At 51.9% G+C, this 70,433-nt stretch overlaps 3 protein-coding genes across 4 annotated transcripts in view; 2 read left to right on the forward strand and 1 right to left on the reverse strand.

The window, feature by feature from the left end:
• Positions 1–431: 431 nt before the first annotated feature.
• Positions 432–9,001, forward strand: LOC141989673 (uncharacterized). Its single transcript, XM_074956607.1, is given in 5 exon segments — positions 432–455; positions 882–1,008; positions 3,044–3,160; positions 7,424–8,340; positions 8,343–9,001. Coding segments are annotated over 5 exon segments (1,326 nt in total). The 3' UTR covers positions 8,484–9,001.
• Positions 9,002–9,651: 650 nt separating this feature from the next.
• LOC141988571 (uncharacterized) lies at positions 9,652–20,982 on the forward strand. 2 transcript variants are annotated; one of them, XM_074954415.1, is made up of 3 exons: positions 9,652–11,862; positions 18,994–19,194; positions 20,570–20,982. In XM_074954415.1, exon 1 carries the CDS (start codon positions 10,039–10,041, stop codon positions 11,005–11,007), a length of 969 nt encoding a protein of 322 aa, XP_074810516.1. In that variant the 5' UTR covers positions 9,652–10,038; the 3' UTR covers positions 11,008–11,862; positions 18,994–19,194; positions 20,570–20,982. The 2 variants fall into 2 exon arrangements, with proteins under 2 accessions (XP_074810516.1, XP_074810515.1); XM_074954414.1 differs by having other exon boundaries at positions 18,994–20,982.
• A 40,859-nt stretch (positions 20,983–61,841) lies between these two features.
• Positions 61,842–70,433, reverse strand: part of LOC141989674 (uncharacterized) — a 13,462-nt gene continuing 4,870 nt past the window's right edge. The window contains 2 exon segments of the mRNA XM_074956608.1: positions 61,842–62,683; positions 62,685–64,203. Of these exon segments, the coding sequence (XP_074812709.1) occupies positions 62,347–62,683; positions 62,685–64,203 (1,856 nt within the window). The 3' untranslated portion in view covers positions 61,842–62,346.

The following is a 70,433-nucleotide window of genomic DNA, read 5'->3' on the forward strand; positions in this document are numbered from 1 at the left end:
CCGAGAGCCAGGAAAGAATCGGGGCTCCCAAGCCCCCGCCCTAGCCAGCTCCCTAGGGCCCCACGCACAGCCCAGGGGCGGGGACCGGGCTGCCCCCTTACGGGCCACTGGGGCTCCAGGTGCCGCGAGCGCCCCCGGCGGCCGGACTCGGGACCCAGGCGTCCGGGGGGCTGGTCCAGAAGGTCCCTGCGCTGGAGCCTCCCCCGGCTGCTGGAGCTGGCGGCGCAGGCGCGGGCGGGGAGCGCGGCAGGGTTGGGGCGGGGCCTTCCCGGACACCTGGGACTCAGCTCGGCCCCTGCGCAGGGCGGGTCCCGCTGCAGCCCCAGGCGGGCGAGTCGGTTTCGGGGAGGGACCAGCCGCGGGGCGGGAAGTCGCTGCCCGGGCGGAGGAAGCGGCCGGGGCCGGAGCCGGAGCCGGAGCCGAGCCCGGCGATGGCTGCAGCGGGGCCGGCGCAGGTAGGACGCGGGGCGGGGACTCCCCGGCCGGGCACTGGCTGGTCCCGGCTGGGGCCGAGGGGGGCCGGGACCGGGTCCCTCCCGCGCTAGTGACCCCGGGGCTGGGGGCGGCTCAGCGCGGCCAGGCAGGGTCCGGGGTCCCGCTTTGCATCAGCGCAGCCCGGGGGTCAGGGGCTGCAGCAGCTGGGGCCGGGGAGCGGCTTTGGGGCCCCGGGACCCGCCCACAAAGCCGGGCGGACATGCGGAGCCAGGCGCGACCCCTTTACCCCGAGTCCCCGGGGGGCTGTGCGGGGGGGTCTCCCTGGGTCACAGCTGCTGGGCTGGGGGTTCCCCGGGGGCCGCTGCCCTAGAGCCCGCGTCCCCTGCTGAGAGCCCGGGCTGGGGCTGGAGCGGAGGGTGCTGAGTGTGTAACGCTTGTGCCAGCAGCTGCGGGTGGCGTTTGAGGACGTGGCTCTGTATTTCAGCCGGGAGGAGTGGGAGCTCTTGTCCCGGCCAGAGAAGCAGCTGTACCGGGACCAGATGCTGAGGAATTACCGGGCCCTCGTTTCCTTGGGTAAGGACCAATTTATCTCTACTCATAGCTGTGAAATGTCTGGGTTCCCTTGATGCCTCAGCTGCCATGTGCCACCCCGTGGTCGAGTGTTGGCAAATGTCGGCCCCTTTCAGGTCGGCTTCCTGTTGAAGCAGAAATCAGGACTATCGAGCAGTGGTGTCCAATAGAAATTCCATGCTAGCCACGCTGCGAGCTACACTTGTGGTTTTGAATTTTTCTTCTTAGCCACATTATAAAAAAGCCACTTGCATTAGCCACAATTCAGTAGCCTATTAGGCACATGTGGCTAGTGGCGAACGTATTGGACTCTGCTGCTATAGAGCCTGGGGCTAATCTTAGGGCTTGGCTACACTTCCAAGTTAGAGCACATTAAAGCAGCCCCGGGCGCCCTGACTCCCGATCTGTCCACACTGGCAAGGCTCTTAGAGCACCTGGACTCTGCAGCCGGAGAGCGCTCCTGGTAATCCACCTCCACGAGAAGCACAATGCTTGCTGCGCCTCGGCTGAAATGCCCGGGCGTCAGTGTGGACGACATGTTGCGTTACTGTGCTGTGATCAGCCTCTGGAAACGTCCCATAATCCCCTTAAGTCAAGTGGCCACTCTTCCCATTGGTGTGAACTTGGCTGTAGGAATGCGGATGTGCCCTTTCAAAGCTCCATTTCTGACAGCTGGCTGCTTACCTGCTCCGGGACAAAGCAACCATTCCTGTGGAATGCTGCTTGCTGTGAGTGTGTGAGATGGGGGGGCAGGGGGGGGGGGTCTGCTGCTGTCTGAACTTAGAAGATAGCATGCTGACACACTCTCTGCCCCCCAAAAACCAACTCTCTCTCCCCCCACTTACACACAACACAGTCCCTGTCACACTCCACCCCCCCCCCCCATTTGAAAAGCACGTTGCAGCCACTCGCACACTGGGATAGCTACCACAATGCCCTGCTCTTTGTGGCGTTGCAAGAGCTGCTAATGTGGCCACGCCAGTGCGCTTGAATCTGACAGTGTGAACACACGGCAGCGCTTTCCCTGCTGCGCTCTCCAAGGGCTGGTTTAACTCCCAGCGCTCTACATCTGCAAGTGTAGCCAAGCCCCCAGTGTAACTTGTTTACTTGCATTACGTACCTCAGTCCTGGCACAGCCATGGTAGCAAACAGTCACATGAACGACAGCCTCTTCCAGGAATCCCGGCCAGACACCGATGGCAGCAACTCTGCCTCAGGAACTGACTCTAGCTAGAAAAATAAGGTAGGGAGAAAACGCATCTGCTGCTTGCAGCAGCTCCCAACCTCCCTGAAAAGAACATGCATCATACATTTAACAACTGTATAGTTGAACAATGCTTGCAACCTAAGCAAAAGAACTGATAGATTTGTAGAATGGCGCCACCTGGTGACGCCTGCCATGACACATGTTGTGGCCTATGCCTTAATGATGTACTGCCAAGTGTTGAATTTGAGCTATAAGAGGGCAAAGGACTGAAGTTCCCTTCTTCCAAAGTCTTCCCCACGATAAATTTTTAAGGAGACAGTTGGGTAAGTGAGAGAGGGTAGTTGGGGACTTTGTATCCACCCTGTCTCTTAATCAGAGTTAATGGGGTGTTCAATGGTATTTCAACTCGTTAAAGAACACAGTTGTCCTATGGAACTTACTGCCACAAGATAGCATGGAGGCCAAGATGTTAGCAGGATGAGAACTTTCTGTGGAACATCTGGAGTTCCCCTAGTAAGGATTTAAAACTGGGCCCCCCACTGCAAATTGAGATGGGTCATAGACGTTGCAGCTTTAGAGTATGAACTAAACTTGCCTGGTGGGAGATGAGAAGAAATCTCTAAGGAAGGTTTATTTCTTTATTCTCCTGCTTGGGATCTCTTGCGCTTTCCTCGGAAGCAGCATCCAAGATCAGTGTCCCATCATGCCAGGTGCTGGGTAGACACACCCTGATCGAGATGGGGCCCTGTTGTGCGGGGCTGCACCAATATATAAATGATTCCCTACCCCCAAAACTTTATTAATAAAATTGATTCTTTCCCCTCCAAACAGGCTGTTCAGGTTCCACACCGGATTTAATCCACCGGATCGAGCTAGGGGAGGCAGAGCTCTGGATCCAGAATGCCGAGGACTCCAGGGAAAGCTCCGGGCCTGAGAGCCCCTCCTCAGGTGAGTCATAATAATCCAGTCCCTTCTGATTTATACAGCTGCTAGTGGAGGGCTCCTTAATGTAGAAGGCAAAGGCAGAGCGAGATCCACTGTCTGGGAGCTGAAGGGGACAAATGGAGGCTGGGAATTAGGGGTCAGTGTTTATCTGGGAGGGGAAGGAACCATTGGGAGAGCTCCCCTCATGGCAGCTTGGATTCTCCATCACTGGGAGTCTGTCAGTGGAGATGGGGTGTCTCTTTCTCAAAGCCCTGCTCTAACTCAGCCAGGAGTTACTGGGCCAGAGGCAGGAATCACTGCGGGGGAGATTCTCTGCCCTGGGTTAGGCAGGAAGCCAGGCTGGATGGGTACAATGAGTCTGTCTGGCCTTGATATCTTGAATCATAGAAACGTAGGACTTGATGGGACCTCAGTAGGTCATCTAGTCCAGTCCCCTGCACTGAGGCAAAGCTAAGTATTATCTAGACCATCCCTGACAGGTGTCTGCCTCACTTGTTCTTAAAAACCTCTAATGATGGAGATTCCACAACCTGCTTAGATAATTTGTTCCAGTGCTTAACTACCCGTAGAGTCTGGAAGTTTTTCTTAATGTCTAACCTAAATCTCTCTTGCTGCAATTTAAGCCCATTGCTCCTTGTCCTGGCCTCAGTGGATAGGGAGAACAATTTCTCACCCTCCTCTTTGTAACAGCCTTTTACGTACTTGAGGACTGTTATCAGCTCTCCCCTTCTCCCCCCCCCTCCCCCCCCCGCCACCAGTCTTCTTTTCTTCAGACTAAACAAACCCAATTTTTTCAATCTTTCCTCATGGGTCATGTCTTCTAGACATTTAATCATTCTTGTTACTCTCCTCTGACCCTCTCCAGTTTGCCTACATCCTTTCTGAAGTGTGGTGTCCAGAACTGGACACAGTACTCCAGCTGAGGGTTTACCAGTGCTGAGTAGAGTGGAAGAATTACTTCTCGCATCTTGCTTGCAACACTCCTGCTAATACATCCCAGAATATTTGCTTTTCCCCCACCCCCAAAAAACGATTCCATTGTTGACTCATATGTAGTCTGTGATCCACTATAACCCCAGATGGTTTTCTGCAGTACTGTTTCCTAGGCAGTCATTTCCCATTCTGTATTTGTGTAACTGATTATTCCTACATAAGTGTAGTACTTTGTGTATGATCTTATTGTATTTTATCCTATTTAATTCTGACCTTTTCTCCAGTTTGTCAGAATCATTTTGAATTCTAATTCTGTCCTCCAAAGGGCTTGCACCTCTCCCAGCTTTGAATCGTCCATAAACTTTGAGTGTACTCTCTATGCCATTGTCCAAATCATTTATGAAGATATGGAATAGAACTGGAGCCAGGACAGATCCCTGTGGGATCCCGTTCAATATAGCCTTGTAGTTCATTTATGAACCATAATAACTACTCTCTGAGTCTGGTTTTCCAACCAGTTGCACACACAGCTTATAGTAGGTTTGCCTAGGCTAGATTTCTCTAGTTGGTTTATGAGAAGACAGTATCAAAAGCATTACGAAAGTCAAGCTGTGACATGTCCTGCTTCCACCCTGTCCACAAGGCTTGTTACCTGTCAAAGAAGGATATTAGGTTGGTTTCACGTAATTTGTTCTTGACAAATCCATGTTGACTGTTACTTATTACTTTTATTTCCTTCTAGGGGCTCACAAATAGAATGTTTGATTACTTGCTCCCTTATCTTTCCAGGTACTGAAGTTAAGCTGACTGGTCTATAATTCCCTGGGTAGTCCTTATTCCCCTTTCTATAGATGGTACTATATTTACCTTTTTCCAGTCCTCTGTTTTCTCTACCATCCTCCAGGAGTTCTCAGAGATAATCGCTAATGGCTCAGAGATCTCTTCATCCAGATCCTTAAGTATTCTGAGGATGTATTTCATCAGGCCCTGCTGAGTTGAAGGCATCTATCTTGTCTAAGTAATTCATAACTATTTCTTTTCCTATTTTAGGCTCAGATCCTACCCTGTTGACACTAATCTTCACTATGTTAGTCGACCGATCACTGCTAACTTTTTTGGTGAAAACTGAATCAAAGGAGGCATTTAACAGTTTGGCAATTGCTGCGTTTTCTCTTATTGTCTTTCCCTCCATTTAGTAATGGGCCTAGCCTGTCCTTGGTCTTCCTCTTGCTTCCCATGTATTTGTAAAATGCTTTCTTGTTCCCTTTTATATCCTTAGCTAGTTTAATTTGTTTTTAGCCCTGGCCTTTCTAATTTTGTCCCTACATATTGGTTCAGTTCTAGAAGTGGGTCATTACAGCTCCACCATGCCTCAGATTCCTCACTTGTGTAATGGAGAGGGCATTGGGACTGTGAGGCTAAAATCTGTCTGTGTGTCAGCGGATCTGGCACTGGGGGGGGCAGATAAGCACCTGGGTAGAAATACAAGCCTGCCGGTCCATAGACCACATCACCTTCTTCTAGGCTTCCCACACCTCAGAAAATCATACCAAGGAAAGGGGTGTCCTAGAGATTTTTGAGATGAGTTTCATGCCTCTGCCCCTCCTCTCTCAAGTTATGAGTGCTGGTGTCCTATGGCCCTGAGCACGTGGATCCAAATATAGCTCAGAGAGGGGCAAAAACCTGCTCGCAGCCTGGGAGAGCATCCCAGAGTCACTGGCCCTTGGCAGAGAAGGTGCTGTCCTCTCCAGGTTCCCACCCTACCCCCTCTCTGCCAGTTCATTATGCACATAACCTCTCAGACTGGAGACACCTGCCCCAGCGAGCAAGGAGAAAGCTGGGAATGGCTCGAGGCAGAGCAGGATCAGTCATGTATGATGAGTGTGAGGGGACGCCACATGGACGATGCAATTTGTAGAGCAGGTCTCAGGCACTTGTAGAGCTTCACTGTAATGCTCTAAAACTGCCCCGGGTTCCAGGCAGCTGCTGCAGGGAAAGCTGATGCATTTGGAGGCCAGATGAAATCGTCCTGCAGGCCATGGCTTGGAGTACCCTGGTGTATGGGCAGGGTGTGAGGGAGAGGAGGTGGCATGGCCTTTGTCACATCCCCTCTCCTCCTGCTTTCTCAGTGGCATGAAATCGTTGTCACTTGCATTGCTTCAGTGTCCATGCTTAGCACAGCCCTCAGCCCTAACGTGTCTGTGACTGTCTATAGATCAAAGGCCACTCTCACTTTCCAGCACAGCATTGTCACTGATTGGGTTGTAAAACAATACAAACGTGTTTTTCAGGTTACATCTCACACACCCTGAGTGACAGGTTACATCCCCTCAACCCCAAACCCCACCCTCTTGAGGATTTTAGTTTAGTTTTAGTTTTGCACAAAGAATGAAACATCAAGCTGAGGCTAAATGACTTCTTTAAAAGGAATTCCTAGAAAAGGACTCACTCCCCCACAGGAATAAGCTACGTTGTTCTCAGCAGCTTTAAACCAGTCTCAGTACGTCCACATGAGGAGATTGTAGCCCCTCAACTAGTTTCAAACCAATGTAGTTAAAACAGCACAAAAACTGGCAAACAGGCCTCATGCTATATAAGAGGAGAAAGTGAAGAACCAGCACCAGGTAAATAAACACCTCTGGTTAAAATAAAAACAAAATCAGTTTGAAAACAAATCCAGGGCCCCGTTGTGCCAGGCGCTGCCTGTATCCTGGGCAGGCTACAATTTAAGCATAAAATGAGACCCAAGAGGTGCATGGCACACGTGGGAGCAGGTGCTAGGTGCTGCACAAACAATGTAGGGTAGAACCACCGTGACTAAGGTTGCAGATTTGTCATGGAATTTTGTATTAAAAATTATGGAGCAGTTAAAGTAAATTTAGTAAAATCACAGGTCACTACATTTACTGTGACTGCTCCAGGATTTTTAATAAAACCTGCCCTGCCCAGAGGGCACTAGCCTCCCAAAAAGCACCCTCCCCCTCAGCACTGCAACCCTGACCACAGCCTGGTGCAGAGTGGTTGGTGTGGGCTAGAGAAGATCTGGGTGGCAAGGCCATTCACTGAAGTTTGCCCCCCCCCCACCATCATGAATGTGAGTGGGGGCAAATCTGAGTGGCACTGTAACCCCGCGGGCCAGGTCTCAATGCCCAGAGCAAGGCATTGGGCCTATCCCTGTGGGACAGGAGCCATCATTGCAGGGTGAGGCACCCATCCAAAAAACAGTCATGGACAAATGGAGAAATCGCTCTATCCATGACATTTGCCATCCTTGACAAACTTGTAGCCTTAACCGTGAGCTAACACTAGGATTGCCTCTGCTCTCTCCAACAGGGCACGGGATCCCGGGAGGAACGAGGAAATGGTCTGAGTGTGGGGAGAGTGCGGCAGGAACACAGGATCCCACATCCCACAGAGGGATCCATGCACAGGACACAGTCCATCCCCAGGGTAAACTCAGTCAGAGACCAGACCTGGCTACACACCAGAGACTCCCCGTGGGCCAGCGTCGCCATCGCTGCATCGACTGCGGCAAGAGGTTCAGAAAACCCTCCGGACTCCTCCAGCACCAGTGCGCACACACCAGGGAGCGGCCGTACCACTGCTCTGACTGCGGCAAGGCCTTTGCAGAGAGCTCAAAGCTGAAAATACACCAGCGCACGCACACCGGGGAGCGGCCATACCACTGCACTGACTGTGGCAAGAGCTTTACACAAATTGCACACCTGAGAACACACCAGCGCACACACACCGGGGAGCGGCCGTACCGCTGCACTGACTGTGGCAAGGGGTTCAACAGTGCCAATATGCTGACCCTCCACCGGCGAACGCACACCGGGAAGAGGCCATACCACTGTGCCGACTGCAGCAAGAGCTTTGCAGAGAGCTCAAAGCTGAGAATACACCAGCGCACGCACACCGGGGAACGGCCGTACCACTGCACTGACTGTGGCAAGGACTTTGCACAGATCGCAAACCTGAGAACCCATCAGCGCACGCACACTGGGGAGCGGCCGTACCACTGCACTGACTGTGGCAAGGGCTTTGCACAGATGGCACACCTGAGAACCCATCAGCGCACACACACCAGGGAGCGGCCGTACTACTGCTCTGACTGTGGCAAGGCCTTTGCAGAGAGCTCAAAGCTGAAAATACACCAGCGCACGCACACCGGGGAGCGGCCATATCGCTGCACTGACTGTGGCAAGGACTTTGCACAGATCGCACACCTGAGAACCCATCAGCGCACGCACACACCGGGGAGCGGCCGTACGCCTGTGCTTACTGCAGCAAGGACTTTGCACACAACTCAAACCTCAGACTACACCAGCACATGCACACAGGGGAGTGGCCATACATCTGCCCCAGCCCTGAGCCCCATCCCACCCCCTGAACCCCTCATCCCTGGTCCCAGAGCCCACACTCATTTTTAGAATAGAATAGAATCATAGAATAGAATATCAGGGTTGGAAGGGACCTCAGGAGGTCGTCTAGTCCAGCCCCCTGCGCAAAGCAGGACCAATCCCCAATTTTTGCCCCAGATCCCTAAATGGCCCCTGTCGTAAATATCAAGGGAAGGGTAAACACCTTTAAAATCCCGCCTGGCCAGAGGAAAAACCCTTTCATCTGTAAAGGGTTAAGAAGCTAGGATAACCTCGCTGGCATCTGACCAAAATGACCAGTGAGGAGACAAAATACTTTCAAAAGCTGGGGGGAGGGAGAAACAAAGCCTCTCTCTCTGTCTGTGTGATGCTTTTGCCGGGGACAGAACAGGAATGGAGTCTTAGAACTTAGTAAGTAATCTAGTTAGATGTGCGTTAGATTCTGTTTTCTTTAAATGGCTGACAAAATAAGCTGTGCTGAATGGAATGTAGATTCCTGTTTTTGTCTCTTTTTGTAACTTAAGGTTTTGCCTAGAGGGATTCTCTATGTTTTGAATCTAATTACCCTGTAAGCTATTTACCATCCTGATTTTACAGAGGTGATTCTTTTACTTTTTCTTCTATTAAAATTCTTCTTTTAAGAATCTCATTGCTTTTTCATTCTTAAGATCCAAGGGTTTGGGTCTGTGTTCGCCTATGCAAATTGGTGAGGATTTTTATCAAACCTTCCCCAGGAAAGGGGGTGTAGGGCTTGGGGCGATTTTGGGGGGAAAGACGTTTCCAAACGGGCTCTTTCCCAGTTATATATCCGTTAGACGTTTGGTGGCAGCGATAAAGTCCAAGGGCAAAAGGTAAAATAGTTTGTACCATGGGGAAGTTTTAACCTAAATTGGTAAAAGTAAGCTTCGGAGGTTTTCATGCAGGTCCCCACATCTGTACCCTAGAGTTCAGAGTGGGGAAGGAACCTTGACATGGTGGCAGAGCGGTGGGATTAACTTGAAATCATTTGAGATCAATTTGAGATTCTTTTGAACCAGAAGCACAGATTTGAAAAGAAATTTTTTTTCTTTGGGCTGCTGGAAAGCAGGTTTTAAGCTGAAAGCAGTTAGGTTTTTTTTCTGCTTTGGGGCCAGAGCAGAGAAAAAAGGGAATTGTCTTTGGTGAGCTGGAGTTTCTCTACGTAAAGGCAGGGTGGTTAACCTCCTGCAGGGAAATTTACAAGTCTTCACAGACCTGAAGTTGTTTTTTTCCTAAGAGCAACTAGAGGGGTTTTCTATCTATTTGCCTGGAGACAAAGGTGTTAAGGTTTTTTGTTTTTGGTTTTTTAGGATTTTTCTGTAGGCTGACAATCACTATCAGAGAATATAGGTATCATATTACAGCACAGCAAAATTTTACAAGCCAAGGTTTGTTTTTTTGTTTTATTTCTAACTCTCGAGTGTAAAGTTAGTTAAAAACAGAGAGGCAAAGATGACAGAAACCAAGACACAATACTAATTGGAGTTAGCCAGACTGGAGGCAGCGAAAGAGGCAGAAAAAGCCCTAGAAGCTGCCCACAGGAGAGAAATGGAGGCAAAGGACAAAGAAATGGAGGCAGCGAAAGAGGCAGAAAAGAACCAAGAGGCTGCCCACAGGAGAGCTATGGAGGTAAGGGCCAAAGAACTGGAGAAGAAGGAAAAAGAGAGGAAGCATGCACTGGAAAGGGAGAAGGCAAAGGCTCAGCAGAATATACCAACATACCCTAGCAATCCACCTCCAGGTACCACTTCCCATCCCAGAAAGTTTCCCACCTACAAGGCAGGCGATGATACCGAGGCCTTCTTAGAAAACTTTGAAAGGGCCTGCCTTGGGTACAGCATCTCTACAGACCAATACATGGTAGAGCTGAGGCCACAGCTCAGTGGACCCTTAGCTGAGGTGGTGACTGAAATGCCTAAGGAACACATGAACAAGTATGAACTGTTTAAAACCAAGGCGAGAGTCAGAATGGGGCTAACACCCGAGCCTTCTCGTCGGCGATTCAGAGCCCTACGGTGGAAACCAGACATGTCATTTACCCGACATACCTACCACATTGTGAAACATTGGGATGCCTGGATATCAGGAGCAAGTGTTAAATCTCCAGTAAATTTGCCCTTCCTAATGCAAATGGAACAGTTCTTAGAGGGTGTTCCTGAGGAAATAGAAAGGTACATCCTAGATGGGAAGCCCAAAACAGTAATTGAGGTGGGGGAGATTGGAGCCAAATGGGTGGAGGTGGCAGAAAAGAGAAAAACTGGTTGCGGTTGGAGTGGATACCAGAAGGGACAACCCCAGACCACACCCTACTACCAGGGGCAGCCCAAGGCCCCACCTACCCCCCAAGGAACCCTCCAGCTACCTTATCGTCCCGCCACACTATTCTCCAGCAACCCACCTTGCCCCAGTGACCTGTCAGCTGGACAATGTTTTAAATGTAATGAGCTGGAGCATGTAAAGATCAACTGCCCCAAGAACCCCAACAGATTACAGTTCATTGCACCGGAATCACACTAGAGGTCCTCAGGCCCAGATACCATTGGAGCGGAGGGAAACTGTGAGTGTGGGCGGGAAGAAGGTCACCGCATGGAGGGACACCAGAGCACAAGTGTCAGCTATCCATGCTTCCTTAGTGGACCCCAATTTAATCAACCCAGAGATCCAAGTGATGATTCAACCCTTCAAGTCAAACTCTTTCAATTCGTCTACAGCCGAGTTGCCTATCCAATACAAGGGCTGGTCAGGAACGTGGACTTTTGCAGTCTCTGATGATTATCCCATCCCCATGCTGTTGGGGGAAGACTTGGCCAATCATGTGAAGCTAACCAAGAGGGTGGGAATGGTCACCGGCAGCCAGGCTAAACAAGCCGTCACGCCTAGCTCTGTTCCGGAAACTTCTACCAGGACCCAGTCAGAGGTGATGGACCCGGACCCCAGGCCAATGTCTGCAACAGCAGCAGTGGATCCAGTCCCAGAGACCCAGACAGAGCCAGTCCCAGAACCGGAACCGGCGGAACAACCAGCACCAGAACCAGTGCCAGCACTGAATCCGGTACTTGCAACCCCAACACCAGAGAGCCCCACCGAACTTGAACCGGCAGCAGCCCATAACCCTACACAAGAGGCTCAGCCAGAGCCTGAACCCCAACATAGAGCTCCAGTGGAGAGCAGTTCACAATCAATGGAAACAGCCCCATCCCCTACATCGCTTCCAGAGGGACCAAGCATAGGTCCACAATCCAATGAGGAACTGATGTCTCCAGCATCAAGGGAGCAGTTCCAGGCCGAGCAAGAAGCAGATGAAAGCCTCCAGAGAGCTTGGATGGCAGCACGGAGCAACCCACCGCCTCTCAGCTCTTCTAATTGATCCAGGTTTGTTGTAGAAAGAGGACTTTTATACAAGGAAACTCTTTCTGGTGGACACCAGGAAGACTGGCATCCTCGGAGACAGTTGGTAGTTCTAACTAAGTACCGGGTCAAGCTCTTGAGCTTAGCCCACGATCATCCTAGTGGCCATGCTGGGGTAAACAGGACCAAAGACCGTTTGGGGAGGTCATTCCACTGGGAGGGAATGGGCAAGGATGTTTCTACCTATGTCCGGTCTTGTGAGGTATGCCAAAAAGTGGGAAAACCCCAAGACCAGGTCAAAGCCCCTCTCCAGCCACTCCCCATCATTGAAGTTCCATTTCAGCGAGTAGCTGTGGATATTCTGGGTCCTTTTCCGAAAAAGACACCCAGAGGAAAGCAGTACATACTGACTTTCATGGATTTTGCCACCCGATGGCTGGAAGCAGTAGCTCTACGCAACATCAGGGCTAAAAGTGTGTGCCAGGCACTAGCAGACATTTTTGACAGGGTAGGTTGGCCCTCTGACATCCTCCCAGATGCAGGAACTAATTTCCTGGCAGGAACTATGGAAAGCCTTTGGGAAGCTCATGGGGTAAATCACTCGGTTGCCACTCCTTACCACCATCAAACAAATGGCATGGTGGAGAAGTTTAATGGAACTTTGGGGGCCATATGTAAATTTGTAAATGAGCACTCCAATGATTGGGACCTAGTGTTGCAGCAGTTGCTCTTTGCCTACAGAGCTGTACCACATCCCAGTTTAGGGTTTTCACCATTTGAACTTGTCTATGGCCGCGAGGTTAAGGGGCCATTACAGTTGGTGAAGCAGCAATGGGAGGGATTTACACCTTCTCCAGGAACTAACATTCTGGACTTTGTAACCAACCTACAAAACACCCTCCGAACCTCTCTACCCCTTGCTAAAGAAAACCTACAGGATGCTCAAAAAGAGCAAAAGGCCTGGTATGATAAACATGCCAGAGAGCGTTCCTTCAAAGTAGGGGACCAGGTGTCACGGAGTGTGGGGGAGTCCAGGCCCTGCACCCCTCTTCCAGGGATTCACTGAGACTCTCAGCCAGCCAGTAAAACAGAAGGTTTATTGGACAACAGGAACACAGTCCAAAACAGAGCTTGTGGGGTACACCCAGGACCCCTCAGTCAAGTCCTTCTGGGGGAGCAGGGAGCTTAGACCCCAGCCCTGGGGTTCCCTGTGTTTCTCCACCCAGCACCAAACTGAAACTAAACCCACCCAGCAGGTTCCCTGCTGCAGCCTCCGTCCACATTCCCGGGCAGAGGTGTTACCTCCCCCTCCTGGCTCAGGTTACAGGTTCTCAGGTCTCCCATCCCCAGGGCACATTCCCAGGTCAACACTCCCCCCTCCCTGCTGTGTCACATCGTCACATCTCTCCCCCCTTCGAGACTGAACTGAGCGGGGTCACTGTGACCAGTGACCTGGGGAAGTTCGGGGCCCCCTCTCCAGGACAGCGCATCCGCTATCGGATTGGCACTTCCCTTCACGTGGACCACGTCCATGTCGTAATCCTGCAGGAGCAGGCTCCACCTCAGGAGCTTGGCGTTGGCTCCTTTCATCTGGTGCAGCCAGGTCAGGGGAGAGTGGTCGGTGTAGACGGTGAAGTGTCGCCCGAAGAGATAGGGCTCTAGTTTCTTGAGGGCCCACACCATGGCCAGGCACTCCTTCTCGATGGCCGTGTAGTTCTGCTTCCGGGGTAGCAACTTCTTGCTCAGGTACACGATGGGGTGTGTCTCCCCCTTTTCATCCTCCTGCATTAACACCGCCCCCAGCCCCGTGTCTGAGGCATCGGTGAACACCACAAAGGGCTTGTCAAAGTCTGGGTTTGCCAGAACTGGGCCACTGACCAGAGCCTCCTTCAGCGCCCGGAAAGCCTCCTGGCACTGCTCGGTCCAGACCACCTTGTCTGGCTTCCCCTTCTTGCATAGCTCAGTGATGGGGGTGGCTATGGCGCTAAAGTGGGGAACAAATCTTCGGTAGTATCCAGCCATCCCAGTAAAGGCTTGGACCTGCTTTTTGGTGTGGGGAGCGGGCCAGTCTCTGATCACCTCCACCTTGGCTGGTTCTGGCTTTAGGCGGCCGCTCCCCACTCGATGGCCCAGGTAAGATACTTCAGCCATCCCCACCTTGCACTTCTCTGCTTTTACAGTCAGCCCAGCCCCCTGGAGTCGGTCCAGCACTTGTCTAACCTGAGACACATGGTCCTCCCAGGTCTGGCTAAAGACACAGATGTCATCAATATACGCCATGGCAAAACTCTCCATCCCCCTCAGTAGCTGGTCCACTAGGCGCTGGAAGGTGGCCGGCGCTCCCTTGAGGCCGAAAGGCAGGGTCAGGAACTCATAGAGTCCCAGAGGGGTGATAAAGGCCGATTTCAGCCGAGCATCTGCATCCAGCGGCACTTGCCATTAGCCCTTTGTAAGGTCCATGGTGGTAAGGTACCGAGCTCCTCCCAGCTTGTCTAGGAGTTCGTCCGGCCTGGGCATGGGGTAGGCATCAGACACAGTGATGGCATTGAGCTTCCGATAGTCCACACAGAACCGGACCGACCCATCCTTTTTGGGGACCAGCACCACCGGCGAGGACCAAGGGCTGGCAGATGGCTGGATCACCCCCAAAGCCAGCATGTCCCAGACCTCTCTTTCCAGGTCCTGAGCAGTTTTCCCTGTGACTCGGAAGGGGGAGCATCTTATCGGCGGGTGCGACCCTGTCTGCACCCGGTGGACAGTCAGATTAGTGCGTCCAGGGTGGTTGGAAAACAGCTGTCAGTACGGATGCAGCACCCCCCTGACCTCAGCTTGCTGGGCAGGGGTTAGCTGATCCGAGAGGGGAATTGTTTCCAGGGGGGAACCAGCTCTGGTCCCAGGGAATAGATCTACTAAAGGGTCATCTCCCTGCTCCTCCCACTGTCCACACACGGCCAACACCACATTCCCCCTGGCATAATATGGCTTCATCATATTCACATGGTACACCCGGCGGTGGTGCGCCCGGTTCGACAGCTCCACCACATAGTTTACCTCATTGAGCTGCTTGATGACCTTGAAAGGGCCCTCCCAGGTGGCCTGTAGTTTGTTCTTTCTCACAGGGATGAGAACCATCACCTGATCCCCGGTGGCGTAGGCACGGGCCCGCGCCGTGCGGTCATACCAGACCTTCTGCTTCCTCTGGGCTCTGGCCAGATTCTCCCTGGCCAGGCCCATGAGTTCAGCCAGTCTCTCTCGGAAGGTCAGGACATACTCCACCACTGACTCTCCATCGGGAGTGGCCTTCCCCTCCCATTCGTCTCTCATCAGGTCCAGGGGGCCCCTCACCCTCCTTCCATATAACAGTTCGAAAGGCAAAAATCCGGTAGACTCCTGGGGCACCTCCCTGTACGCAAACAGCAGGTGAGGTAAATACTTGTCCCAATCCTGCGGGTGCTGGTTCATAAAGGTTTTCAGCATCATCTTTAGCGTCCCGTTAAACCTCTCCACCAGCCCATTGGACTGGGGGTGATAAGCTGAGGCCCAGTCATGCCAGACCCCACATTTCTTCCACAAGCACCGGAGCAGGGCCGACATGAAGTTGGAGCCTTGGTCTGTCAAGACTTCCTTGGGGAACCCCACTCGGCTGAAAATGGTCAGGAGCGCATCTGCCACGGTGTCTGCTTCAATGGAAGCTAAGGGCACTGCCTCGGGGTAGCGGGTGGCAAAATCTACTACCACCAGAATGTATTTCTTCCCCGACCAGGTCGTCTTGCTGAGAGGCCCCATAATGTCCATGGCCACCTTCTGGAAAGGCTCCTCTATGATGGGCAAAGGTCTCAAAGCCGCTTTCCCCTTGTCCCGGGCCTTCCCCACCCTCTGACAGGGTCACAGGATCGGCAATACTGCTGGACCGTGGTAAAGACCCCGGGCCAGTAAAAGTTCTGTAGCAACCTCTGCCGGGTGCGCCGGATTCCCTGGTGCCCTGCGAGGGGGATGTCATGGGCCAGGTACAGGAGCTTGCGGCGATACTTCTGGGGGACCACCAGCTGCCTCCTGATCCCACAGGACTCTACTTCCCTTGTGGGAGCCCATTCTCGGTACAGGAACCCCTTCTCCCACAGGAACCTCTCCTGGCAGCCTCTCCTCATGGTCCGTCCCTCACTGAGGTCGGCCAGGTCCCTGAGTTTCCTCAAGGAGGGATCTTTCCTCAACTCGGCCTGGAACTCAGCGGCTGGGGAAGGGATGGGGACTGGTTCCCTCTCATTGGCCAGGTCTGAGGCCACAGCCTTTCTGAGCCATGCCCCTCGGCGCTCCCTCCCCACCAGGGTAGGGTTCTGCGCCTCCGGCGTGGTACCCTCCCCAAGGTCAGGGTGCAGTGCCCCTCGCCGGCTCTGGCTACGGGTCACAACCAGGGTGGTCTGGGGCTTGCTTGGCCAGTCCTCTAGGTCCCCCCCATCAAAACTTCAGTGGGCAAATGGTGGTGTACCCCCACATCCTTGGGGCCCTCCTTGGCCCCCCATTTCAGGTGTACCCTTGCCACGGGCACCCTAAATGGGGTCCCGCCCACCCCTGTCAGGGTCAGGTAGGTGTTGGACACCACCCGATCTGGGGCCACCACCTCGGGCCGGGCCAGCGTCACCTCCGTGCCCGTATCCCAGTATCCATTGACCTTCCTCCCATCCACCTCCAGGGGAACAAGGCACTCTCTCCAGAGGGACAGCCCCGCGCCCACCCTGTAAACCGAGCAGCCTGAGTCCAGAGCCTCCAGCCCTCTGGCAGAGCTGGCCTGGAGTACTCTTCCCTCCTGAGCAGGTGGTAAACTGGTAGCCCCCCTTGCCTGGGTTGTCTGCCCCTCGTCCAGCTGGGTCCCTACCCAGTTAACCCTGGGTAGGTTGGGTCTGCTCAATTTGTCCCTGAGCCCGGGGCACTGGGACCGTACGTGGCCTCTCTGGCCACAGTGATAGCAGCTCAGGTCACGTTGGTCCCCTCGAGCGGGTCGGAGGGGCCCGACGCCAGGCGTTCCCCTTTGGAGGGGGTTCTCCCTATTTCCCCACTGGGAGGCCCCATGGTGACTCTCTCTCTGCATCGGGGGGGGGCCTGTTCTTTTGGGATTCCTCCCAGCTACCCCCTGACCGACTGTTCACAAACTCGTCGGCCAGCTGCCCTGCGTGCTGGGGGTTCGCGAGCTTTTTGTCCACCAGCCACAGCCTCAGGTCAGAAGGGCATTGTTCATACAGTTGCTCCAGTACGATTAGGTCAAGCAGGTCCTCTTTAGCTTGGGCCCCAGCTGTCCACTTGCGGGCATACCCCTGCATCCGGTTGACCAGTTGTAGGTAGGTGACCTCAGGTGTTTTACGCTGACTCCAGAACCTTCTCCGGTACATCTCGGGGGTCAGCCCAAACTCACGGAGCAGGGCCTGTTTGAATAGTTCATAGTCCCCTGCCTCCGCCCCTGTCATTCGGCTGTACGCCTCCACGGCTTTGGGGTCCAGTAAGGGGGTGAGAAACTGGAGCCTGTCTGCAGGGTCAACCCTGTGCATCTCGCAGGCATTCTCAAAGGCCATCAGGAAGCTATCTATGTCCTCCCTCTCCTTCTGCTGGGCCAGGAAGCACTTATCAAAGCTCCTGCAGTCTTGGGTCCCCCCACACTCACCGCAGTCGGAGTCCCACTGCTCCTCAGCCTGGCCAGCTCCAGTTCATGCTGTCTTTGTTTCTCCTTCTCCTGATGTTCCCTCTCCTTCTCCTGCTCATGTTGACGTTGTTTCTCCTTCTTCTCCTGCTCATGTTGACGTTGTTTCTCCTCATGTTGACGTTGTTTTTCATGATCCTCCAGCTCCCTCATTTTCATCTCCCTCTCCCATTCCAGCCGCATCCGCTCCAGGGATGGGGAGCTCCGCTGGGAGGATCCCCTGCTGGCTGCCGGGGTCAGGGTGCCCTCGGTATCCACTGGGCTTCCCCCAACCCCTCCCCCAGGCATAGGTAGGAAGGGTCTCGGGATGTCCTGGGCAGCAGCCTGACCCCTCCCAGCCCGGTCAGGCCCCAGGGCCCACGCTGCGTCCGCTGGGCGGCTTCCCTCAGGGACAGGGATCGGGTCATCCAAGCGATCCCTCTCCTCCAACTGGGCAATCAGCTGTTCCTTGGTGGACCTCCCAGTGCGCAGCCCCCTCTGCCTGCACAGCTCCACCAGGTCACTCTTAAGGCGTTTAGCGTACATCTCCCTGCTGGCCACTCGCAGGCCGGGCAGCTTTCTACGGTTTCCGGGAAAAGCCCCTCGTGTGCCAGTCCTTCTTGAGGTCACCACCTCTTTGCCAGGGTCGAGCTGCAGACTCCTCCGCCCCTGGGACCGCTCGCTGCAATCCCCCGGGGGACCCTGTTACTGCAAAAGCCCTTCTCTCTGGTCACACGCTCCCAGGGGTTAACCGCCCCCTGAAACCGTCTCTCTCTGAATCTTCCGCACGCCCGGTCCCCGTCAATCCCCCTTCGTTTTACTGTTCCCCAGTCACTTACTGCAGGAAGCGCCGTTCACGGGGTGCAGTACATCCCACCGCTGCCACCAGTTGTCACGGAGTGTGGGGGAGTCCAGGCCCTGCACCCCTCTTCCAGGGATTCACTGAGACTCTCAGCCAGCCAGTAAAACAGAAGGTTTATTGGACAACAGGAACACAGTCCAAAACAGAGCTTGTGGGGTACACCCAGGACCCCTCAGTCAAGTCCTTCTGGGGGAGCAGGGAGCTTAGACACCAGCCCTGGGGTTCCCTGTGTTCCTCCACCCAGCACCAAACTGAAACTAAACCCACCCAGCAGGTTCCCTGCTGCAGCCTCCGTCCACATTCCCAGGCAGAGGTGTTACCTCCCCCTCCCCCTCCTGGCTCAGGTTACAGGTTCTCAGGTCTCCCATCCCCAGGGCACATTCCCAGGTCAACACTCCCCCCCCCCCGCCGCTGAGTCACATCATCACACCAGGTCATGGTCTTAAAGGCGCTCCAGGCCCATAAAATGGAAGCGTTGTGGGAAGGGCCATTCACGGTCCAGGAGCACCTGGGAGCTGTTAATTATCTCATAGCATTCCCCACCTCTAACCGAAAGCCTAAGGTGTACCATATTAATTCTCTAAAGCCCTTTATTCCAGAGAATTAAAGGTTTGTCAGTTTACAGCCCAGGGAGGAGATGACGCTGAGTGGCCTGAAGGTGTCTACTACGAAGGGAAAAGTGCTGGTGGCGTGGAAGAGGTGAACCTCTCCATGACCCTTGGGCGAATGCAGTGACAGCAGATCCAGGAGCTGTGCACCAGCTACGCGCCGACATTCTCAGCCACCCCAGGACTGACTGAACGGGCATACCACTCCATTGACACAGGTAATGCTCACCCAATTAAAGTCCAACCTTACCGGGTGTCTCCTCAAGCTAAAACTGCTATAGAACGGGAGATCCGGGATATGTTACAGATAGGGGTAATCCGCCCCTCTGGCAGTGCATGGGCATCTCCAGTGGTTCTAGTTCCCAAAACAGATGGGGAGATACATTTTTGCGTGGACTACCGTAAGCTAAATGCTGTAACTCGCCCAGACAACTATCCAATGCCACGCACAGATGAACTATTAGAGAAACTGGGACGGGCCCAGTTCATCTCTACCTTGGACTTAACCAAGGGGTACTGGCAGGTACCGCTTGATGAATCCGCCAAGGAAAGGTCAGCCTTCACCACACATCTCGGGCTGTATGAATTTAATGTACTCCCTTTCGGGCTGCAGAATGCACCCGCCACCTTCCAAAGACTTGTAGATTGTCTCCCAGCGGGATTAGGAGACTATGCAGTCGCCTACCTTGACGATGTGGCCATATTTTCGGATTCCTGGGTAGAACACCTGGAACATCTACAAAAAGTCTTTGAGTGCATAAGGGAGGCAGGACTAACTGTTAAGGCTAAGAAGTGTCAAATAGGCCTAAACAGAGTGACACCAGGTGGGTCAAGGAACTATCAACCCCCTACAGGCCAAAGTGGATGGTATCCAAAAGTGGCCTGTCCCAAAGTCAAAGAAACAAGTTCAATCCTTCTTAGGCTTGGCCGGTTATTACAGGCGATTTGTACCACAATACATCCGAATCGCCGCCCCACTGACAGACCTAACCAAAAAGAAACAGCCAAATGCCGTTCAGTGGACCGAAGAGTGTCAGAAGGCCTTTAACCAGCTTAAAGCGACACTCATGTCTGACCCTGTACTAAGGGCCCCAGACTTTGACAAACCGTTCCTAGTAACCACAGATGCATCCGAGCGTGGTGTGGGAGCAGTTTTAATGCAGAAAGGACTGGATCAACCTGGATCAAACCTGTAGTGTTTCTCAGCAAGAAGCTGTCTGAGAGGGAAAGCAACTGATCAGTCAGTGAAAAAGAATGTTACGCCACTGTCTACGCTCTGGAAAAGCAACACCCATATGTTTGGGGACGGCGTTTCCACCTGCAAACCGACCATGCTGCACTACAGTGGCTTCATACTGCCACAGGAAATAACAAAAATCTTATTCGGTGGAGTTTAGCTCTCCAAGATTTTGATTTCGACATCCAGCACATCTCAGGAGCTTCTAACAAAGTGGCTGATGCACTCTGCCGTGAAAGTTTCCCAGAATCAACTGGTTAAAATCATCCTTGAGATGTGGAAAATATTGTTAGTCTTTATATACTTTGTAGTATATTTAGAGGTGCATGTGTCTTATTAACTCTGCTTTCTCCTAGAGCTCCAGGAAGAAATCCCAGGCAGCGTTTCACTCTATCTGTGATTTGGGGGGCATCATGAGTGTGAAGGGAAGAGTAGACACCTTTTGGGGTCCCTCCTGGCCGGAGGAATAACCCTTTCACCTGTAAAGGGTTAAGAAGCTAGGATAACCTCGCTGGCACCTGACCACAATGACCAATGAAGAGACAAGATACTTTCAAAAGCTGGGGGGAGGGAGAAACAAAGCCTCTCTCTCTGTCTGTGTGATGCTTTTGCCGGGGACAGAACAGGAATGGAGTCTTAGAACTTAGTAAGTAATCTAGCTAGAGATGCGTTAGATTCTGTTTTCTTTAAATGGCTGAGAAAATAAGTTGTGCTGAATGGAATGTAGATTCCTGTTTTTGTCTTTTTTTTGTAACTTAAGGTTTTGCCTAGAGGGATTCTCTATGTTTTGAATCTAATTACCCTGTAAGGTATTTACCATCCTGATTTTACAGAGGTGATTCTTTTTACTTTTTCTTCTATTAAAATTCTTCTTTTAAGAAACTGATTGCTTTTTCATTGTTCTTAAGATCCAAGGATTTGGATCTGTGGTCACCTATGCAAATTGGTGAGGATTTTTATCAAACCTTCCCCAGGAAAGCGGGGGGTAAGATTTGGGAGGATATTGGGGGGAAAGACTTTTCCAAACGAACTCTTTCCCAGTAACTGGTGTTAGACGTTTGGTGGTGGCAGCGAAAGTCCAAGGGCAAAAGGTAAAATAGTTTGTACCATGGGGAAGTTTTAACCTAAGCTGGTAAAAGTAAGCTTAAGAGGTTTTCATGCAGGTCCCCACATCTGTACCCTAGCGTTCAGGGTGGGGAAGGAACCTTGACAAGAGTCATGAACCAAGAGGCCGGCGCAAAAGGACTTGCTGAGACACTGGGGGCATATGGGAAAGAGTACAGTGAGCATCTACTGAACATCTCCAGAGTGAAGGAGCTTCTGCGCTGCACCTTGGATAACCTGGGAGAGGAGGAGCTAAGGATCTTCAAAATGACTGAAGTTGAACTGAGAAACACATCTATCACCAACCCCCCCATCCATGGGGACAAGCTGGACAGGGAAGGGTTGGCAGAGATGGTGGAGGAGCTAATCAGTCACTACGGGGTGCGCTATGCCATAGAAGCAACCCTGAGCGTGCTGAGAAACAAGAACCAGAGAACCCAGGTGACAAGACTTTGAGATGTAGAGGGATTACATCAGACAAACCTGGGAGTGGAGATCAGCCCTCTTCAGAGTGAGTGATCTCCTGATGCAAACCTGGGGCACATGGGACAGAAGGAACTTGAGAGCTTCCAGATCAAAGTGTCTGAGATCAACCAGGAGCAGGACTCTAACCCTGTTCCCTGCAATAGACTGGAGACAGCAGAGCCTGTGGAGGTCATTGAGGAGCTGATCCATGAGTATGGGGAGGAACATGCTCTGCAGGTGACCCAGGACATCCTGAGAGGCATGAACAGGGTTGCCCTGGCACAGAGACTCATGGAGGCAACTAGGACGGGTAAGGAATGAGTCAGGGAGGGGAGATCGGCTCCTTGGGGAATCCCATTATATCCATGTCTCCTTTTATACGGAGGCTCCTAACTATTGGGAATGGTTCGAAAAGCCAGGAAGTGGGAGCCGGTAATGAAGGCAGTTCTAGTCATTGCAATCCCATCCCTTGTATGACCCATGAGATGCAACCAACACTGTCATTTTCGCCTCCCATTTCCCCTGGTTCTCCACGGTTTTCCTTCCTGGCTCTACATGACATTTCCCTTTTCCCTACAGACAGCTGTCTCCCCAGGGAAATATTTCTTGCTTGTTTTTTTTGGCAAAAGTTCCCTAAAACAGAGCAAACCAAGTGGAGGTGACACAGAATGGTGGTAAAATCAGACCAAGGGGGGTTTGTGGGAATCCCAGTGTTTTCATTGACAGGCAGGAAGTTATGTTTTGCTCATCTAAAAGGTGAGCAACATTCTGGGACACATCCTGCAAGGGGAGAGGATGGCTTTGGAGGGCATCAAGGCAGTGCACAAGGGAAGGAGAGAGAGGAGGGACCGTATTTCTCCTGCTCCTTAACCATACACTCTCTGTAGAGGGAGAATATGGGAGACAAGGAGAAGACAAAAGATGGTCTGAACACCAGCTCCTGTCTCTGGTGCAGGAATAATAACAAATCCAGGGAGCAATGTTTAAGAGGTTGGTTAAGGCCTAAGGAAGCAGCTCCCAGCTCCTTCAATCCCAGCCTCTCCCAGCAGCAGGACCAGAGCTAGAGTGCGGGCTGCAGGGGAGTTCCTGGCTACTCTAGCCTCTCCCAGCAGGGGGCGCTGTAGGGAGTGAGGCAGGAGCACTGGCTGTGTGGAAAGCTCTCAGCTACTCCAGTCCTAGTCATTCCCACCAAGAGCCCCTAAATGAATGGCCTTACAGAACGTTGTATAAGTTGGGATCCCAGCCCCATGGGGCAGCTTGTACTGTAGCTGCCGATTGTCCCTTTCCTATGGCTGGAGAAAGGGCATTAGTTTCAGGAACAGTCGTAATGCAGCCTGGAGACTCTCCCCACTGAGCAATGCCAGTGGTATGTGCTCATCTGAAGCATTGTCTTCCTTCCCACAGATGCCTCGAGAGAGAGCCAATGTGAGCTGTGTCCGAGAGAGAAGGTACGGACTGTGCCCTTGCAAGGGTATTGTACCTGTCAAGGCTGATTCCCCACTCTGGCACTTCAAGTGCAGAAGGTTGAGGCCCCGCAAGGACTCTAAAAATTAATACTTGCTACTCCAGGCTTGTATTAAACCAGGGGTGGGCAAACTTTTTGGCTCGAGGGCCACATCGGGGTTCTGAAACTGTATGGAGGGCCGGGTAGGGAAGGCTGTGCCTCCCCAAACAGCCTGCCCCCTCTCTGCCCCCTCACACTTCCCACCCTCCTCAGAACCTCCAACCCATCTAACCCCCCGCTCCTTGACCCCTGACTGCCCCCCCGACCCCTCACCCCTAACTGCCCCCCTGGGACCCCACCCCCTATCCACACCCCCGCCCCCGCCAGGTCCCTGGGACTCCCACGCCTATCCAGCTGCTCCCTGTCCCCTGACCATGCCGCTCAGAGCACCAGGACTGGCAGCCGTAAGTAGCACTGGAAGTAGCGCATTCCTACGGGGAGCGATTTAATACACTACACTGGCGGCTCTTGCAGCCACGCTCCCCAGCAGGAGCTTGCAGCCCTGCCGCCCAGAGCACTGGTGGCATGGCGAGCTGAGGCTGCAGGGGAGGGGGGGACAGCGGGGGAGGGGCCGGGGCTAGCCTCCCTGGTCGGGAGCTCAAGGGCCGGGCAGGACGGTCCCGCGGGCTGGGTGTGGCCAACAGGCTGTAGTTTGCCCACCTCTGTATTAAACCCCCAAGGTTACAGCTTTTCTTTGGCCTTGGTTTGGTAGATGCTGTCAGCACCCAAGTGCAGAACCCCTTTGAGAGACCAGGAAGGCGCACTTGGGAACTCCTTCCTGGGCGGTACCCTCAAGCCCTTTCTCTCCCCACTCCCTCCGGGGAAGAGCTGAGAAAGAAATAAAAAAGGAATTCGGCTGTTGCCACCAGCTAATTAAACAACATGTGCACAAACCTTTTAAGACATACAAATTTAATTCTATTCTTAAAAAAGGTACATTTTATTTTTAAAATAAAGGAAAGAAAATAAATCTGTAAACTCAGCTATTGCTTGATTTTTAAAAAAAACATTACAAGGATTAAGCACCAAAAATAGCTTTTTTGAGGTCCAACTTAAAGGTACCGAGAGCACCTAGGGTTAGCACAGAGGAATCCACAAACCGTAAAGAAGTAAGAGAGAAACCTAATCGCGTCTTCCTAGACATTTCCTGGTCTATTTACATATCTGGGTTTTCAGATGAGTAGTTTCTAGATATGATCTGATGATTTTTCATACCTGGCCCAAGCTTTTTACAGCATCGCTGCTCGGTCCCCCTCTTCCCGGGAGAACAACAGACAGACAGACAAAGGGGGCGTTTTTCTCAATTTTAAAAAGTTCCAGCCTTTCCATTGGCTCTTTTGGTCAGGTGCCAACTCACTTCCTTTTCCCTATGCATCGCAGTGAGACTTTTTAACCCTTTACAGGTAAAGCAAGTGGAGAACAGCTACTAAGAGGGATTTTATAGCTAACTGGCTGGCTGGGTGTCCATAACAGGGAGCTACCTGCCCCCCTTCATTTACCACAATACCAGATCCAACTGGGACACCGTTCAGGAAGTTACCTCCATGTGGCTGTGCGTTGGGATCTGGAGTTGGGAAGCAGAAATGGCTAGAGGGGTCAGAAACTGTGTCAATCCCAGTAATCAGTGAGGGTCTCAGTAGTTGCTCCCTGGAGGCACACAACTTTTTTTGACTCCTCTTTCATCCATAGACTTAATTTCACTTACTCCTATCGCAACTGTTATCTCTTCCCCACCCCCATTCCAGGATCTAGAGCAGGGGGTTGGGTGGGGGAGAGTCAGGACTTCTGGGTTTTATTCCCAGCTCTGGGAGGGGAGTGGGGTCTAGTGGGCTAGAGCTGGGGGTGCGACTGGAAGTTCATATTTCTAGAAAGACAGTGTGGAGCCATGGTGACCCGGCTCACATCCTTTCCCTTCATGGTGGTTTAGCACGTTAATCTGGATAACAACAATAACAATGAATTCCAGATTTCCTGGTGGCGGGATGTGAGCCCTTGTGTTTTCCTCTGAAAACTGTTTTTGGTGCAGTGCCGTGCTGGGGCTTCATTGAGCCAACTTGGCATTTCCAAAGTGGCAAGGGGAGGTTTTTATCTGCGACCTTAGGATCCATCCACACCTTGTCCTGCCTTTGCCATTCAACATGCTGCTCCTACTCCCCAAATCCTGCCACCCCTTTCTAGGGGAAACATCAATCCTGCTATGGTTGGGTTAGTAGAGCCACAGGCTGCGGAGAACAGGGGCTGTTACCGTATGCTGCACACGTGGGAACCCTCAGCCTCAACACGACCAGCCTCTGCCACTTGAGCTCAAGGCGACTCCCCCTTGGCTGGCAGCTGCAGTAGTAGATCATTTATCCCGGCTGTGGGCTGCATTTATTGTACAGAGCCAGGGTGCCTGCAGAGCCCTTGGGAGCAAGGGGTGGAGGCACCAAGGAAGAGAGGATTTTCCTGATAGAGTTTGGCAAGGACTGTTCATAACTCTCTGAACTGCTCTTCCTGGCACCTGGAAGCTGATCACAAGTGTCCGTGTCCCCCTCACAGAGCCGCTTCTCCAGCCCACTGAGAAGAAAATACTCAGTTTTCACAATCCTTTCGCTGACCTCCTGGGGCATCTTGGTCAACTGGGGAATATTGCAGGGGATGACAGACCGTGGGGCAGAGTCCAGCTGATCCATGAGTCCCCTCTGCGGCCGTGCTGTAAAGCCCCCAGGCCACGGAAACAGCCTCAGCTGCTCGGGCTCCCTCTTCTCTACAGTTCTCCTGTGGGAAATCCCCACTGGAGCCATGTTAACACCTGATCCTGTGTTCTAGGATCTACCAGAAGAAATAAAGCCAGAGATCATTTAGGCCCCAGAGGGGAGCCAGGAGACATAGAATCATAGAATATCAGGGTTGGAAGGGACCTCAGGAGGTCATCTAGTCCAGCCCCCTGCTCAAAGCAGGACCAATCCCCAACATATAGGTAAGAGCTGGGGTGGGGAATTCGGTGTCACCCCCTCTGCAGGAGTTCATGTCTGGGAGCACAGGCCAGTTCCTATTGCACCGTGTGCAGCATCCCTCAGGTATGGGCACGTTCAGACTTCACGATTGGTCTGACGTAGCAGGGAAATACAGAGAGTGAAGCGTGTAACCCACGTGGCTGCTCCATGACCAGGGTTATTGGGGAGAGCCTTTTGGAGATTTTGTGTGTATAATACACAGAGGGACCCCGTAGACATGGTCAGAACAGGGACAGGTCTGTCTAGTGGGGGCTGGGAGGCAGGACTCCTGGGTTCTATTCCCCAGTTCTTTCACTGACTCGCTTGGAGACTTAGGCAAATCATCACTGCTCCTTCGTGCCTCAGTTGTTCCATCTGAAAAATGGGGAGGAGTTGAGGCTTAATTCCCAACTGCAAAGTCCTTTGGGAGCCTTAAATGGCAATTACTAGAAATATTCAACAGCGAGGATGATTCACCACAGGAACAAGCTACCAAGGAAAGTGGTGGATTCTCCATCTCTTGATGTCATTTAATGAAGACTAGATCCTTTCTGGAATGTGTTTGCCCAACAAGTAGCTGTTGTGTCATACAGGAGGCCAGTGATACGCAGGGGGTCAGATTAGATGCTCTAATGGTCTCTCCTGGCCACAAAGTCTACCAATTTCTGAAAAACTGAGTGGAGCATTGGGAGCAGCGTCTGATGTCTTACGGTCTAGCCGGCTTGCTTCCGAGAACGAACACTCCTTGAGTGGGGTGATCCACAGGGAGTAGCTCAAACCTCCAAAGTGCCTGGCCAGCGGCAGGACATTAGCACAGCAAGGGAGGGGTGTGGCAGTGACATCACAAAGGCCTTTTGCAGGACCTCAGACTATTGGTCCAAGGTGGTGGGGAGGTGGTGACCTCACAGAGAGATGCTGACATCAGCCAGGCAGGACAGGGGCGAGGGGCCAGGGAAACCTCGCAGACCCGTGTGTCTTTGCTTCAGCAAGTCTCCTTCTCCAGGTCTCTCTTTGAGGACTGAGAGCGTATTAGGGTTCACATACGTGAGCGCCAGGAGGAACCTCTTTCAAGTTTTCTCCTTTCCTTTTACTGATTTGACTAGAAAACAGACGTCCCTGTTTAGAAGGTAAGAGCCTCCTCGAGGTTTGAAACCTGCTCAGTCTGATCCATCCGGTGACAGCTGAATTCTAGGCGTGGAAAACACGAGCTTAAGGAGGCAGAATTTTATTCCGCACCTAGAATTTTGTCCCTTTGAATCACTGGGGACATTAGGGTTTGTCCTTTTTGTTTCTCCTTTTCCTCCATTCCTCCCTCCTTTCTCTTCTTCTCTTGCTTCTTTTGTCCTTTCTCCTGTTCCCCTCCCAACACCAGGAGGTGTGTGTGTCGTGGGGGAGAGTTCTGCAGCTCCCACTGTGGGAGGTCTCCCCAAAAATGTGGGGCTGAAATAGCGCTCGGGCAGTGATCCCCACCAGTGACCTGGGCCACCCTTTGGGCTCTCTGGTGAGAACCCTCAGCCTCCTGTCCTCAGTCTCTACCCTGATTGCCTGAGCAGGGGGTTATTGACAGGGAGGAGACGCAGGTCCTTGTTGTTCTCTTTTAAGACCAAGAAAATAAGTCATAACCAGTCATATGTTTGACGAATTTTGCTGCTTCTTGGCATTAATTGTCTCTGAGCAGCTCATGATTCTCTCTAACATTCCAGTTCCCCTAAAATACTTGCTGAATAATTCCTGTGCACTGTTGTTGGTCTGGAGCTCATTGGAGAGTACTTTATTCATGTCATTCAATGTATGAAATTCAAGATCCGATGGTTAGTTTGAAAATCAGGGCTCTTGGGTCCTATTCCCAACTCTGCCACTGACTGGCTGTGTGACCTAAGACAAGTCAATTCTCCTTTCTCAGCCTGAGCTTCTCCCTCTTTCAAGTAGGAATAATAATGATCCTCTCCTACCTACCTCACAGTGGATAGAGGATGGGGATCCATTGGAGAGTGTCTCTATGCGAAGTGCATAATATGAGGTGTCCTACAACGTTTACTCAGATCAGATTATGACATCATAGAATAGCTGAAATATTCTATTTTATTGGTATGTTTTTATTTTGAAATTGTTAAGAGCAGCAACTACTTAGCTCAGACTGAAGCATCTCATCTAATTTTCGAGATCTAAGTGTCTCCTCTTTGTGTGTGACAAGACAGTTTAACACACTGTGACAAACAGGAGATGCTTTTGTTTTGCAACAAAATATTTGTGCAAAGAACTTTCATCCCACTTGTTATGATTTCAAGAAACAAACTGGTGTAGTCTGAATGGGATTTTCTGACAAAAACGGTTTCAATGAAATTTCCCCACCATCTCAATTCCTGGGCTCTATCCCTGCCTTGGGGGAGGGGAAGGGGGGTTGTGGTCCATTAGAACAGGAGTCAGGACTGGTGGCTTCTCTTTCTGGCTCTTCCACCGCCTTGCTGTGTAGGCCCTTGGGTAGGTCACTTCCCTTCTCTGTACCCCACGCTCCTCCCCATCTGTCCAATGGGAACAGGGACAATTCTCAAACTCTGGGCAGTCGTGAGCCTGAGTGAGAGAAGGGGCGTGTCAGTGTTCCCTCTCCACTCTGAACTCTAGAGTACAGATGTGGGGACCCGCATGAGAGACCCCCTAAGCTTATTTCTACCAGCTTAGGTTAAAAACTTCCCCAAGGCACAAATCTCTATTTGTCCTTGGACTGAGGTATGCTGCCACCACCAAGTGATTTAACAAAGAACCGGGGAAAAGGACCACTTGGAGTTCATCTTCCCCCAGCAATCCCCCCAAGCCCTTACACCCCCTTTCCTGGGGAGGCTTGAGAATAATATCATAACCAATTGGTTACAAAATGATCAAAGACCCAAACCCCTGGGTCTTGGAACAATGGAAAAATCAGTCATGTTCTTAAAAGAAAGATTTTATTAAAAAAAAAAAGGTAAAAATCATCTCTGTAAAATCAGGATGGAAAATACTTTACTGGGTATTGAGATTCAAAACACAGAGGATTCCCCTGTGGGCAAAACCTTAAAGTTACAGAAAACAGGAATAAACCTCCCTCTTAGCACAGGGAAAATTCAAGTTACAGAAAACAGGAATAAACCTCCCTCTTAGCACAGGGAAAATTCAAAAGCAAAACAAAAGATAAATTAATCCGCCTTGCCTGGCTTACCTATACTAGTTGCAATATTGGAGACTTGGATTAGGATGGGTTGGAGAAGATGGATTTCTATCTGGCCCCTCTCATAGACTCATAGATATTAAGGTCAGAAGGGACCATTATGATCATCTAGTCTGACCTCCTGAACAATGCAGGCCACAGAATCCCACCCACCCACTCCTGCAATAAACCTCTCACCTATGTCTGAGCTATTGAAGTCCTCAAATCATGGTTTAAAGACTTCAAGGTGCAGAGAATCCTCCAGCAAGTGACCCATGCCCCATGCTACAGAGGAAGGCGAAAAACCTTCAGGGCCTCTTCCAATCTGCCCTGAAGGAAAATTCCTTCCCGACCCCAAATATGGTGATCAGCTGAACCCTGAGCATGTGGGCAAGATTCACCAGCCAGATACCCAGGAAAGAATTCTCTGTAGTAACTCAGATCCCACCCCATCTAACATGCCATCACAGGCCATTGGGCCTATTTACCGTGAATAGTTAAAGATCAATTAATTACCAAAATCATGTTATCCCATCATACCATCGCCTCCATAAACTTATCGAGTTTAATCTTGAAGCCAGATAGGTCTTTTGCTCCACTGCTTCCCTTGGAAGGCTATTCCAGAACTTCACTCCTCTGATGGTTAGAAACCTTCGTCTAATTTCAAGTCTAAACTTCCCGATGGCCAGTTTATATCCATTTGTTCTTGTGTCCACATTGGTAGTAAGTTTAAATAATTCCTCTCCCTCTCTGGTATTTATCCCTCTGATATATTTATAGAGAGCAATCATATCTCCCCTCAACCTTCTTTTGGTTAGGCTAAACAAGCCAAGCTCCTTGAGTCTCCTTTCATAAGACAGGTTTTCCATTCCTCGGATCATCCTAGTAGCCCTTCTCTGTACCTGTTCCAGTTTGAATTCATCCTTCTTAAACATGGGAGACCAGAACTGCACACAGTATTCCAGATGAGGTCTCACCTGTGCCTTGTATAACGGTACTAAAACCTCCTTATCCCCACTGGAAGTACCTCTCCTGATGCATCCCAAGACCACATTAGCTTTTTTCACAGCCATATCACATTGGCGACTCATAGTCATCCTGTGGTCAACCAATACTCCAAGGTCCTTCTCCTCCTCCGTTACTTCTAATTGATGCGTCCCCAGTTTATAACTAAAATTCTTGTTATTAATCCCTAAATGCATGACCTTACACTTCTCACTATTAAATTTCATCCTATTACTATTACTCCAGTTTACAAGATCATCCAGATCTTCCTGTATGATATCCCGGTGTTTCTCTAAATTGGCAATACCTCCCAGCTTTGTATCATCCGCAAACTTTATTAGCACACTCCCACTTTTTGTGCTGAGGTCAGTAATAAAAAGATTAAATAAGATTGGTCCCAAAACTGATCCCTGAGGAACTCCACTGGTAACCTCCCTCCAGCCTGACAGCTCACCTTTCAGTAGGACCCGTTGTAATATCTCCTTTAACCAATTCCTTATCCACCTTTCAATTTTCATATTGATCCCCATCTTTTCCAATTTAACTAATAATTCCCCATGTGGTACAGTATCGAACGCCTTTCTGAAATCTAGGTAAATTAGATCCACTGTGTTTCCTTTGTCTAAAAAATCTGTTACTTTCTCAAAGAAGGAGATCAGGTTGGTTTGGCACGATCTACCTTTTGTAAAACCGTGTTGTATTTTGTCCCATTTACCATTGACCTCAATGTCCTTAACTACTTTCTCTTTTAAAATTTTTTCCAAGACCTTGCATACTACAGATGTCAAACTAACAGGCCTGTAGTTACCTGGATCACTTTTTTTTCCTTTCTTAAAAATAGGAACTATGTTAGCAATTCTCCAATCATATGGTACAACCCCTAAGTTTACAGATTCATTAAAAATTCTTGCTAATGGGCTTGTGTCATAAATATAAAGGAAAGGGTAAACACCTTTAAAATCCCTCCTGGCCAGAGGAAAAACCCTTTCACCTGTAAAGGGTTAAGAAGCTAGGATAACCTCGCTGGCACCTGACCAAAATGACCAGTGAGGAGACAAAATACTTTCAAAAGCTGGGGGGAGGGAGAAACAAAGCCTCTCTCTCTGTCTGTGTGATGCTTTTGCTGGGGACAGAATAGGAATGGAGCCTTAGAACTTAGTAAGTAATCTAGCTAGATATGCGTTAGATTCTGTTTTGTTTAAATGGCTGAGAAAATAAGCTGTGCTGAATGGAATGTAGACTCCTGTTTTTGTGTCTTTTTGTAACTTAAGATTTTGCCTAGGGGGATTCTCTATGTTTTGAATCTGATTACCCTGTAAGGTATTTACCATCCTGATTTTACAGAGATGATTCTTTTATTTTTTCTTCTATTAAAATTCTTCTTTTAAGAACCTGATTGCTTTTTCATTGTTCTTGAGATCCAAGGGCTTGGGTCTGTGTTCACCTATGCAAATTGGTGATGATTTTTATCAAGCCTTCCCCAGGAAAGGGGGTGTAGGGTTTGGGGAGGATTTTGGGGGGAAAGACGTTTCCAAGCGGGCTCTTTCCCTGTTATATATCTGTTAGACGCTTGGTGGTGGCAGCAATAAAGTCCAAGGGGCAAAAGGTAAAATAGTTTGTACCTTGGGAAAGTTTTAACCTAAGCTGGTAAAAATAAGCTTAGGGGGTTTTCATGCAGGTCCCCACATCTATACCAAAGAGTTCAGAGTGGGGAAGGAACCTTGACAGCTTGCAGTTTCATGTGCCAATTCCTTTAATATTCTTGGATGAAAATTATCTGGGCCCCCCGATTTAGTCCCGTTAAGCTGTTTGAGTTTCGCTTCTACCTCAGATATGGTAATATCTACCTCCCATATCCTCATTCCCATTTGTCATGCTACCATTATCCCTAAGATCATTATTAGCCTCTAAGTCCCAAGAGAGAACGGCCACAGAAACAAAGAACCCAAAACAAACCCTCCCCTCCCCCCCAGATTTGAAAGTAACTTTTGTCCCCATTGGTTCCTTTGGTCAGGTGCCAACCAGGTTATTTGAGCTTCTTAATTTGAGGCTACCCTTATGGTTATGACAGGGCGTTAAAGCCCTCTGTGAAGGAGAGAGGGGAGTTTCACGGTGTTTAGCGCCAAGGAATTCTAAAGTTTGCTAAAATGTCTAGTCTGTGGAAACAAGAAATGGTCAGGGCCAAATTTTCTAACCATTGCCTTTTTTAAAGCCCATTCAGGGATGTGAGTCCCTGTCTTTTAGGTACCTGGGGTTCTTTGCCAGCAGGAGAGAAGAGGTTCCTGCCTCCATTTTTGTGGCCTTAACAAACCAGGTGCTGTGCCCCAGTTCGCGTCTGAGATCCCTGAAAAAGAACATCTTCCCATCCATTAACAAGACAGGACCTATCTTTAAAAGGGGAACAACAAAGAGAACCCTGGGACTTACAGACTAGTTAGCCTCACTTCCATAGCTGGAAAGATACTGGAATACATTATTAAACAATCAGTTTGTCAGCACCTACAGGATAATTTGGTTCTTAGGACTAGCTAGCATGGATTTGTCAAGAACAAATCATTCCAAACCAATCCTATTTCCTTCTTTGGCAGGGTTACGGGCCTGGTGGAGGTGGGTAAACAGTAGATGTGATCTATCTTGGTGTTACTAAGGCTTTTGACACAGTTCCTTAGGACATTCTCACAAGCAAACGAGGGAAATGGGGTTGAGATGCAATTAGTGTAATGTGGGTGCAGAGCTGGTTGAAAGCCCATACTCCAAGAGCCCTTCTCCATGTTTGGCTGTCCAATGGAGAGGATGTACATAGTCGGTCCGGCAGGGATCAGTCCGCGGTCCGGTACGATTCAATATTTTCATTAATGATTTGGAAAATGGAGTGGAGAGTATGCTTCTAAAATTTGCAAATGACACCAGGCACTTTGGAGCACAGGATTGGAGTTCAAAACGCCCTTAACAAATTGGAGAATTGGTCTTCTTGAGCCAAACTCCATGGCTGGGCCCCTCTCTAGAGACTGGGCTGAAGTGAAACTCCAGAGCCAAACACTCCTCCTCCTGGGCAGTGCGCTCCGATCTCTAATGGTCAGATGCTGCTTAGCACTGTCAGAGCAGCTTTCGCTGGGGGATTCTCCCAGCACTTTCCAATAGCGGGAAAGTATTAAATCCCCATTTGACTGCTGGGGACAGAGCCATAGATGGGGGAGCAACTTGCCCAAAGTCCCCCAGGAAAAGGAAAACAACCAGCAATGGATCCAATAGGAAACCCAGCAATGGAACTCAGGAGTCCTGACTCCCAATCCCCTGGTCCAGTCACTCCAGCGGAGCACACTCCCTCTCAAAGGCAGGGGGAGCGGCCATGAGGGCCTGGTTGTAATTGGCAGCTGTGGGAGGGAGTGTGCAGCAGTGGTCAGCGAAGGGGCTTGGAAATAAGGACTGCTGGGTCCCATCCATAGCTCTGACACTTGCTGTGACCCTGAGCCAGTAGCTTCCCCTCCTCAGGCCTGTTTCTCATCAGTTGGGTTGGGGTCACAGTCCCTACAGCCCAGGGGGGTTGGGAGGCTCCAGGAAGGTGTATAAAGTGCTGGGATGTCAGGATCCTGGAGGCGCTGTCACCCACGCACTACGGCAGTGATCTGTACCCCGTGCTGTTGGCCAAGTTTCTCCGTCCCTTGCAATAAGACAGACTCTTGTTTTCGCAGCCAGGCGATCCCCCAGTGTCATCACCCTGCCTGCTGGCTGGGCAGGGTAACTCCTCAGGTCACCACCACCCTCTCCAGGCCATCTTGGGCTTGGAGGGTGAGGAGAAGGGCGAGGGACGACACTGAACATCCTCCATCCATCACTCCATCACCGAGAGCAAGTGAGTGGCATTAGGGTTCCTCTGTGGCTTTCCCTGTCTATCTGGGGAGAAGCAGAAAGAGGGGGGGAGAATCTCTCCCAAAGGAGATTGGATTTGCAAACAGCCCCCAGGAGCCCCTCACTCTCAGACTGGGGAGGGGCTTCTCCAGAGCCATCTCCAGTGTGTTTGGAAAGGTCCCAGCAATGGGGCTCCCAGCCCTTCCCTTGTGGGAGACTGTTCCCCAGGCTGAGAGTCTCTGAACTGGGCCAGACCTTGTGAGCTGCTGAGCATGGAAATCAATGGGAAACAAGGGGGCCCTGGCCTTGCTATGCCTGGGGACTTTGAAGTGGGGAATGGTTTCCCAGGAGAAGTCTGGACTCCTGGGTTCTGTTCCTTCTCTAACCTGGGCGGGGGAACGTGGCCTGGGACGGCAAGAGGGAGCTGCTTGTCCAAACTGACCGATGGTCTTTGTGACTGACCCCAGTGCTCGAAAAGGATGAGACTCCCCTGTTATTGCAGCACCAGGGATGACAAGGGGGAACTTTGGGAGCAGATCATGCAATGAACTCCTGCCAGTGTGTGTAGCTTGCACTCCCTGCACCCCTGTGGCAGGAGTAGGAGCTGCTCTGGCTGGGGCAGGGATGGGGAGGGACGAAAAAGGCTGGTTCGTGAGAGGCTGCCTTGACCCCAGACTCCCCGCTCGGTGCCAGGAAGGCCAGGCTCCTGAGGATGTTCAGGAAGAAGGCTCTGCAGGTGGCCCCCGAGCCTGAGGGAAGCAGCTGCCATCTTCCCCAGGAGCACAGTGGCCCCTCTGTCCCCGCTGGTGGGGAAGGAGCCCCTAGCTGGGCCAGGAGGTGGAAGTGCCCAGCCTTCTGGCAGAGGAAACCCGCTCCTGGTGCAGGCGCTGAGGTGGGAGAGGCAGTGGCCAGGCCAAAGTGGAGCTGAGCCAGGATGCGGCTGGGCAGGCAGGACCCAGCCCAGGATCGGAACCGGGCAGGGTGGCACTGGGGCAGCAGCGGCCCCAGGAGCCCAGCCTGATTTCCAGCAGGAGGCATCGCCCTGCCCGGTCCCTGAGGACCTTCCAGCCTCCCCAGGGCAGGAGGTGGAGGATCCCTGTACCAGCACCAGCAAGCTCGGCTCTCGCCCCATGGGACAGCAGCAGCACCTGGGACTCGGGCAGCAGCGAGGCCAATGGACGCTTCTGCTTTGTTCCAGGTGAGGAGCCAGGCTGGGCTCAGGGAGGGGTGAGGAGGGGACTGTGAACCCCCTGGGCCCAGGCCCTCGACCAGTGCTATGGGGGTGGGTCCCCAGCCCAGGTGTCTGGCCTGAGCCACGTAAACCCCACTGACACTAGATGCTGCCACTTTGGTCCTTGGTGCTCCATTGGGCGGGGGCGGGGGGCAGGTGGAGAGGCACCTCCCAGGGAGTCCAGGACAGTGTGGGGGGTCTCTTTGGTATGGGCTCCTGAAAAAGTTGGGGGCTGAAGGCATCACTGAGAGGGGGGAGTGTGGGGCCTGATCTTCCCGAGGTCCCAGAGGTGGGAAGGGGGCACATTGCCCCACCATGCCCCTGTCCTTCCCCCAAGTGGCAGCAGGAGTCACCCTGTCCCCTTCTCTCCCTGGTGCAGGGACCGCCAGGGACTCAGAGGACGATGAGGAGGAGGAAAGGGTGGACGTGGTCACAGAGGAGGCTGCTCTCAAAAACATCCGAGAGCAGTTCCAGGGCCGAGAAAAGGTACAAACGTTCCCCAGCTGTGCTAGAACCGAGATTGTCCTGCTCCTTCCCAGCATCCCAAACCCCTGCAGAGGGTCTTGGCCCTCATGCGCCACCACCCCTAATGGGGACCTTTCTCCTCCATGATCTGGGACCCCCAAGATGGGGGTGTTTGTCACACACAAGCTGGGGTCTCCTCCCCCACAGGCACTGTCTCAGTTCCTGACCCTGCTGGTGTAGGAGTCATGGGGGATTTGGACAATGGTTGGGTCCCTACTATCCCCCATTCAGGCCTAAGTCCTGGAGCTGGTGTGGCTGGGGCAGGGAGGTCCCTGGCTAACTGGCTCCATCTCCCCTAACCCCACTCCTGGTGGGTGCAGGATGAGGCCAAGCAGCTCCTGTTCCTGCATGTCATCCACCCCGCGTGTCTCACTGCACAGCAGAGAGGGCAGGACACACTGGAGCCGCACTGCTGCAAGGCGGCTGTGGTGGAGAGGATTGTGGTGAGCGAGACAGGGCGCCCGGCAGCTAGAGGGTGGACAGAGACATGGGAGGGGCAGGGGTCTCCCCGGGCCGATGGTTGGGGGATGGCTGGTGCTGGAGGGGCAGCTGAGGGCAGGGATTGCTGGGGCTGAAGATTGGGGAGAAGAGACGGGAGAAATAGTGGGCAGGAATCGGAGGAGCGGGAGGCAGGTGGGGGGATCCTGCTGGCTGCGTGGGGTGCTGGCTGTGTAATCTCCTCACTGGGAAGTGTCAGTGAGGCCCAAAGCTCACACGCTCCTTTGTCTCCTTTGGGTCTCACAGGAGCTCATTGAGGAGCTTCCTGACGACTCTCCACCTGTCACTGTCCTGGCCAACTCTCTGATTGCTGTGGGCAAACTCAGGTACCAAGACCCTCTTGCCCGGTTCCCCTAACCCTGGTGCTGCTCAGGCCCATGGCTGGGAGTCACTGCCCCTCCCACTCCCAGGTCACCTCCCGGGGTTCACTCTTTCCTGGCTGCTCTGTTCTTTTCCCTCCAGTAACATTGCAGTGGGTTTGGGGAGAGGCTGACTCTCAGGATCAGATACAGGAGGGGCAGCAGGGTCCAGGGAACAGGCACCATTCCTGCCCTGCCACTGTCTGTCTGGGAAACCTTGGCCTTATCAGTCCCTGGCTCGGTGCCTCAGTTTCCATTCTCGCCAGCCTCTACCTATTTCCCTGCAGTTTCATGTCCATGTCGGTGCCAGTCCCACCCCTGCACTGCACAGCCTAATACCGGCTCCTCTCTCTTGCCAGCACCATGACACCTGCCCTTGAGCCAGCGCTGGAGACCCACCTCCTTCGAGCTGCCCTGCATGCAGTCTTCACCTTGGGCACAGAGAAGGACACCACCCAAGTCCAGGTAGATTATGCTAAATCCCGGATTGAAGAGCCAGCTGTCATCCTGCCACAAATCCTTGCTAATTGCCTGCAGTGGGATGTGAATGAGAGAGGCCAGGATATGTGTTTGGGGGTCTCACCAGTGCTTCCCAGAGACCCCCTCTTCCCATCCTGTGGCAGGTGTAGCCCCAGTTTCCCTAACTCTGACCCATGACTCTCCCTTGCTTTGCAGGATCTGCATAGGGTCTTGCCAGACCTCCTGGATGCCATGCTGGGGAACCTGCTGGCAGAGTCCCCAGACACCAACAGGCTCCACTACATCTTGGAGGTGAGCCCCATGAGAGGGGTGGGGGCAATTTTCCCTTAACTCTTAGATCCATTTTCCAGTCTGTCCTCCTAGCTGGGCCCTCAGTGCGCCATCCTTGGTCAGGCCAGTCAGTGCAATGCAGTGTCAGGCCCTTCCTCCTTGAAGGACAGAGGAAGGAGCTGGGACTTCAAGCCAGAGTTCTGCCTGGTTCTGTTAAGCACTAACCATGGGGCCCCTGGCTGGCTTGGGGAGTGGGAGTCTGAACCCCTCCTGTGAGATCCAGAAGATTGTCCTCAGAGAAGAGTCACAAGCTCGTTCCTAGAGAAACAGGAGGACCCCAGAGAATCAGCCCTTGTCTCTGATGGGCCCCGAGATTCCTGGGAGGATTGTGCTCACACTCAGTCCCTTCACCCAACCAAGGACTTGAGGAAGGGAGGGGTGAGGGGTCTGTCTCCTTCCTGGTGAGCTGTTCAGGAATCAGGAGTTCAGGGAGGATGGGACCAGCCCCGACACCGAGCATTGTCCCAATCTAGAGAGACAATGACAAGTTGTGACCTACAAGCATCCTCCTGGGGGCAAGAATCCCTTTCTAAAGCTCTACAATCAGTGAATCAGGTATTCCACCCTGCATACAATGTCTCAGCCCCCTGGGGATGGGGAGGGGCTCATTAGCACAACACATGCACCTGCCCATTGATCCTGAGCTGCCTCCTTTCCCCACAGCACATTAACTACTGGATCGTGTCCAGGGTGTCGCGAGAGAGAGCCAGGGCCATTAGGAGCAGCACGGCCCTGCTCAGATCCACCATCACCCTCCCTGAGTTCGACGTAAGTGGCCTCTGACCCCAGCTTCCTGACTCCAGGCGTAGGTGGGCTGGCTCCAACGGGCTGTAGGATCTGCTGCTGCAGGGGCTGTGGGTTAGGAGTGCTCCTCTTGGGGAGGCAGAGTCGAAGCAGAGAATGTGCCCAGCTTGAGTCAAGTTCTTCGTGTCCTGGTTACCTGGCGACTCTCGCTTTTAAGGGGACCATGCTCCAGATAATGCCTTCCTGTCATCCTGGAGCAGCTGGGGCAGCAAATTCTCATGGAGGGCCCTGCCCACATCCCTGTGCTCCAGGCTCCCTTGCGGGCAGAGACAATTAAGGATCCTATCCTCTAGCATCTCCTGCAGAGGGGCTGAGGGGAAGGAGAGTCCTGGCCCAGCCGGGGACTGGGAGCTGACAGGAAAATGCTGATGGAATCCCCTCTCCCTCTCCCTTCCATTAGAACTCAGCCGAATTCCCCAGGATGGGTCACCACGTGGCACAGCTAGCTCTGTTCGTCGGTGACCCAGCCAAGGACATCACCCGGCAGGCCAGGGAGGCGGTTTACCGGCTCTACCAGCTGCTGCTGCACCAGAGGGGTAAGGAACCCAGCTGGGAAATGGCACCCGAGAGAAGAGTGAGACTGGGACCCCAGCCAATTTCTCTCAGACTGACCCTGGCTGGAGGATGAGTCTCTCTCTCTCTCTTTCTGTCTTCTACACCACTCCCTGCAATTGTGTTGGGCCAGGCACACAGCGAGGACTCTGCCCACTGTGCAGCCAGCAATGGGATTGGAAGGACACAAACACTGCAACCAGAACGACAAATGTGTGTGTGTCTCTCTTTCCCAGGCCTGACCGTCCATGAGGCCGAAGACCTGTGGGTCTGGGACTGGCACCAGGACAGCAGGCTCCTGGGCTACAAGAACAGAGCCAGGGTGGGGGAGGTAAGGACACTCCGCCAGGGCATGACACAGCTCTGGCAGTGCGGGTGGCTGCCTCCTGGAGCCACTAGACGGAGATGCCGTTCTAGTCCAGGATCTGAAGCCTGGCTCTGGGCAATCTGCTGAAGCCTCACATCCGGTTGGTTTTAGGTCTTCAGAAAGTTCTTCTCGGAGGGGCAGAGAAGATTCTTCCTGCGGACGGCAGTGCTGGCCATCCAAGATCCCCTGCTGCGTGTCAGCCAGGCTGGGCTGCTCCTCCTCTACTCCCTCCTGGGGGAAGCCCAGCAGCTGATGGGGGACAAGGTAAGCAGCTGCATTAGACTCAGGAGATTGGGGTGGGGCCCAGGCCTCATTCCCGTCCTATGGCCATTCCCTGGCCTGGCAGCAAGGAGACTGGTGGGGAATGAGAGTGAGAGCAGGTGCTACTGGGAAGGGAGATGAATTCACCTCCATGAGCAGGAGGGAGCCAGCTTGTCCTCGGAGCAGCTCCAACCCAGCGCTTTAGCAAGGCTAATTAATGACCAACATTGCCTCATCACGGACTTATGTTCTTGGGACACAGTGCTGTCTCTCTTGGGAAGGGCAGAAGAGCCCCCTAAGTGCCCTCTGCGAGCCTCTCCTGTCCCACAGGGCTGCACCCAGTGGCCCAGTGTCCGTGTCTCCCGAGCCATCACCCAGAGTTGCTCCCATCACTGGCAGCCTGGGAAGCCAAGGACTGACGGGTGACGGCTACTGACCAGGCTGTTCTGAGGCACATGGGTGGGGGAAGCTTGTCCTGCTGCTGGCAGGGCTGGACCCGCTCTAGAGAGAACGGGAGGATTCAGTCAGCAGGGGCTGCTGATCTGCCCCATTCACCAGGGCTGCCATCCTGCGGCTTCAGCATTAGTGGCTGGGATGACTTGGGGAAAGGTCTCAACCTCCCCACATCCCACTTCACTGCTGCCAGAATCCTTCCTGCCCCTCTGCTAGAGCCCCCTCCCTGCCCAACCTGGGTGGGGGTGGAAGAGAGGGGTCTGAGAACTTGAGCTGCAGATTGGAGGTGGAAGAGCTGTCAGGGGCACTGAGGGGGAGGTGGCAGGAGCTCACTCTACAAAAAGGGGGGTTGGCACTGGAAGTCATTCGAAAGGACAAGAAGACTCCATTCTGGGGGTCAGGAGGGGAAATCCATCCCTCAGAGGTGGGCGGGTGCTGGGAGGAAATGCTGCTGGTTCCAGGTGCCCTTAATTCCCCCTGATTCCACGGGGGCGTCTGAGTCTCTGACAGGTCCTCGTTCCCTTGCAGCAGGAGGGCGTCACGGCCAATGTGATGCGCCAGCTCCACGTCATCCAGCACTTGCACTGGGTACCTGAGGCGCTGCAGGGGCTCTGCCTCTGAGGCCACCAGCAACTCCCGCTCCCTGCTTCTGCTCCTGCTGTAGGTGCTGCTCTGGCAGTGCCCCACCCCTGGAGAAAGAAGGGCTGAACCAGACCAGAGAGGATGCCCAGGCCAGCAGCCAATCGGTAAAGGCCTGAGGAAAGCCAATCAGAGCAGAGAAAGAGGCAGCCAATCAGGGCCAGCCTCGGTCCTATATAAAGGCTGCAGAGCCGAGGCGAAGGTGGTTGCTCCCTGGCTAGTAAGGGAGAAGGACTGGCTCCTTGTATAAGGAGCAGCACCTTGGACAGAGCAGTGCTGGGCAGGCTTTGGGGAGCAGAATGGAGCTCCAGCCCATTACCTGCCAGGCTCGGCCCATGCCAAAAAGGGTCAAGAAGGTGCATAGGGCCAAAAGGTGAAGTGGCCCAGGGAAAGTAGGCAGACAAGAGGGGAGAGAAGAAGGGCAGAGGGAGGCTGCTGCTAGAGGGTCCCTGGGTCAGGACCCAGAGGAGCGGGCGGGTCTCAGTCCACCTCTTTCCCCCTTGTACAGCACCTGGCCGTGGAAGAGTGGTCGTGACAGACTGCAACCGGCCCTTGAGCAGAGGAGCTAGACTAAAGGGTTATGGTTGGCCACCAAGGGAGGTGCAAGCAGGAGGACTGCTGTTAACATCCCCACCCCCACCCCCGGGAAGGGGGTGAGACTGGAGTGGTGGGCACTGCCGGAGGGCAGTGGCCTGAAGCAGACAACGGTACTGCGCCGAAGAGGATGCCGCTGAGCAGGCAGCAACGCGGGTCCCAGGACAGCAGAGCAGACGATGGCCAGACACCACGCGTCGAGGGCACTGCACAGCGGTTGAGAGCTAATTCCTGGAGTGACCAACAAGAGGTGCCAGCGGTGGTGAGTTGAACCCCTCACACTCCCTGTAAATGGGGAGCTAGTGGAAGGGGAAATGGAGGCCACTGGCACTCACAGAAACTCTCTCCTCTCTGTGGAGCAGGGTCCTTTCCTCTGCCCCCCAAATTCCTTCATCTGGGGCAGGAGCTCTTTCCCTCACACCCATTCCCCTCCCCCCTTTCCTTGGTCTACCCCCATCCCATTCCTCCTGCGCCCAAACAGAGCTCTCCCTGCCCCATAGGGTGCGGAAAGGCCGTTGTGTCAGGGCCCCAGCCCCACTAAAGCTCGGAAACTTTTGAGGAGGTGGGGGTGGGACAGAGGCTCAGGGCTAGCTTCACCTCCTGCCCTTTATTCTCCCCTTGGCCCTTCTATGGGGTCTCTGGGTGTGAAATGAATAGGAGCCTCCTTCCCAGCTGTCTTCCAGGCCCTGGGATCTGTTACAGCCTCCCTGATGTGCGCATCCTGTAGCTGAGCCACGTCAGGGAGCAGTGGGGACGGGTCACCTCATCCCATCCAAGCAAGCAACGCTGGCTCTCAAAGAGGCTTAGATGGAAGACCCCACTCCCCCATGGAGCTAAGAGCCATTTACTTCTTGGGGCCTGTGGATCTCTTGGGGGAGAAATGGCTTCCCTGATGCACAGCCTGGCTGGGAGCTTCCCATGTCCCTGACTCCCAGCTCTGGGACAGAGACGTCTCCATCATCGTACCACCCTGGTTTTGTTCCTAGGAAGGGGCTCCCCAGAGATGTCCTCGAACCTGGACTCCTGAGAGCGTATCTGGCAGGAGGCTCCAGCCCCTCGGGCATGAAGAGACCATCAAGTAGTCTCGTCCACATGGCATCTCCTGTCTCCAGCTCCACTTCCTGCAGCAGAGCAAACGAACCCATCAGCTCCCAGAATCCCAACTCTTTGACTTCCTTCTGCTCAGCAGTGGGGTTTCTCCAGCCCCCTCACCACACCCGTCAGCCTCTGAATGATGAAGGGCCTGAAGGTCAGAGTCACCAGAAGAAGCAAACTCCAGTTCCAGGCAGTGGGGCCTGTGTGTGCTCAGCCCCTCTGGAAACCAGGTCTGAAATGGGGAGCAAGGACCCCAGGCCAATAACGGTAGGAGTGGGCAGAGCAGGCCTGTAACAGGGTGCTTTCCCCTGGGCTGCAGAGCCTGGGGCCTAGCCAAGCTGATTACAGAATGAGCCCTAACTGAGAGGCACCAGGTACCTCTCCCTAAAGAGCCAGACTTCCGTGGTGACACAGCCCAGCTGGGGTATCGACAGGAATGAGAACGAGGTCATTCAGAGCAGCAAGGAAACTTGAGAAGAGAGGTAGGACGTGCCCAGGGAAACCTGCAGCAAAGAGAAAGGAGCAGACCTTGCTATTGGGTACAGGGCCCTGGGCTGCTACCAATGTCAGGATGGGACTGGGTTCCCCTACTGGCCGCAAAGAAGCAAAAGACAGGGCCTGCTTAGGAAATTTCTGAGTGGCAAAAGGAGGGGCCAGGGCTCCAAGAGGTTAGAAGGAAAGGAGAAGGTTCCTCTGACACAAACCCACATGAGGCAGGCAACGTGGAGGTGGCAGGGATGGCCATGGACTTTGCAGACCCTCCACCAACACACCTTGTCGGGTGCTGCAGGGAGGTGAAGGACGAAATGGTTGGCCCAGAGATGAAGCAGACTGGAGTAGGGACAAACACAAGGGTGGAGCAGTCCATGGTGGGCTCTCCGACCCTGATGGAAAAGGTTTTGGTGTCTGCAGCGGCAGTAGCAAAGAGGCTAGAGAAGAAGCTAAAGGCTTCAGAAGAGGCTTTGCAAGCAGCTGTTAATGGGAATGAGTGGCTGCAGGAAGAGCGTTGGGATCCTGCAGAAGAGGAGGATGCCTCTGCATTCTGGTGAGGGAGCTGGCAGGGGAGCTGGAGACACTGTGGGTGCAGGCTGTACAAGCGCGCAGCCGGTGACAGCGACCAGATGACGAGGGATGAAGCTTGGACAAGAACAGAACTTCCCCTCGTGTGGGCCAGTTTCTAAGGAGGAGCGTATATGACAGGGGGCTTGGCCTGTGGGCAATAAAGCCTGGAGCTAGGCCAAATGGATTACAGAGCGAGCTCCACCTGAGGGGAAAGCCAGGGAAAACCGCAGCAAAGGTACAGGAGCAGGTCCAGCTGTTCGGTACAGGGCCTTGGGGCAGAACCTAGAATCCAGGGTAGGACTGGTTCTCCCATGATCTCTAAGGAAGGGGACATACAAGGCGATAGAAAGGGCTACCAAGACCAGCAAGGGCAGGCCGAGCCAAAGTCAGGCTGACAAAAAGCCCCCGAAGGGGCAGAGGACCTTGTTTCGGTTAAAGACATTTTTGGACTTTTCCTTTGGGATGAACGCGACCCAGGAAGGAGAGGACTAAAAGACGGTCACTTGCCAAAAAACTGCCAGAGGGCCCTAGCAACTCTCGGCGGGGGTGCTAGCCCAGCAAGAAAGCTGTGACACCAGGCCTTGCCAGGAAGGGACACCTATCGGTGAGTGAACTCTGTTACAAGCTTGCTTCCATTATGGAAACAGCCTGGTATTGGAGAGTGGTGGGGATGGCCTGTGGGAGAGGATGGCTGGAGTGGTCGTACAGAAGGGGCAGCAGGATCCAGTGATGAGAGCAGGGAACAAGTTATACTGCAGCCCTGCCACTGAGTGGTAACGTGATCCTGGCCAGGTCACTCTCGCACCTGGTGCCTCACTTTCTCGATCTTTGAAATGGGGATCATCCTGTCCCACATTAAGAAAATGTTGGATCCTCTGATTTTGCTTCCCAAATCCCTGCCCTCCTTGCCCCACACAGGCCTCTGCCCTGTTCCTCAAAGTTCCTTGCCCATGTTAGTGCCTGGGTCGCCCTGTAACTGCAAGGGCTCATGTACAGTCTCCTGCCAGCAAACTGAAACCGCCCTTAGATCCAGAATAGGAATCGCAGTTCCTGTGTGCTGCCGTGAATGGAGTATAGACCATGGGCATGGGGAAGGCCAACACTCGCATCCAGGTAGATCATCAACCTACTCCTCTGTGCCAGGAGCAGGAAGGCCTCTGGTTCTTGCTCTCTTGGTAGCTGGAGCTGCTAAGTTGGGGGTGTGTTGGGCCATTGGGCCACCCGTGGTCCGGGCAGTCAGTGCAGAGCAGTGTTTAACCAGTTACCAATCCATGAGAGGACCTTATGATGTACCTGTATGGCACAATAATACTTCATTGAATCTCTTGATTCAGTTGCTGATTATTTGGGGTTCAGACCCTCTGTTCTCCCCGTGAGGTGACAGAACCCTGATTGTCACATCTGTCTTTCAGGCTCTGTCCCAGCCTCTCACACAGATATATCCTGCAGCCACCCCAGCTCAGGGAGCAGTGGGGACAGGTCATCTCATCCTGTCAAACCAAGCAACATGGGTCCCATCGAGGCTCAGATGGAAGATCCCATGTATCTCCTGGATGTAAGAACCATTCACTCATCCTGCCACTTGGGACTCTAGCAACCAACAGGGGGCTCCTGCTACATATCCTGGTTGGGAGCTTTCCCTCTCCCCGGATCCCAGCCCTGGTACAGAAACCTATTTCTCATCATGATATCCTCATTTGATTCTCAGAGGATGTGTCCAGGATCCTGGAGACTTTCCTGCTGCAGGAGGTTTGAGCTGGGAGAGATCACTCACTGTCACGACCCAGGGGTCTTCAATCCGGGTCTGTAGGGTTCATGGGAGCAGCCACACTCCAACCCTCCACCTGGAAGCCTGCTGAAAATTGCTTATCTAAGGCCCATGAAGCTCAGCCCCAGTTTGAGGCTCCACTCCTGAGGTCCTATTGGAGGAGTCCCAGAAAAGCTAATTGACCCCCTGGTCCTGCTTAAGACAGCAGCAGGAACAGGAAGCTGACTGAACACCAGGGCTGCTCCCTGTTCTGGACCGTGTGGTGCCTGTTTCTGCTGCCGCTCCCCTGGCTTGGTTTCCTGGCATCTGATTTGTGGTTGTGATCGCAAGGTTGTCTTTTGCTGCTGATCTTCCAGTATCCTGACCCAGCTGTCTCTCAACTCCTGTATGGAAGTGTGGACTCTGGCTCTGACCAGTAGGTCTGGCTGCCCTTGACCCAGCCGTGACATTGACTTCTGTACAGTTTCTCCAATGCCCTTTTCTGCTCTCCAGCAAGATACACCGTCCCTTGGCTCCCAAAGTCCTAGTTGCCCGCTATTCAAGGGCTGAGGGGTAGTGCTTGTATTACCCCCACCCCCACCTCAGCTACTTTTCCGATGGGAATCTCCCTAGAGCAGAGGAGAAATCTGCCCTTCTCCTAGGATCAGTCCCAGCAGTAATTCCACCCACCCTGGCCTCAGCTCAGCTACTTTGTTCACCTGGGGTCAGGGACCACTTTTGAAGCCCTTAGCGTGTGGGTGGAGGTGGGAGCAGAGGCTGAAGCTCGAGCAGTTTCCACCAAAGAGCACCACCCTCTCTTTCTATGGTCTGGCTAGGGCTCACCATCCATCTTGGAGCTGAGCACCAGATGGGAGCTGATAGATTGTCCTTGGCGGGCAGGGTTCTGTGTGTGACGGAGCTGTGTGCCAGAGAGGGCCAGGAGCAGATGCACCACGCCTGGCCAGGACCGGACTAAACAGCCTGTAATGCTAGGTGAGTCAAACCACGGCCACAATACAGACACCCTGGGCATCCATGGGGACTGAATCTGGGCCCTTCACTACCAAGAGCACAACTCATTCCAACTTGAGTCATGACAGTGGTGACCCCTGCCAGCCCCTCTGAGGTGGGTCAGTATTATCCCTGTTAGCTGGGGCATAGGGGTAGAAAGCAACTAGCTGCAAGGTCACCCACAACGTCACTGACAGAGGCAGGAAGGAAGCATGGTACTGATACCAGTCCAGCACCAGCCACTAGACTCCTCCACCCACTTCCAAAGTCAGAGAACCCAGGAGCCCTGACTCTGACAGCTAGGCCTTAAATGACAAGATCAACCTCCCTCCCACTCAGGAAGCCATAGAAGGGACCATCTGCTGAGCTCCCCTTTGCAATGCCACTGTCAGAGACCATTGCTAGTGGGTGCCAAGTGACTGAGCAGGGAACTCCTTGAGAGCCTCCTAGAGACTCACAGGTGTTTCATTGGGACCCTCTGGGAGCCGTGGAAAGAGTGCTGCATTGAAGAGACTCTCCTGCTCTAACAAAGGATTTCTGTTCTAGACAGTCAGCCAGTGAGGCCAGTTTGCAGAATGTGGAAGAGCCCTTTGGCGATGGGTTGAGGGATTCACCTTGTGGGTGTCAGCAGCTGCAGTGCCTGGGGTCCCCATGGGCCAAGCCTCCCCTCCTGACTCTCCAGGCTAATCTCCCACTGCTCTCAGTGGGGCTTGGCTTTAGCTGCTGGGCCTGCGTGCCTAGACAGAGGACTCAGGGATTTCCATCAGGCTGCTCAATGGCAAATGCAGCCACCCAAAGAAGTGAAGACTGGAAGTGAAAGAGCAAAGCTGGACCATCCGCTGAGCTGCTGCAATCAAGTGAGCAGAGGCGAGGAGAGAAGAGGGAGAACTCGAAGGTGGCTGGTGGCAGTAGGGAGGAGAAGCAGTATGGGAGCCAGGAGAGTAGAAATAAATAGTTAATGACAAATACTGCGGGCTTTGTCTTGTGTGGTGAAGGGTTGAAAAGATGTCTCTTTACTATCACACTAAACTTTAAACTAGCTGTATATGGTGAAAGGGCAGGTCTATAAAGGTAAGAGGTCACTCTAGGGGCTTGAAGTCCCAGATTCTGGCGCTATTGCCTGCTTCTACCAGCTGATCTCAACCCAGCAAATCCCTCAGGTGGTAGCAGTCGTGAGCTCTCGTCCTCCTTTTCTGGACTAGCCACCAGAGAAAGGACACGGTACATGTGGCCAAGGAAATAGAGAGGCAGTGTTGCCTGTTAATATGGCTCTTGTGGGGGAGCACGGCAGGTTACTTTGGACTAGGTAGGAGCCACATGTCTCCAAACCTGCACATCCCGAGGCTCCAGAGACCTCTCTCCAGATCCCAGAGCTTCCGCAGAGTCCTAAAGAGCCAGGTGGAATCTGGCCTCTCTCCCCCCACCTCAGCAGTCCAGAAAAAGTTAGTTGTAGACATGTTATGTGTCCTCTCCTGCCACACTCCCCTGTTGGTGACTAATGCAGTCCCAGAGTCCAGGCTCGGTGTCATGCATTCCTCTGGGCTGTGACAAGCCGGAGGACGCGACCTGCAATGGATCCTCCTGTGCGTGGGCAACCTCTCTACTGCCATATCTGGTTTCCAGCCCACACGCACTAAGGAGGAGGTGATGGACTTACCCCAAAGGTGGGGGTGGGAAGAAGCAGAGTGAAGAGGTGATCAGAGAGCCATCCCCTAGCATTCCTCCTGGAGTCACTCCAACAACCACCTGGCTCCTTCCTGCCGTAGGCCGCAGCCCCTAGATTCCACAGGGAATTTCTGAATTAACGCTCTAGAAAGCTGCCTCTGGCTTTCTACAGGCTCTCTCACAGCCCTGTCATGAGACATAAGGAATAAGGTCCTGCCTCCCGCAACTGCTTTGGGGAATCCTCTCAGAGAATCAGTGCAGGGCTTTATGCATCTCTACAAACGGATCACTTTGCGTGGTGTTGTCAAGAAGCTGCACACCCCTTGGCAGCTCTTTTTAGAGCAACATTAGCTCCCACGGGGATTTCTGCTCTAAATGCTCCAGGCCTGAGGGAAGGATTCTGTGGAAAACAGGCCTTTCCCTTGCTCCAGTCCAGGCTCTGCTGTTCTGATGCTGCAGAGGCTTGAGGGTTCCTGGAGAGCATGCTGCAACGCCAGCAATCCCATGCTGCCTCAGCCCTGGGGACACGTTCTCTTTCTCCCCCAGCACCTTGCAATGGAGGGAAGAAAGGGACACGTGAGATGGAGTCTCCCCCTGGCTTACAGATAACCCGTCCTGCAGTAACACGAGGGTGGACTCAGGGGAATGCTGTGCTGCGGTGTATGTGCCCTGCAACATATCACTCGTGAAGGGAAGCAACGCCGCTCTTGGCAGCGAAATCTGGGCAATAAGGAAAAGGAGTTGGCAATTCTCCATGTGGAGGAGAAATGGGAAAACCCAGTGGGACGATGCCTCTGACTGGAATGTTTGTGTCGCTGGTTACAGCCCATTGAGGTAGGGGAGAGAGGGTAAAAAAAGTGGTGGGCAGGGTGGCACTTCACATTAGACCAGCTGTTCTCCAACTGTGGGTCAGGACCCCAAAGTGGGTTGCAACCCCATTTTAATGGGGTCCCCAGGGCTGGCTTAGACTTGCTGGGGCCTGGGGCCAAAGCTGAAGCCCAGGCCCCACTGCCTGAGGCCGAAGCCAAAGCCTGAGGGCCTCAGCCCTGGGCAGTCAGGCTCAGGTTGCAGGTCCCTTGTCTGGGGCTGAAGCTCTTGGGCTTCGATTTTGGCCATCCCACGCAGGGTGGGGGGACTCGGGCTTTGGCTTTCCCCCCGCACCCGGAGCAGTGGGGCTCGGGAGGGCTCAGGCTTCGGTCCCCCCTCCTGGGGTCGTGTAGTAAGTTTTGTTGTGAGAAGGGGGGTGGGAGTGCAGTGAAGTTTCAAAACCCCTGCATTAGACACATCATTACCTCTTTTACGTTCTTGGTTCTTGAGAACCCCAGGACCACGAATGGATAGGGATCAATCTGCTAACTAACACAGCCCAGCAGATGAACCATTGTGGGGCTGGCACAGTTCACTGAATCCAAACCAGAGAGCAGGAAATGTTTCTCCTTTTGCACCTGTCTGTAACTTATGGGAAGAAATTAGGTTAGCACAGGGGACTTCCTAGTGGGAGACAGACAGGGGAGGTCTCACGTGGCCAGGAGTAAATCGTCCTTGGAGATTTTGAAAAATTATACTTTTCTAATACAAAGTTTTCTACCCAACTAGGGGTGACTATTGTGGGCCTCCTTGTGGTGGATAAAGATGAACTGATCACTGGACTGGATGTCCGTGGTTGCTCTGCGGCCAGTGATCATGACTTGACTATTCAGTAAGGACCAGTAAGGAGGTTTTGGAACAAATTGATAAATTAAACAGCAATAAGTCACCAGAACCAGATGGTATTCACCCAAGAGTTCTGAAGAAAGTCAAACGTGAAATTGCAGTACTACTAACTAACTGTGGTATGTAACCTGTCCTTTAAATCAGCTTCCATACCAGCTGCCTGGAGGATAGCTAATATGACACCAATGTATAAAAAGGGCTCCAGAGATGCTCCCGGCAATTACAGGCCACTAAGGCTAACTTCAGTACCAGGCAAATTGGGTGAAATTATAGTAAAGAGCACAATTATTAGGCACATAGATAAATACAATTTGTTGGGGAAGAGTGAACATGGTTTTTGTAAAGGGAAATCATGCCTCACGAATCTACTAGAATTCTTTGAGGGAGTCAACAAGCATGTGGATAAAGGTCATCCCGTGGATATAGTGTACTTAGATTTTCAGAAAACCTTTGACAAGCTCCCTCCCCAAAGGCTCTGAAGCAAAATGGGATAAGATGGAAGGTCCTCTCTGGGATAGGGGACTGGTTCAAAGGCAAGAAAGAAAGGGTCTGACTAAGCGGTCAGTTTTCAGAATGGAGAGAGGTAAACAGTGGTGTCCCCCTGGGTTTGTACTGGGGGGACCAGTACTGTTCAACATACTCCTAAGTGGTCTGGAAAAAGGGGTAAACAGTGAGGTGGCAACATTTGCAGATGATACAAACCAACTCAAGTTAGTTAAGTCCAAAAGAGAGTGCAAAGTGTGACCAAGGGATCTCACCAAACGGAGTGACTGGGCAACAAAAAGGCAGATGAAATTCAGTGTTGATAAATGCAAAGTAATGCACATTGAAAAACATGATCCCAACTCTACATCTAAAATAATGGGGTCTAAATTAGCTCTTACAACTTAAGAAAGGGATCTTGGAGTCATTGTGGATAGTTCTCTGAAAACTCAATGTGCAGCGGCAGTCAAAAAAGCGAACAAAATGTTGGGAAGTGATTAGGAAAGGGATAGATAGCAAGACAGAAATGAAATATTGCCTCTCTATAAATCCATGGCATGCCCACATCTTGAATACTGGAGCTGGTCCCCCCCATCTCAAAAAGATATATTGGAATTGGAAAAGGTACAGAAAAGGGCAACCAAAATGATTACGGGTGTGGAACAGCTTCCGTATGAGGTGAGATTAATAAAACTGGGGGGAGTTTTCAGCTTGGAAAAGAGATGTCTAAAGGGGGATAGGATAGAGGTCTATAAAATGATGACGGCTATGTAGTGGAGAAGCCAATTAATCCATAGATCCACCAGCTATGCAGCCCAAGCAAGGCACAAATGCACTGAGTCAAATGCATTGCATGGGGTTGCTCTTTCTCATTAGCCCCCTACGTCCCACTCCTCCAGCATAGGGATAGAACTCAGGAGTTCTGACTCCCAGCTGCCCCCTGCTTTAACAAACTAAACCCCACACCCGTCCCAGAGTTGGGGATAGAACCCTGGAGTCCTGAGTCTCTCTCCTTTGCTCTAAGCGCCAGACATTGCTGCCTCCTTTGCAGAAAGAGGAACCGAGATGGTAGAATGGGATCTCACTTTCACTGTAATCCGCTGGCATGGGGAGAGGTCTCCCTCTCTCAGATGCAGATCGCCCATTTTGTTGACGGGGGGATGAGCCTAGAGAAGCCAGCGCAGGTGAGGCCATTCCATGCTGTGCTGGAGAACCCCCACTTCTCCCCACTGGGCGTGCTTTGGAGAATGATACCATCTAAACTCCATATTTGGATCCACTCCCTGGTTCTGCTGTACCAGGCACTCAGCGCTGCAGACATTACTCTCCACCCCTACCTGATCCGCGATGACTGCTCCATGGTACAGGTAACTGAGAATCCAGTCCCATCCCCAAGGAGTGGCCAGAGCCACCAGCTGGCGCAGGGAAGGGAGGGAAATCTCCTCGCAGGGCAAGCAGTTTCTGGGCCACAAGTGACTCCAGCTGCGCAGAGTGACACGTGACTCTGGGGACACTTACACTGCGGCCAGGTGGTATGATTATGGCATGTGTAGACATACCCAAGCTAGCTTGGACTGTCACAGAGCCTTAAAACGCCTCCTGTCCCAGGATCTCAGTATTATTCAGTGGTACATATCTGCCCAAATGCTGGAGCAGCAGACTGGCTGTGCTGGTACCATTTCCCCACACACCATGGTCCAAACCCATCTGTATAATGCAAACCCAGGGCCTCTTGTTCCCCCTCACAACCAGGCTGTAGCGAGAAGGAAAGAATTGTCTTTGCTTTGTGTGTTTTTTCTCTCCGTATCTCCCAGAAGTGACTGTGCTTGAACTTTCACAGGCAGTGGAAAAATATGAGAAGAAGTGCCAGTCATTTCAGGTGCCCAAGCCGCCTCTGGCTAAGCCCCTGCATTACAGGACTTGTTACTGCACCGTCTCCAGTTCACCCAACCTAGAGACAAAACCTGAGGTAACTGAGATTTGAGGATTTTCAACCATCTATCCATCCACACTATCTATGGCTGACAGGTAGTATGTCTAACAGCCTACGGTATGCATTATCATACAGCGATGTAATTATGCTGTGCGTACAGTGTCATTAATTACTGTAGGAACATAGGTTTTGATAACCTTCCTTAGCAATAATGATATTTAACTTCATGGTTGAATTCCATATTATTACCCCTTGGTTTCGTACTTACATGGGAATTGCTCTGAAATTACACTCTGACACCTGGACTTCCTAAAAAATCCTACAGCTGGAAGGCGAGACTGTCTCTGTGAAAGCTTGAGATCTAGTCGTTAAAAAAGAAAAAAGAGTTTAAAGTAGTTTCACGTGCTGCATTTTGATGGGATTACAATCACATTGTCCTATTGTTTCAAATATTTCCTCTCCCCTTCTGCTGTCCCATGTGAAAGACCCACAAAAACAGGAGGAAACTGACGGTACACAAAGTGCTCTCGGTGCATAGAGTCACTGCTTTCAGTCAGCGAAATCACGGGAATTTTACTCAGAACAGAAATGAAAAGGTTTCAGACAGAAGTGTGGCTTGTTTTCAAGATGGCAGCGTCCCTGTAACAACACAGCTATCCATCTATCTAGGTTCTTAGCCCATCGCCAATGTACCTGAAGTACCGCCCAAAATGAGTCCACAGCAAGTAGCTTGTGCCTGCCCAGTTCATAGAATCATAGAATAACAGAGTTGGAAGGGACCTCTGGAGGCCATCTAGTCCAACCCCCTGCCCAGAGCAGGACCAATCCCAACTAAATCATCCCGGCAAGGGCTTTGTCAAGCCTGACCTTAAAAACTTCTAAGGAAGGGGATTCCACCACCTCCCTAGGTAACGCATTCCGGTGTTTCACCACCCTCCTAGTGAAAAAGTTTTTCCTAATATCCAACCTAAACCTCCCCCACTGCAATTTGAGACCATTACTCCTTGTCCTGTCATCTGCTATCACTGAGAATAGTCTAGATCCAGCAGCTGCGGGGGACCCTGTCGCAGGAAAGGTTGTTCCCCTGCCACAGTGGCCTTTAAGGGACTTTGCAGAGGTGCAGAGAAGCTGGGCTATATCAACGTGCTGGCCACACCCACTCACACCTCCACCCTCTCCCCCTGCAATGCCCCTGTGCAGCGTGATGTTGGTGGGGAAGCCCAAAGGTCTCCCTCACCAGTGTTCCCTGAAGTGGGAAGGGAACAGACTGACACTGCCTCTGGCCCCTTGGTGCCTAAGGGTGTTTTCATATAGCTTGGTCTGTTTCTGTGGAGGGCCTTAAAGCTGAGGACTGATATGGTGACATGAACCCAGTATTCTGTAGGGAGCCAGTTTAACAGGTCGAACGTGGTGGGGATGTCCTTTCCGTTGCTGACATTACTGGGGAAGTGGGCTGTGGTCTCCTGGTCCAGCTGGAGCTTCCCTAAAGATGAGATTTCTGAGCTGGGTTGCTTGTCACCTCACACCTGCCCTGGGATTTACCCTTCCAAGCTGCAGTGCAGACCTACCCGCAGATACAGGTCACTGTGCTCAAGTCATGCTCCAATAGGCGGGGGTTGCTGCCTACTTGCCAGCCCCAGGTGAGAGAGGATGTCTTATCATAGAATCATAGAATCATAGAATATCAGGGTTGGAAGGGACCTCAGGAGGTCATCTAGTCCAACCCCCTGCTCAAAGCAGGACCAATCCCCAATTAAATCATCCCAGCCAGGGCTTTGTCAAGCCTGACCTTAAAAACTTCTAAGGAAGGAGATTCTACCACCTCCCTAGGTAACGCATTCCAGTGTTTCACCACCCTCCTAGTGAAAAAGTTTTTCCTAATATCCAACCTAAACCTCCCCCACTGCAACTTGAGACCATTACTCCTTGTCCTGTCATCTTCTACCACTGAGAATAGTCTGGAACCATCCTCTTTGGAACCACCTCTCAGGTAGTTGAAAGCAGCTATCAAATCCCCCCTCATTCTCATTTTCTGCAGACTAAACAATCCCAGTTCCCTCAGCCTCTCCTCATAAGTCATGTGTTCCAGACCCCTAATCATTTTTGTTGCCCTTCGCTGGACTCTCTCCAATTTATCACATCCTTCTTGTAGTGTGGGGCCCAAAACTGGACACAGTACTCCAGATGAGGCCTCACCAATGTCGAATAGAGGGGAACGATCACGTCCCTCGATCTGCTCGCTATGCCCCTACTTATACATCCCAAAATGCCATTGGCCTTCTTGGCAACAAGGGCACACTGCTGACTCATATCCAGCTTCTCGTCCACTGTAACCCCTAGGTCCTTTTCCGCAGAACTGCTGCCTAGCCATTCGGTCCCTAGTCTGTAGCTGTGCATTGGGTTCTTCCGTCCTAAGTGCAGGACCCTGCACTTATCCTTATTGAACCTCATCAGGTTTCTTTTGGCCCAATCCTCCAATTTGTCTAGGTCCCTCTGTATCCTATCTCTGCCCTCCAACGTATCTACCACTCCTCCCAGTTTAGTATCATCCGCAAATTTGCTGAGAGTGCAATCCACACCATCCTCCAGATCATTTATGAAGATATTGAAAAAACCAGCCCCAGGACCGACCCCTGGGGCACTGCACTTGACACCGGCTGCCAACTAGACATGGAGCCATTGATCACTACCCGTTGAGCCTGACAATCTAGCCAACTTTCTACCCACCTTATAGTACATTCATCCAGCCCATACTTCTTTAACTTGCTGACAAGAATACTGTGGGAGACCGTGTCAAAAGCTTTGCTAAAGTCAAGAAACAATACATCCACTGCTTTCCCTTCATCCACAGAATCAGTAATCTCATCATAGAAGGCGATTAGATTAGTCAGGCATGACCTTCCCTTGGTGAATCCATGCTGACTATTCCTGATCACTTTCCTCTCGTGTAAGTGCTTCAGGATTGATTCCTTGAGGACCTGCTCCATGATTTTTCCAGGGACTGAGGTGAGGCTGACTGGCCTGTAGTTCCCAGGATCCTCCTTCTTCCCTTTTTTAAAGATTGGCACTACATTAGCCTTTTTCCAGTCATCTGGGACTTCCCCCGTTCGCTACGAGTTTTCAAAGATAATGGCCAATGGCTCTGCAATCACAGCCGCCAATTCTTTTAGCACTCTCGGATGCAACTCATCCGGCCCCATGGACTTGTGCACGTCCAGCTTTTCTAAATAGTCCCTAACCACCTCTTTCTCCACAGAGGGCTGGCCATCTACTCCCCATGTTGCGATGCCCAGCGCAGCAGTCTGGGAGCTGTCCTTGTTAGTGAAGACAGAGGCAAAAAAAGCATTGAGCACATTAGCTTTTTCCACATCCTCTGTCACTAGGTTGCCTCCCTCATTCAGTAGGGGGCCCACACTTTCCTTGGCTTTCTTCTTGTTGCCAACATACCTGAAGAAACCCTTCTTGTTACTCTTGACATCTCTTGCTAGCTGCAGCTCCAGGTGCGATTTGGCCCTCCTGATTTCATTCCTACATGCCCGAGCAATATTTTTATACTCTTCCCTGGTCATATGTCCAACCTTCCACTTCTTGAAAGCTTCTTTTTTATGTTTAAGATCCGCTAGGATTTCACCATTAAGCCAAGCTGGTCGCCTGCCATATTTACTATTCTTTTGACTCATCGGGATGGTTTGTCCCTGTAACCTCAACAGGGATTCCTTGAAATACAGCCACCTCTCCTGGACTCCTTTCCCCTTCATGTTAGTCCCCCAGGGGATCCTACCCATCTGCTCCCTGAGGGAGTCGAAGTCTGCTTTCCTGAAGTCCAGGGTCCGTATCCTGCTGCTTACCTTTCTTCCCTGCGTCAGGATCCTGAACTCGACCATCTCATGGTCACTGCCTCCCAGATTCCCATCCACTTTTGCTTCCCCCACTAATTCTTCCCTGTTTGTGAGCAGCAGGTCAAGAAAAGCTCCCCCCCAGTTGGCTCATCTAGCACTTGCACCAGGAAGTTGTCCCCTACGCTTTCCAAAAACTTCCTGGATTGTCTATGCACCGCTGTATTGCTCTCCCAGCAAATATCAGGAAAATTAAAGTCACCCATGAGAACCAGGGCGTGCGATCTAATAGCTTCTGCGAGTTGCCGTAGTCTTTGGCAGCTGTAGTTATCTTAGTGTGCAAGAAGATATCTTATCTTATCTTATCTTAGTGTGCAAGAAGATATCCCAGGCTCTGAAATGACTATTTGAGGAGTGACTCTTTCATTAATGGAAACTGCTATCTATGGTGGTGACTGGCTCTTCCCATTGTTTTCTCTTCCAATCAACATCATCTCTATCTTGCCCAAGAAAAGCTTCAGCCAGCTGCCTTTCTCCCTTTTACTGATCTCAGCCAGGCCCTGAGATATCTGGGTGGTTGTGCTGTCAGCACCAGAGTCAAGTGACTAAATTATTTGTGCTCAGCCTCAGAGTTCATTTCTTAATACAGGTACTATTAAAGCACTAAATTGCTTTTATAGCTTCACAGTATTATTGACGCTTTTCGACCTGAGCAACTAGTCTGAGTTTGGGGCCCTGGGGATGTGCCGCCGGAAGCCAGGTATTTCTTTGATGCAATTTTATTTGCAAAGAATGAACAAAGTCCTGCTTCTCCGAATGTATGAGGAACCAAGAACATGAGGAGCAATTTCATAGCTTACTGCCACCCCAACCCTCTTTAGACTTAAGGATCTCTCTCTAGCTCAGCAGTTCTCAAACTGTGGGTCGGGACCCCAAAGTGGGTCTGGGACGCATGACCAGAAAGGGTTAAGCCTCCTGCTCGATATACTGGTAGAGGTCAACAGTGTAATCAGACAGTCCCTGTCCATGCTGTATTCTATTTATTCAGAGATCAAAAGAACATCTTAACATTTAAATGAACTTTAAACATAGGATACTGCTGTATTCATCTCTCTTTGAAATGTATAGCAAATCCTCTGTGAATGGTGGAAAAACAGGCAATTGCCTTATGTTAATTCGTGTAGCTAAGTACCGGTGGTGGACCTATTTGTGAGCCAAGGGACTCTGACCTGTCACAGAAGGCCTAAAATTGTATAAAAGATCCTTGGGTCCCCATCCTGTCATCTCAGATCTGCTTAAGCTTCATCAGGGGAAGTTTGAGTCGCAAGATTGAGATCCTGGTCCTAAACTAGAACACCCTGAATGTGATATTGGACACTGAACTATAACCTCTAGACTAAATTCTGAAAGAACTCTTTGCAGCTACAAAGCTCACCATCTCTGCCGTGAATCTGAACCTCAAGAATTGAACTCATGTCTGTGTGTATACTGATCTTTTAACCATACTCTCTTTTTTTATAAATTTTAGTTTAGTTGATAAGAACTGGCTGTCAGCGTGTATTTGGGTAAGAGCTGGAACATTCATTAACATGGCAGGTGATGTGTCCGATCCTTTGGGATTGGCAGAACCTTTTCTTTTATATGATGAATAAGGTTTTCATTAATCCTCATCATATCTGACTTGGGTGACTAGCGAGAAGCCTGAGGCTGTGTTACTTTAAGGAAACTGAGTTGTTGACTTATGTTGCGGGAAGGGCAGCCAGCACATCCCTCGGCCCGTGCTGCTTCCTGCAGCCCCCATTGGCCTGGAGTGGTAAACAGCGGCCAGTGGGAACCGCGATCGGCCGAACCTGTGGACACAGCAGGTAAACAAACGGGCCCCGCACGCCAAGCGGTGGACAAGAGTTGAGAACCACTGTCTTAATGGGTTTAGGGAAGAATGCAGGAAGATGGATGGGTTGGTTGAGCTGGAATGAAACGGGTATTTTAGGTAGAAATTTAGGATGCAGTCTTAGAGTGACTTTGTCCTTGAAGAAGATCCTGTATAAGGGGTATGACATGAGGGCCCCAAGTTCTCCTACGCATTTTGCAGATGTGATGGCAACAAGGACGACCACTTTCATTGATAGATGTAAGAGTGGACATGTAGCCAAGGGTTCAAACGGAGGTCCGGTAAGAGAACTAAGTACTAGGTTAAGATCCTATAGAGGTATTAGGATTCTGAGTTCAGGACAGAGATTCCGGACACCTTGTAAGAATCATTTTGCAATTGGAAGGGCGAAGAGATATTTTCCTATCTAACTAATGTATTTCCCAAACTACACAGCTAATCCTATATCAAAAGGTAAGTCATGCAGAGGCACTGCTGGAGCTCGGTCTCAGACTAAGCATGGTTGAGAAGGACTGGGGGGGGCGGGGGAGTGTTGGTCGTACAGCGCTGGTTAATGGCCCCTGCTGGCGCGAGACAGGGAGAGCACGCATGCGACCCCACCGGGCACTGCTAGACTAGAGGTGCAGGGGCGCACAATCACCTGAAGTGGAGCCCCCAAAGGGACATCACTCGAAGAAGAACCTGTAGCTATTAAATACTAGAGGATTGGCTACCAGATCTGAGTGATATATTGACCTGGTTAAGTGGCTGGTCCCTTGGGATTGCAAGGACTTTATGTATGATGAATAAGGCCCTACCAAATTCACAAACACGAAACCTGGTCTCCCCCATTAAATCTGGCTATTGTAGGGGGTTTGCGGTCTTGCCACCCCTACTTCTGTGCTGCCTTCAGAGCTGGGCAGCGGGAGAGCGGTGGCTGCTGGCTGAGACCCCAGCTTTGAAGACAGGGCTGCCGCCATCAGCAGCACAGAGGGGAGGGTGGCATGGTCTGGTATGGCCACCGGCAGCAGTGGAGAAGGGCGGCAATACCAGACCATGCCACACTTACTTCTGTGCTCCTGGTGGTGGTGGCTCGGCCTTCAGAGTCGGGCTCCCGCCCAGCAGCCGCCGCTCTCCCGCCGCCCGGCTCTGAAGGCAGCGCAGAAGTAAGGGTGGTAATACCACAGCACCCCCACCCATCCCACAATAGCCTTACAACCCCCTTTTGGGTTGGGATCCCCAGTTTGAAAAATGCTGACTTGAAGGCTTTACATGTTTTATATTTTAAAATACATATTCATGATTTGTGACAACACCCTGAAATTTAAGATTTAAAGATCTGTAACTGTGAAAATCAAGATTTTTAAAATGTGATGACTGTGAAATTTCCCAAAATGGACCGTCAATTCCATAGGGCCCTAATGATGAATCTGTCTTTCAGTGACCTCTCATCTTAAAGACCAGATGTCTGGGTGGTGAGCCAAGGGCTGGATTTCCTAAGGGGACTGTATTTTTTGGCCACTGGTGAACCAGTGTGGTGAGACAGAAGCTCATTTTGTTACCGGCTTGGTAAACTCTAATGATAGAAACACCCCAAACTGGTGGTTAATCTGCCGTTTCATACAGTTTATCCTGAATATGGTACTCAGTTGTGACCCACTTTAGGCGCGGTGACACTACATTCATAGATTTTAAGTCCAGAAGGGACCATTACATGATCTAGTCTGCCCTCCTGTGTAACACAGCTCAGAGAATCTCACCCAGTTACCCCTGTACTGAGCCCAATAATGTATTTGTCTGAAGCATGGTCCAGAAAGGCATCCAGTCTGGATTTGAAGACACCAGGAGATGGAGAACCCACTTCCCTTGGTGACAGAGATCAAAACGAAATCTCTGAGAGCAGAAGACAGTGATGAGAACAGGAAATGCCCAAGAGGTGGGGCGAAGGGACATCGGACAGGACAGGACAGGACAGGAGACAGATGCTGAAATCACTTCCACTTCTCTTCCGGCGCAGACTGACAGCAGCATCCTGACTCCCTTTGGGCAGGGCTGGCATGGAGAAAACATGGAAAAAGCTGCTGTGGCAGACCCTGGAAGAGCAGGGGGACAGAGAGCTGAGGAGATAAGTAATCAGGCTGCAAGTGGCCCTGCTTGACAAGGGGGTGAAGCTCATTCCCTGCAAGAAGCTAGACATACAGGCTGCCACAGCTATTAACGATGTGCTGATCAGGTACTGCGCCAAGCGCTACGGAGTGGAGGTGGCCGTGAAGGTGCTGACAGACATTGACCGCAGAGACGGTACTGAATGAACTCAGGAGAGATCAGACTTCCCTAATGGGGAACCCACATTAGAGGCCCTGACCTGCCCTCTTATTTCTGTGCACAGCCTAGCCAGGGGTAAATCCAGCTCTTGCCATCAGGAGGAGTCAGCTCAATTCCCCAAAATTTGTCCCCTTCTGTCCTATTCCCTCCAACCTGTCCTAGTCCTGCCTCTTCCCAACTCGCAGCTACTCAGTCCAGTCCCACTCGTCTTCCCCAGTGAGTCCCAAGTTCTCCTTGCCCAGCCAGTCCTAGTTCCCCACAGCTCCTCGTCTGATCTGTATCTCCCCTCTCCCACCACTGGTTCCTTGCCCGTTTCCTTGTCCAGCCAGTCCCTGTCTCACCCTGTCCAATCGCGGTGTGCCCTGTTCCCCGGCCCTCCACCCAACGGGCTCCCAATCCCCTGTCCTTTCTGTCACTGGCTGAGTCGTGGGTGGTCTGGCCTAATGGGCAGAGCAAGAGTCTGAACTCAGAAAGGACGGGTCCTGAGGCAGAGCCAAGGGTTGGAGCTGGGAGTTAGAAGCCAAAGGGTAACTGGAGTCACAGCCAAGGATCAGAGTTGGGAGTCGAAAGCCAGCATGGAGCTGGGACTGGGGCCAGAGCAGGAGCAGGCTGGGGCTGGAGCAGGAGCAGGAGCAGAACTAGACACAGCACAGCAGGGACAGGACCAAGCGCAACTGCCGCCAAGGAGCATGTTGAGCAGCCAGTGCTCTGTTATTGCTGCTGATCTTATAAACCAGGCTGCTGGCCCTGCGGCCAGTCAGACCCTGCGATCAATCAGGCAGCTCCAGGCCAGGGCAGCTGGGCCTGCTAGTTGCCAGGCAACGAAGTTAGTTGGAGAGCAGGCCAGTGGCTGCTCCTAGCTGACCTGACCCCTGTGAGTAGCCCACTTTCAGGGGCGCCTTCCAGGAGCCCTAGAACCAGGATTCTTGGGGTCTGCCCTGGGAAAGTACGCAGAAGGCCTGGGTCATGGCCATGTTCCGTGGGATCCCATGAACGCACAGAACTCTCTCTGTTTCCTTTAACAAAGAGAAGGTAAGGGGTGACTTGCTTATAGTCTGTAAGTATCACATAAGGAACAAATATTTCATAATGGGCTCTTCAGTCTAACTGACAAAGATATAACATGATCCAATAGCTGAAAGTTGAAGCAAGACACATTCAGACTGAAAATAAGGCGGACATTTCTGACAGTGAAGGTAATTAACCATTTTGGAACAATTTACCAAGGTCCTGGTGGATTCTCCAGATGGGATGTTTTGTTAAATGATCTGCTCTAGGAATCCCCCACCCCCTCAAAAAATCTTTTCTATACTTCTGCCACCCACACCCGCCAACTTTCCTGGTTCACTCCCAGGCTCCTCCCAGCAAGTACTTCCCTCTCCCTCACTCCTCTGTTACCCGACTCCCCCAAGCCTTTGCACCGCTTCTGAGGGGTGCGGGAAATACATTTCTATATTGTATTTTACATGAATTATTACTCAACGTTCTGTATTAATATGCCTAGTAAGGAATCTTTTTTGCTGTCTGTATTGTTACAGACATACTTGCTGACAAGTATTTTGAAATAAATTAGCAAAATAATTGAAACTAGTGTGATTATACTGTGTTATTTTGACAAACAAATTATGCAGAATTTTAAAATATTGTTCACTGTATTCTTAAGTGCAGAATTCCCCCAGGAGTAATGGGAAACTCGAATGCAACAACTTCTTTAATAGCAAACAAACACCTGGTTAGACAGACCTTTGTTACACATTAGGGACATAGTTCTTCTTCATCACATTTCTATTTAAAATAGACAGCATGAGCAGTTCCTGAGTCTTCTTTCAATAACACAGACCGGGCTGTCCTGACCCGCTCCTCAGCCCAATCCATACTGAGACAGGACTGCAAATCCCACCTCTAGATGTTACCCAAGAGTCACCTGTTGGCTGGCACCGAGATAGGTGTAGGGGGAAGTTCCTGGCTGAGTCCCATCTAGATGCGTGAGGGAGTCGTGTGTGTGTGTGAGAGTCTTGGCTGCATCCCAGCTAGATGCGTGAGTGAGTTGGGACGGAGACAGAGAGAGACCTGGCTGGATCCCACCTACATGGGGGGGACAGCTCCCTAATGGAGAAGGCTGTGACCATCTGCTCTAAATTCCCTCCACCTGTCTGCTCTTCCCCACGCTGCTCAACCAAGTCCCCTTCCCTGCCCCCCCGCAGTCTCTGCTTGGCATCATGGGGACAGGACCACTCCCTGGTCTCCATCTGCTGGCGCTGTGTCAGGCCCATGGGCTGCCAGAAGCCCCTCAGGCCCTGGCGATGACAGAGGGGCACCGGTGTGCGTGACCGGGTGCCGGGTGAGGTTGGCCAATCTAGCAAAGCACTTGCCCCAGTCAGCACAGCTGTACTGCTGCTCTCGGCTGTGAATGCACCAATGTGATAACAAGGAGGCCCATGTAAAGCTCTTGCCGCAGTCAGTGCATCGGAATGGCCTTTCCCCATTGTGCGTGCACTGGTGCTTGGTCAGTGCACTCGTTTTGCTGAAGTTCTTGCCAGAACCGTCACAGTGGTGCAGCCACTCCCTGGTGTGTGCACTGGTGTCTTCTCAGGTGTGAAATCTGTACAAAGCCCTTGCCACAGTCAGCACAGCGATGCGGCCGCTCCCCGGTGTGCGTGAACTGATGTACTCTCAGGTGTGAAATCTGTACAAAGCCCTTGCCACAGTCAGCACAGCAGTGCGGCCGCTCCCCAGTGTGCGTGCGTTGATGTACTCTCAGGTGTGAAATCTGTACAAAGCCCTTGCCGCAGTTAGCACAGCGGTGCGGCCGCTCCCCGGTGTGTGTGCGCTGGTGTGCTCTCAGGTGTGCAATCTGTGCAAAGCCCTTCCCGCAGTCAGCACAGTGGTGCGGCCGCTCCCCGGTGTGTGTGCGCTGGTGTCTTCTCAGGTGTGAGCTCTCTGCAAAGCCCTTGCCACAGTCAGCACAGCGGTGCGACCGCTTCCCGGTGTTTGTGCGCTGTTGTCTTCTCAGCTTTGAGCTCTCTGCAAAGCCCTTGCTGCAGTCAGCACAGTGGTGCGGCCGCTCCTTAGTGTGTGCGCGCTGGTGTGCTCTCAGGTGTGCAATCTGTGCAAAGCCCTTGCCACACTCAGCACAGCGGTGTGGCCGCTCCCCGGTGTGTGTGCGCTGGTGTACTCTCAGGTGTGAAATCTGTGCAAAGCCCTTGCCACAGTCAGCACAGCGGTGCGGCCGCTCCCCAGTGTGCGTGCGCTGGTGTGTTCTCAGGTGTGAGCTCCGTCCAAAGCCCTTGCCACAGTCAGCACAGCGGTGTGGCCGCTCCCCGGTGTGCATGGGCTGGTGAAGGGTCAGCGTCTTGGCACTGCTGAATACCTTACCACAGTCAGCACAGTGGTATGACCACTCCCCGGTGTGTGCGCGCTGATGTGTTCTCAGGCTTGAGTTCCGTGCAAAGCTCTTGCCACAGTCAGCACAGTGGTATGACCGCTCCCCAGTGTGCGTGCGCTGGTGTGTTCTCAGGCTTGAGTTCCGTGCAAAGCTCTTGCCACAGTCAGCACAGTGGTAGGGCCGCTCCCCACTGTGTATGCGCCGGTGTCGTCTCAGGGTTGAGCTCTCTGCAAAGTTCTTGCCGCAGTCACCACAGTGGTACGGCCGCTCCCCAGTGTGCGTGCGCTGGTGTATTCTTAGGTTTGAGCTCCGTGCAAAGCCCTTGCCGCAGTCAGTGCAGCAGTACAGCCGCTCCTTGGTGTGCGTACGCCGGTGTATTCTCAGGATTGAGAACTGTCTGAAGCTCCTGCCACAGTCAGCGCAGCGATGCATCTCCCCAGTGTGCGTGCGCTGGTGCTGGGTCAGCGCGGAGGAGTTGCTGAACCTCTTGCCACAATTGATGCAGCGGTGGGGGCGCTGGCCCATGGGGAGTCTCTGGTGTGCAGCCAGGTCCAGTCTCTGGCTGAGTTTACCCCGGGGATGGACTGTGTCCTGTGCACGGATCCCGCTGTGGGATGTGGGATCCTTTCCTGCTGCGCCCTCCCCACATTCAGACTGTGTCCTCGTTCCTCCAGGAATCCTGAGTCCTGCTGGAAAGAGCAGAGACAATCCTGGTGTTAGCTCACGATTAAGGCTATGGAAAAATGTCACAGATGGAACAATTTCCCCATTTGTCAGTGACTGTTTTTGGGATGGGTGCCTCTGCCTGCAATGGCAGCTCCTGTCCCACAGGGCTGGACACAACACCTCACTCCGGGCACTGAGACCTGGCCTGCGAGGTTACAGTGCCGCTCAGATTTGCCCCCGCCCCCAGTCATGATGGTGGGGGAGACGGGCCAAACTTCAGTGAATGGCTTTGCCACCCAGATCACCTCTACCAGGCTGGGGTTAGGGTTGCAGCGCTGGGGGGAAGGTGCTTCTTTGGGCGGTTTGTGCCCCCTTGGCAGGAGGAGGGCAGGTTTTTTTAAAAATACATGTGACCTGTGACTTTTACTAAATTTACTGTAACTGCTCCATAATTTCTGATACAAAATGCTGTGACAAATCTGCAGCCTGACTCAGGGTGGTTCTTGGATGCTCTAGAAGCAGGAGGGCTCTGAGTGTAACCCATCACAAACAGCCCCCATCTGGGGGAGGGATAGCTCAGTGGTCTGAGCATTGGCCTGCTAAACCCAGGGTTGTGAGTTCAATCCTTGAGGGGGCTATTTAGGGAACTGGGGCAAAAATTGGGGATTGGTCCTGCTTTAAGCAGGGGGTTGGACTAGATGACCTCCTGAGGTCCCTTCCAACCCCGATGGTGATACCCTATGGTGTTTGTGCAGTGTCTAGCGCCTGTTCCCACGTGTGCCATGTACTTCTTGGGTCTTGTTTTAGGCTTAAATTGTAGCCTGCCCAGGATACAGGCAGCACTTGACACAATGGGGCCCTCATCCAGAACTAGGGGCTCTAAGTGCTAACAAACAGGGTCTGGGGTTTCTTTTCACACCGATTTTGGTTTTATTTCAATCAGAAGTTTTTATTTACATGTGGCTAGTTATTCACTTTCTCCTGTTTTGTAGCATGAGTCCTGTTCTCCAGTGCTTGCACTGTTTAAACTATATTGGTCTGAAACTAGCTGAGGGGCTACAATCCCCTCATGTGGATGCAGTGAGACTGGTATAAAGCTGCTTAGCACAACGTAGCTTATTCCTGCGGGGGAGTGAGTCCTTTTCAGGGAATTCCTTCTAAAGAAGTCATTTACCTTCAGCCTCATGTTTCATTCTTTGTGCAAAACTAAATCTAAAGTAAACCTAAAATCCTTAAGAGGGTGGGGGTTTGAGGGGATGACAAGTCACTCAGGGTTTGTGTGATGTAACCTAAAAAAACATGTTTGCATTGTTTTACAACCCAATCAGTGACACTGCTGAGCTGGAAGGGGTTAATGGCTGCCACACAGCAGGCCTTTGATCTACAGACCATCACAAACCTTGTTAAGGCTGAGGGCTGTGCTAAGCATGGACACTGAAGCAATGTAAATGACAAACATTTCGTGTCACTGAGAGAGCGGGAGGGGAGGGGATGTGACAAAGGCCATCCCACCCCCTCTCCCTCACATCCAGCCCATACACCAGGGTACTCCCAAATCCTGGCCCACAGGATGATTTTGTCTGGCCCCCAAACACGTCTGCTCCCTCCCCCTGCAGCAGCTGCCTGGAACGTGGGGCAGTTTTAGAGCATTACAGAGAAACGCTGTAAGTGCCTGAGACCTGCTCTACAAAATGGCGTCCTCCATGTGGCATGAACTCGCACTCATCATACGTGCCTGATCCTGCCCTGCCCTGAGTCATTCCCAGCTTTCTCCTTGCTCACTGGGGACAGGTTTCTCCAGTTGAGAAGTCACAAGTGAAGTGAAGTGGCAGAGGCGGGGGGGTGGGAACCTTGAGAGGACAGCGCCTTCTCTGCCAAGGGCCAGTGCTCTCCCAGGCTGCGAGCAGGTTTTTGCCCCTGGCTGAGCTATGTCTGTATCCAGGTGCCCAGGGCCTTAGAGCATCAGCCCTACAGCTTGAGTCAGGAGGGGCAGAGGCATGAAACCCATCTGAAAAATCTCTAGGGCACCCCTTGCCTTGATATGATTTTTTGAGGTGTTGGAAGCCTAGAAGAAGGTGGTCTATGGAACAACAGGTGTGTCTTTCTAGCCAGGTGCTCGTCTGACCCCCAGTGCCAGATCTACTGACACACACAGATTTTATCCTCACAGTCCCAGTGCCCTCTCCATTACGCAGGTGGGGTAACTGAGGCATGGTGAAGCTGTAGTGATTCGCTTCTAGAACTGAATCAAGATCTTTTGAATCCTACTGCACTGTCCTACCCCCTAGGTCAGCCATTCTCCAACTGGGGTCCTGGGGTTCCGCAAGTCATGTCCCCCACCGGCCCTGCTGATCAACTCCTCCCCTTCCCTCCCAGTGTCTCCTGCATGCCCCGGAACAGCTGTTCAGTAGCGAGCAGGAGGCGCTGGGAGGGAGGTGGAGTAGCGGGGATGGGGCGCGCTCAGGGGAGGGAGCAGAAAGAGGAGGGTTAGGGGTGGAGTGGGGGGCGGGAAGAGGTTGGGTAGGGGTGAGGGCGGGGCCTGGGGCATAGCAGGGGTTGAGCACCTCCAGGGAAAATTAGAACCTGGCTTGGGGGGTCCACGAATTTTAAATCAAAATGGGGGTCTTCGGGTTGCTAAAGTTTGAGAACTGCTGCACTACATAAATGCAGCCCCTAAATGCCTCTATAGACGTCACTCTTTCCCTCAGCACCCCTCAAATCTCCCACCCCACATTGTCCCATATCACTATCCTACCCCTCTTCCAAGTTCATCACAGCCCCATCTCCAGTCCATTTTTTTGTCATGGCTTTGAGGCCCCATCATTTTTAGGTCCCATCCTAGGTCACAGATATCCAATGAGTAGGAAAGATAGGAAGTATGACAGCAAGACTCCCTGGCTTAACCAGGAGATCTTCAATGACCTGAAACTCAAAAAAGAGTCATACAAGAAGTGGAAACTAGGTCAAATTACAAAGGATGAATATTAAAAAAACAAACCCACAAGCATGTAGGGACAAAATTAGAAAGGCCAAGGCAAAAAACAACATTAAACTAGCTAGTCATATAAAGGGGAACAAGAAAGCATGTCACAAATACATGGGAAACAAGAGGAAGACCAAGGACAGGCTAGGCCTATTACTAAATGAAGAGGGAAAGACAATAAGAGAAAACGCAGCAGTGGCCGAACTGTTAAATGCCTCTTTTGTTTCAGTTTTCACCAAAAAAGTTAGCTGTGATCGGTCAACTAACATAGTGAACATCAGTGGAAATGGGGTAGGATCTGAGCCTAAAATAGGAAAAGAAATAGCTATGAATTATTTAGACATGTTAGATGTCTTCAAGTCAGCAGGGCCTGATGAAATACATGCTAGAATATTAAGGAAATGGAAGAAGAGATCTCTGAGAACTCGTGGAGGATGGTAGAGAAACCTGAAGACTGGAAAAGGTCAAATATAGTACCTAGCTACAGAAAGGGGATAAGGACAACTCAGGGAATTATAGACCAGTCAGCTTAAGTTCAGTACCTGGAAACATAATGGAGCAAGCAATCAAACATTCTATTTGTAAGCACCTAGAAGGAAATAAAGTGTACTCCTGAGGGAATTCAGTGCCAAAAATTTAAAAATTCTCCACCAAAAAAATGAGAAATTATGTGCACAGTATTTTAAAATTCAGCAAATTTTATTAGTCAATAAATACATGTGGCTCCAGCATGGCAGTGGAGAACACAGGCCACTGGCTGCACTAAGGTGGGAGATCACTCTGAAGCCCTCACCTCCCACAGTACAGGGATTCAGCAGTGAGGCTGCATCTGTCCTTGACACAGTCCAAGGGCTGGGCCTGCCCCACAAATACCCTGGGACCCTGCCACTCTGCGCCAGGTGAACCAGGTGTCGGTGGGCAGGCTCAGCTCAGCAGGATCCAAGTGTGGCAGGGCTTAATGTGGGGAGATCCAGATGTTGGGTGAGAGGTTTCTGTGTGGGGAAATCTGGGTGCGCGGCTCAGTGTGAGATCTGGATGCACAGGACTCGTTGTGGGGTTCTGGGTGCAGGGGCAATGGGACTCTGGAGGAGATCCAGGTGAAGATGATTGGGGCTCAGCAGGCGGGGTCTGGGTGGCTCGTCAGAATGGTCCAGGTGTAGAGGGGTAGGGCTTGTCAGGTGAGGGTTTGATGGGCCTGCTTAATGGGGAAGCCCCAGCTGCTGCTGAGGGGACGCTGCATGCCAGGCTCCTGCTTCCCTCCACAATTCCATCCCCTTTTCTTCTCCATCCCCCTCCCCTCACTCCCACATTCCCCTCCCCCTGCGTTATTCCACCCCCTTCCTTTCCCACTGCCTCTTCCCCCCACCCCCTCACCCCCTGTTCCCTCCTTTCCGTCTCCCCCAACCCTTACCCAGCCTCACCGTGGGCACTCACTCTTGCACAGAAAATAGGAAGGTTCCCAGTATACAGAAGGGGAGCACGACTGGGAATAAGACCCAGGAGGCCACATTCAGATGCAGAGTCAGCAGAGCTGAGAGGCAGCCTCCTTTAGCTGGGCAGCTTCTGTGCTTGCAGAAAATAGTGGTGGCGGGGGGGCAGTGGCCCAAAACCCTGTGTCCCCCCCCATGCCTCACCTCTGTTGGGGGGGGGGGAGCAATCCCCCCAAACAACTGCACACATGGTCACATTCCCATCCCCCGCACTTCCCACACCGTGGCTTCCCTGCCATTTTCTGCAGGGAGGCACAGGAATTCTGTGGAGGAGCTGTCTTCTGCGGGCACACAGTCACGCAGAATCTCCCCAGGAGTAAAAGTAATAAGTAACAGTCAGCATGGATTTGTCAAGAACAAATTACGTCAAACCAACCTAACATCCTTTTCTGGCAGTTAACAAGCCTTGTAGATAGGAAGCAGCAGATGTCACATCTTGACTTTAGTAAGGCTTTTGATACTGTCTTATATGACCTTCTCATAAACAAACTAGAGAAACATAGCTTAGACAAACTGTCATAAATATAAAGGGAAGGGTAACCACCTTTCAGTATACAGTGCTATAAAATCCCTCCTGGCCAGAGGCAAAATCCTTTCACCTGTAAAGGGTTAAGAAGCTACGGTAACCCCACTGGCACCTGACCCAAAATGGCCAATGAGGGGACAAGATTCTTTCAAATCTGGAAGGGGGGAACAAAGGGTTGGTCTGTCTGTGTGATGCTTTTGCCAGGTACAGATCAGGAATGCAAGCCTTACAACTCCTGTAAAGTTAGTAAGTAATCTAGCTAGAAAATGCATTAGATTTTCTTTTGTTTAATGGCTTGTAAAATATGCTGTGCTGGAGGGAATGTGTATTCCGGTTTGTGTGTCTTTTTGTAACTTAAGGTTTGCCTAGAGGGATTCTCTATGTTTTGAATCTGATTACCCTGTAAGGTATTTACCATCCTGATTTTACAGAGGTGATTCTTTTACCTTTTCTTTAATTAAAATTCTTCTTTTAAGAACCTGATTGATTTTTCATTGTTCTTAAGATCCAAGGGTTTGGGTCTGTGTTCACCTGTACCAATTGGTGAGGATTATTATCAAGCCTTCCCCAGGAAAGGGAGTGTAGGGCTTGGGGGGTGGGGGGGAATATTTTGGGGGAAGACGTCTCCAAGTGGGCTCTTTCCCTGTTCTTTGTTTAAAACGCTTGGTGGTGGCAGCATACTGTTCAAGGACAAGGCAAAGCTTGTACCTTGGGGAAGGTTTTAACCTAAGTTGGTAAAAATAAGCTTAGGGGGTCTTTCATGCAGGTCCCCACATCTGTACCCTAGAGTTCAGAGTGGGGAAGGAACCTTGACACAAGCCTACCATAACTGCACAACTGGTTGGAAAACCGCACTCAGAGAGTAGCGGTTATGGTTCAAAATGAGCTGGATCCCACAGGGATCTGGCCTGGGTCCAGTTCTATTCAACATCTTCATAAATGATTTGGCAACGGCATAGAGAATACAGTCAAAGTTTACAAACAATTTAAAGATGGGAGGGATTGCAAGCGTATTAGAGCACAGGATTAGAATTCAAAATGATCTTGACAAACTGGAGAAATGGTTAGAATTAAATAGGATTAAATTCTATAAAACCATATGCCAAGTACTACACATAGGTAGGAATAATCAATTACACAAATACAGAATGGGAAATGACTGCCTAGCAAGGAGTACTGCGAGAACCATCTGGGGTTATAGTGGATCACAAACTAAATATGAGTCAACAATGGAATAGTTTTTTTGGGGAAAAA

The sequence above is a fragment of the Natator depressus genome, chromosome 6 (assembly GCF_965152275.1).
Source record: "Natator depressus isolate rNatDep1 chromosome 6, rNatDep2.hap1, whole genome shotgun sequence".
In the NCBI taxonomy this organism is placed as follows: Eukaryota; Metazoa; Chordata; order Testudines; family Cheloniidae; genus Natator; species Natator depressus.

Excerpts from the sequence above, each read along its gene's own strand:
- LOC141988571 (XM_074954414.1), top strand. The coding sequence starts at position 10,039 with ATGGAGGCAAAGGACAAAGAAATGGAGGCAGCGAAAGAGGCAGAAAAG.